The sequence below is a fragment of the Amblyraja radiata genome, chromosome 13, assembly GCF_010909765.2.
Source record: "Amblyraja radiata isolate CabotCenter1 chromosome 13, sAmbRad1.1.pri, whole genome shotgun sequence".
Classification (NCBI taxonomy): domain Eukaryota; kingdom Metazoa; phylum Chordata; class Chondrichthyes; order Rajiformes; family Rajidae; genus Amblyraja; species Amblyraja radiata.
The window spans coordinates 59,558,011-59,630,099 of NC_045968.1; the positions used below are offsets into that span (position 1 = coordinate 59,558,011).

The following is a 72,089-nucleotide window of genomic DNA, read 5'->3' on the forward strand; positions in this document are numbered from 1 at the left end:
TGTATCATCGTCTTTTAGCTGGAAGGGGGAAGTGAATGATTAAAATGCATGAAGTGCTGGAACCAGAACATGATTATTGGCCATTTGTTAAATGTGTATTGACTTAATCTAATGATCATTTCTCCTTCCCCCAACCTGAGCAACGGCAAACGGTGATTTGCTAAATAGAATCAATAAACACCTCGTTATCCTGCAGGAAAGTGTTGGAGGTGTTGCCTCAGGCTCTTCACACAAGGACGGGCAGTTGTGGGATATTCATTTTGGAGTTGTACCACTAAAAGTTGTATGACAGCAATTTGCACCTTTTACTAATAGCAGTTGCTTTTAGCATTTGCAAATTAATAATACATAGTAATTTGTAAAGCATATTTGCGTTTGAATAAGGTTTACATTTAATTTGCAAGTTTAAACCGGCTTCTTCCTTTTCCACTTTTCAAACATTAAACTTAACAAAATAAAAATATATTACTGTTCCGCAGCTCTAGGAATATCAAAAGCAAGATGTAACAGTTGGAAATTCTTCTTTTATCTCCGCTTTTGTAGAATTGGAAAATAAACTGAAAGCGAAAGAACAAACGACCAGACTGTTATGGAGTATGTTATGTTATGTTATGTTGTGTTATGTTGTGTTATGTTGTGTTATGTTGTGTTGTGTTGTGTTGTGTTGTGTTGTGTTGTGTTATGTTGTGTTATGAAGACGTGTTTATCGCGGTATATTAAATCTTTGTATATTAAAATGTTGGTGGACTAAAGTAGAGCAAATATTCCTCTAATGTTTCTTACAAAGTTTTCAGCTGTTCGTTATATTTTTCAAACGAACTATTAAAAATTAGCAGACTTCTCTCATCGTTTAAGAAGGAACTGCAGATGCTGGAAAATCGAAGGTACACAAAAATGCTGGAGAAACTCAGCGGGTGCAGCAGCATCTATGGAGCGAAGGAAATCGGCAACGTTTCGGCCCGAACCCCTTCTTCAGACTGATTTATTGATTGTAAAAGATTGCTCAAACTGGAATGTGATCATATAACCAACCCTGAATGTCATGCAGTCTGCGTCCTGGTAGGTCTATTGGGATAATTGTTTTTTCTAATAAAAGCTGAAAATCACAATGTTATTAGGTCGCGCACCTGAATAGAATCCCAGTGCAGCGAGATCGGATCGTCATGTATTGGACTAATCTACTTTTGTTATGTGTTCTTGGTTGTTTTTTACATTTTCATTCACTTTCATGTAACCTTTAAAGTGTTCCGTGTAAAGCTATAGATATAGAGCGTTGCCGCTGATCTGGTTGCCAGTTACCTCTGGAAACTGTTTGAAGACTTCCCTCGAACAAGTGCGTGGGGGCACGATGAAGGGAGAATGTGCGTTGTCCCACCCTGCGTGGGATGGACGCGATGTCGAATCCACTCCACACATAGACACACAATACCAGAGTAACTCAGCGGGACAGGCAGCAGCATATCTGCAGATAAGGAATGGGTGCCGTTTCGGGTCGGGGCCTTTCTTCAGACTGAGCGGAGGGTTCAGAAGAAGGGTCTCGATCCGAAATGTCACCCGTTTCTTCTCTCCAGAGATGCCGCTGCCTGTCCCGCTGAGTTACTGCTGTATTTTGTGTCTAACTTATGTGTATCTGCAGTTCCCCCCTGCACATTGAAACGACTCCATCCCCAATCCAAATCAAATTAACAATGACTATCCTATTACTTTACAGTCATAGCAAATATTTGCATCACATTATTGAGGTCCAATGATGACATATCACACTTGCAACCAGGAAATACGTTTGTTAAGATTTTCTGTCTGGTCTTTTGCGTCTGGCAGGTTTTCGCCGGTCAGTGTCTCGATGTTATTTCCTTTTGCCTGGGAGGTGACAGTGATAACGTATTGTGAAATAAGTCATTGCCCGTTTCCTAACCCGCACGCGTTTCTGACACTCTCTGTGTTGTGCCGTTTAATTACGCGTTTATGGCGTGTGAAGGAACTCAGCGGGCCAGCCAGGGACATGGACAGTCGACATTTCAATGCAAGAGGAAGGGTCCCGGCCCGTAATGTCGACTGCAGAAACAAAGAACTGCAGATGCTGGTTCATACCAAAGGCAGACACTAAATGCTGCAGTAACTCAGCGGGTCAGGCAGCATCTCTGGAGAAAAGGGATAAGAGACGTTTCAGCACCTGACTCTCAGTCTGAAGAAGGGTCTCGACACGAACCATCACCTGGCCCGCAGCGTTATTCCAGCTTTTTGTGTCTATCTTAGGTGACGTTTCGGGTTGGGACCCTTCTTCAGACTGAAAATAGGGGGGAGGGGGGAGAAGGTGTTGAGTTACTCCAGCGCTTTGTGTCTGTCTCCGAAATGTCGACTGATCGACAGAGTTCCTCCAGCAGTTTGGTTTCCCCCCCTCCAGATCCCAGCACCTGCATTCCTTTCCGTCTCCTTCACACGCGGAGTGAAGGACCACGTTTGAAGCTGATTTGCGGTACGTGTGCATCTGAACAATAGACCCCGGTACCGTCCATTGAAGGCAGGCCCGAAATGACAACAGCCTATAGACCAACGGAAATGCAACCTTTAAAACAACGATTTCTCTTCGTGACCCTACGAGTTGAACTTGTTTGAGTACAGTTGGTAAAACAACGTGAGGCTGAATCATAGCCAGAAATTGTCCTGATTTGTATAAACAGGCTCTTAGCAACTCTGGAGCGCTGGATCTGAACTTCAAAGAGCAGTGGTGAGAATTGTTTTCGAGGCATCTTAAACTGGGCTTGCTCCAAACAAAGAAGGTGCTTCTTTCTAATTCAGCAGAAGCAATGAAAAGGCGGGTAGAACAGTAATGGGCGAATTCCTGTCACTGTCCTGTGAATTTCTGGAGCAAATATTTGACCGCGCGCTTTCTCCACTTGTGTGGCTTTCACATGGGGAGAGTCAGGGCTCACAAACGCTCTCATTTACACCTCTGCCGACCTGCACTCAATTATTTCTTGCATTTCTGCGCCGTGCCGAGCGCATGTAATTAAACAGGAATCCCCCGCGTTGAGAGGCCGTGGAATATATCAAGTAATCACACCGAATTAAAATGCATGCAACCCTTCAGGTTCTGACATTATGGGTTGGCGTAACTAATCTACAAGGTACTGTCCAACGACTTCATGAGGACAAGGCTGACCATTGCAACGCCATCCATTTGCAGGACGTCCTTGTCATGTTTCATTATAGATGTTCAAAAGGAATCTCTTCACATTTAAAATCGATTTTATATGCCTATTCCAGATGGCAGCGACCAAAGGGCAGCATGCAGCTTTTTAGATGAAGCTAGCACAGTGGAGACAAGATTTGAACTGGCTACACAGGGCCTGAGCTATATCTGATGCCAATAGACGATAGACAATAGACAACAGGTGCAAGAGTAGGCCATTTGGCCCTTCGAGCCAGCACCGCCATTCAATGTGATCATGGCTGATCATCCCCAATCAGTACCCCGTTCCTGCCTTCTCCCTATATCCCCCGACTCCGCTATTTTTTAAGAGTCCTATCTAGCTCTCTCTTGAAAGCATCCAGAGAACCTGCCTCCACCACCCTCTGAGGCAGAGAATTCCACAGACTCACCACTCTCTGTGAGAAAAAGTATTTCCTCGTCTCCGTTCTAAATGGCTTACTCCTTATTCTTAAACTGTGGCTCCTGGTTCTGGACTCCCCCAACATCGGGAACATGTTTCCTGCCTCTAGTGTGTCCAAGCCCATAACAATCTTATATGTTTCAATGAGATCCCGTCTCATCCTTTTAAACTCCAGAGTGTACAAGCCCAGCCACTCCATTCTCTCAGCATATGACAGTCCCGCCATCCCGGGAATTAACCTTGTAAACCTACGCTGCACTCCCTCAATAGCAAGAATGTCCTTCCTCAAATTAGGGGACCAAAACTGCACATAATACACCAGGTGTGGTCTCACTAGGGCTCTGTACAACTGCAGAAGGACCTCTTTGCTCCTATATTCGATTCCTCGTATTTTAAAGGCTAACATGCCATTTGCTTTCTTCACTGCCTGCTGTACTCGAGGTCAATTGTGGGCCGATGTGCTAATAACGCCAAATGCATTATCTTCTCTGCGCCAGTGTCACAGACCGTTTCCCCCGGAAATGTGCCGATTAAAACATATAGACTCCGAAACTGATACAACATGGAAACAGGCCATTCGGCCCGACTCGTCCATGCAAAGTTTGGCCCGTATTCCATTAAACCTTTCTTATGCATGTACCTGTCCAAGTGTCTATTAAATTAAGGGCGACAGTGGTGCAGTGATCGAGTTGCTGCCTTACTGCGCCAGAGACCCGGTTTCGATTCTGACTACATGAGCTTTCTGACTGCAGTGGGGTTTCTCCGGGTTCTCCCATATCCCATATTTCAAAGACGTGCGGGTTTGTAGGTTCATTCTGCAAACTGTCATAGAATGACACAGTGTGAAAGCAGGCACACGCCAATCTACATGTCCCACCTGCCTGCGTTTGGCCTATGTCCCTCCAAAACTGTCATATTCATGTACCTGTCTCGCTGTTTCTTAAAAATTGGGATAGTCCCTGCCTCAACTACCTCCTATGGCAGCTTGTTCCATACACTCACCACCTCCTGTGTGATAAAGTTACCCCTCAGATTCCAATTACGTCTTTCCCCATTCATCTTAAGCCTATGTCCTCTGGTCCTTGATTCACCTACTCTGGACAAGAGCATCTGTGCATCTACTCAACCTATTTCTCTCATGCTTTTATACACTTCTATAAGATCACCCCTCATTCTCCTGTGCTGCAAGGAATAGAATCCCAGCCTATTCAACCACTCCCTATATCCCAGCCCCTCAAGTCCTAACAACATCCTCCTAAATCTCTGCACAGTTTCCAGCTTAATGCATCCTTCCTTTAGTAGGGATACCAGAACTGTGCACAGTACCCCATGTGTGGTCTGGTAAACAGAGAGCTCTCCCAATGCACAGAAAAGTTTATGAATTAGATTATAAGTTTATGAATGAAGAAGTTTATTGGCCAAGTATTCACATACAAGGAATTTGCCTTGGTGCTCCGCCCGCAAGTGACAACATGACATACAGTAACAGTTAGGAATGACACATAAAACATTAAACATTAATAATAAAACAATATTGGTTAAACATGTAAATACCAGAGCAAAAGGAGGCTACAGATTTTTGTTATTGAGTAGAGCTACTGCACTTGGATAAAAAACTGTTTTTATGTCTGGCTGTGGCAGCTTTGACAGTCCGGAGTTGCCTTCCAGAGGGAAGTGATTCAAAGAGTTTGTGGCCAGGGTGAGAGGGGTCAGAGATGATCTTGCCCGCTCGCTTCCTGGCCCTTGCAGTGTACAGTTCATATATAGAGGGAAGGTTGCAGCCAATAACCTTCTCAGCTGATTGGACGATTCGCTGCAGCCTCCAGGTGTCGTGCTTGGTGGCTGAGCCAAACCAGACCATGATGGAGAAGGTGAGGACAGACTCTACGATGGCGATGTAGAATTGGACCATCATTGCCTGTGGCAGATTGTGCTTCCTCAGCTGCCGCAGGAAGTACATCCTCTGTTGTGCCTTTTTGACTGTGGAGTCAATGTTGGGCCCCCATTTAAGGTCCTTGGAGATGGTGGTTCCAGGAACTTAAAAGACTCCACAGATGTGACTGTGGTGTTGTTGATGGTGAGTGGGGTGAGGGGAGGGGGAGCTCTCCTAAAGTCTACAATCAATTCCACTGTCTTAAGAGCATTGAACTCCAGGTTGTTGCAATGGCACCAGGACTTCAGCCGGGATCAGTCCAATCAGGGATGTGTCATCTGCAAACTTGAGAAGCTTGACAGAGGAGTCAATGGAGGTGCAGTCATTGGTGTAGAGAGAGTAAAGGAGAAGGGAGAGTACGCAGCCTTTCGGTGCTCCAATGCTGAGGGTCTGCGGGTACAAGATGTGCTTTCCCAGCCTCACATGCTGCTTCCTGTCTGTCAGGAAGCTGGTGATCCACCGACAGAGGGGTTCAGGCACAGTCAACTTGGAAAGTTTAGAATGTAGTAGCTCTGGCACAATGGTGTTGAATGCAGAGCTAAAATCAACAAACAGGATTCTCGCATAGGTCCTATCAAAATCCTCGCAAAAGAAGCACAATTAAGAAGAATGAGGGGAAACCTGATTGATACATACAGAATAGTGAAAGGCTTGGATAGTGGATGTGGAGAGGATGTTTCCACCAGTGGGAGAGTCTAGGACTAGAAGTCATAGCCTCAGAATTAAAGGACATTCTTTTGGGAAGGAGATGGGAGAAATTTCTTCAGTCAGAGGGGAATGAATCTGTGGAATTCTTTGCCACAGAAGGCTATGGAGGCCGTCTATGGATATTTTTAAGGCAGCGATATATATATTTTTGGTTAGTACAGGTGTCAGAGGTTTTGGAGAGAAGACAGGAGAATGGAGTTAAGAGGGAGAGATAGATCAGTCATGATTGAATGGCGGAGTAGATTTGAGGGGCCGAATGGCCTAATTCTGCTCCAATCATTGATGACATTATGACCTTAAAACAAACTGAAGGTTGAATCTGCGGATGGGAGAGATTTACTGCAAAAAGACAGCTTCTGAGCATTGAAAGCAGAGTGTGGTGCTAATTTCTTCAGGAGTTTTGTTTTGCGAAGATTGTAAAGGGCCTGTCCCACGAGCATGTGACTCCATGCGGCAAACGCGACCTAAGCGACTCCATGCGACAAGCGTAACATGGTCGCTTGAGCCGTACGGCCTCACGGGGCCGGTCCCACTTTGATCGCTGGAGCCGTATGGAGTTGTGCGGAGCTGGTCCCGACATCGCGCGGGGCTCCAAAAAACTGACCGCGTGCAAAACTTCCGCGCGGCAGCGGCCTGCCGGCCCGCAGCCGCCTCAACGCCGTACGTCACGCGCGAACTTCCCGCGGACTTTGCTCGCACTTCATGTCACTCACTCGTCCTCCGCGCGGCCCCGCTTCTGGTTAGGTAGCGCTTGCCGCATGGAGTCGCTTAGATCGTGCTTGCCGCATGGAGTCGCATGTTCGTGGGACAGGCCCTTAACTTTATCTTGCCTAGGTTCAGGAAGGTTTGATGGAATTTACTTTTTGTTGTTCCTTTTGGTGAACTCTCTCCCCATCCTGTGTCATTGGGTTCGATGCTGTCGCGGCCATGTGTGGGGCCCATGCTTGAATTGGCTGTGTAGGACTGTCCTGAGCTGTGGGATCATGGCACCATCGATGAGGCACATTCCTCCCATTCCATTGAGTTCTATCTCTCCAGTGCACTGATCTGCAGGGAAGCGTTTGGCACTGTTGGCACAGCTTTGTGAGTGTAAAATGGTTGATCAATCTCCTGTGGGTGGTCAAAGTCAATTTTATTCATCACATACACTCGAAGGTGCAGTGAAATGAATTTCCCAGCAGCGATACTCTTAAAAAGAACAAACAATACACAACAAAATTTAACACAAGCATCCACCATGGCATTCTTCACTGTGGTGGAAGGCAACAAAGTTCAGCCAGTCCTCCTCCTTTGTTCACCTGTGTCAGTCGAACGACGCCAGTGTAGCTGCTCGTTCATCTACATTCCCATCACTGTTTAGACTGTGAAGACTATGGCCAGGGTTGTTGGCTCTTCAGCCATTGTCGCAGCCTCATTGATGTTTGGAATGGCTGTGTTTTTCTAAACGATCAAGCAGGCAGGGTCCCTGGCCCTGGGTAAGGGCATTTCATGGGTGGGACTTTCCTATGGGTGGACTACAACGGATAATACTGACGAATGTCCTGCCCTTCAGACCCGATGAGCTCCTACTCCCCCGTCTCTGCCTGGATGCGCGAACAGATGGATGCGCGAACAGATATTACCCTTGTACCGATTGGTCTGTAGAAGAGTAGCTTCCGTCATGTCCCTTCATTTCCACGGCAGCTGTTCATGCAGCTGGCATGGGAGGGGGGCGCGAGTGCCAGTTCTGCGTCCAGTTTGAAGGGCCTGTTTATTGCTGGTGGGGGGGGGGGGGGGAGGAGTCTGTCGACTGCCAGATGATGGGCTGCCTGGAGCCCAGCGCTGGGTCTCCAGTCATCCCTTTGGGCAAAATGCAGAAATTCCTGTCCGACACCAGGGGTAACCCAGATAAAGCCCAAGTGGCTTCCAACTAATGAGCTGCTTTGTCAGGACTAGTGAGGTCTGTCTGCTCCATCCTGAAAACGAAGGGGAAGGATACAAGTCTAGATAGAAATGAGTGGCAAATACTCTGTGGCTTTATGAACACCCTAACAAAGAAATGTAGGGCAGTGAGCAACTCTGCTCCTTCTTCAATGGGTACTGGTACTGGGGTCCAGTGGACTCTTGGCATGCAGATCACCACAGCCAGCCTCAGTGTCAAAGGCAGCAGAAGGTCTCTCTACAGCAGTGGTTCCCAACGTGGGGCGTACGCCCCACAGGGGGGCAATTTGATTTTTAAGGGGGGCAATTGAGCGCGACTGAGGAGGTCTGGGTCCAAATTTTCGATTTTTATTTTTTTGGATTTTCCATCAGGTAAACATATGTAGTTTATGTTTCAGATGTTATTTTGAGTAAATATTTTTTTTTGGGTAAAAAAGGTCTTTATTGTGTAGTTATTACATAATCACCGCGCCATCGCTCTTCATGCACGTCGCACGAAGCGCGCGAGGTCATGGGAGAACCTTATTTATTGAATTGGATTTAGAAATGCGATTCAAAGAGCTTTTGCTAAGTTGGTTTTTGAACGGTCACCTTTATGCCAACAATGCTTGACCAACGAATCAATGAAAACCAGGTCGTCTTGAGGCGCATTTGAAGGCGAAACATAGTGCGTATGTAAATTCAGATTTGAATTACTTCAAATCTTTAAAGGATAAGTTTGAAAAAAGATCAACAATAAAGCCTCTGTTCACTGCACAAACTGTTACTGTCAGTCGTACTCTTGAGGCTAGTTATGAAATTTCTTTACTCACTGCTAAATCTGGAAAAAATCATACTATAGGGGAGGATTTAATTAAACCATCAATATCAGCGTTTCTTAAAACAGTTCTGGAAAAAGATGACAAAGATGTTAAAGCCATGCCACTCAGTAACAACACTGTTAGGAGAAGAATAGATGAAATGAGTGAAGATATTGAAACACAACTTGTTGAAAAGCTGAAATCAAGAAAATTCTCAGTACAAATGGATGAATCAACTGTGAGAGACAGTGAGGCCTTATTGCTAACCTATGTAAGATATATTGATAAAGGTGAATTTGCTGAAGAAATGTTATTCTGCAAATCGTTAGAGACCACCACTATCGCCACTGATATATATAATAAACTAAAACTACTTAGATGTCAATAATATACCAATGGAAAACATAACATCTTGTGCAGCTGATGGTGCTCCTGTTATGATGGGCAAGAAAAATGGCTGCTTAAAATTGATGAAAGATGAGAATCCGGAAATGCTTCTTGTGCACTGTGTTATTCATAGAGAGAACTTAGTGTCGAAAAATATTTCTCCTGTACTTAATGAGGTACTGAAATCAGTTATAAAATCTATCAATGCTATCAAAGCTAATGCCAAATGTGGGCGTCTTTTCAAGCAATTTTGTGAAGATAACAATGCAGACCATGTGAGACTTTTACTTCACACTGAGGTACGGTGGCTTTCGAAGGGGAATTGTTTGAAAAGATTCATGGAACTATTTGATGAGCTTAGTCTTAGTGACTTTTTAAGTGAAAAGCCTGAAATGAAGCACCTGCTAACCGTTGATGGAAAAGCATTTGTGAGTTATTTAGCAGATATTTTTGAAAAACTGAATGTGTTGAATAAACAACTTCAAGGAACAAATAAAACTCTTGTTGATGCAAAGGCGAAGATATTTGGCTTTATTTCATTTATCGAGTTATGCCAAAAACATATTTCTGACAAAAATGTTGACCAGTTTCATTGGCTAAAGAAATGTGAGCCGACTGATGCTGCTGTAACTTGTCATTGTGGATCGTCTGAAAATATTGGCCTCTGATTTGAAAGAAAGATTTTCTGATTTAAAACAGATTGTTTTTCCAACATGGGTGATGCAGCCAGTGCTAGTGGATCTATCTGATGTTTCAATGCAGTACCAAGAAGAACTCTCGGAAATACAAAATGATGAGTCAGTTAAAACTTTATTCAACATAAAAGGAGCGATGGCATGGCTTTGTGATGAGACAGAAACTAAATACCCAAATTCAACCAGCTTTGCAAGAAAACTGTTGTTACCGTTCCCATCTTCATGTTTAGCTTAATGTGGCTTTAGTGCTGTAAATTATTTGCTACTGAAGAAAATAAATCGACTGGATATCACTAAATGAGGAGATTTGAGACTGAAGCTGACTAAATTAGTGCCTAATATAAAATCTCTTTACAGCAGGCATGAAGCACAAGGGTCTCACTAACTTTATTCTAATTATCTTGAGGTGAGCTCAAATGGTATTTTGCATTTGATAGGTACCTTTACTTTATTGTACAGTAATTAAAATGATCGAAGTATTACAGAAAAAGCTTCCATTCAAATTAGTTTGTGTTGTATAACATTTCAGTTCTCTATTATATGTTTTGAAACTTTATTTGCTGTTTTCGTATGAGACAATCGACAAATATTTCAATATTCTAATATAGACATTTTCTCTCTCTTTATTACCTGTGAATACTCTTTTATTATCATATTTATCATTATTATTATTTTAATACCACTTAATGTTTTTTTCTTTTTTTTAACAATTTTTTAGTAATTTCTTGCTCAGAACTTTAACTGTCTTTTGTTTATTTCATTTTTATTTTTCATGGATGCCATGTTCTTTTGAAGCTTGTTTAATCCAAGGTATTGGCGTTTTAAGCTTCTTCAGCTGAAACGGAGTTCACTTTTTAAATGATAAGAATTATATATCACCACATGGGGGGGGGGGGCATCAGGATTTTAGAGGTGATTAGGTGGGGCATGGCCATAAAAAGGTTGGGAACCACTGCTCTACAGGTTCCAGCATCTCTCGCTCCTCTAGGATTGGAGATATGTGGTGCGCTACTTGCAGGAAAACCACAAGACTAATCTGCTTGACTGTGGAGTGTCATGAGGGGGTTTACATGAGTCACCTCAGTACCCATTCCAGTGGGGTGGCAATCTCGCTGGCCACAACTTTTCCCCAGACAGCCTGGAAGTGCAGACTGTAGTGTCTGGCCATGGCTTCACCTCGCTAGGTACCTGGATGGTGAGCCGTGGGACTTTGTTAACGTCTATGTCCCCAAGCCTGGCGTGATGCAGGCACTCTCATTCCAGGATGTGCCACTCTTGAGTTCATTGATCCTGATCAGTGCGTCATCCTCAGGATAAACTTCAACAAACCCATTGAGGAAGGAGATCAGCCCAATCTTCAGCATGACCACGCCTCGGTGAAGAAGTTGAAGGAGCTGGTCAATTCCATTGACTTACTGACCTTCTGGTGAAATCGCCATCTTAATTCCTGTGCCTCCAAGTGTCTGGGAGATCTGGGAGGGTTGGGGGGAGGCTCTCAGATCGACTGCCTGGATGTTTCAAAGGCCTACACCTCCTGTGACCCGGCAGCCTCCGTGTAGATGGTGTTGTGCCCCGATCACCATCTTGTGTGGGTGGAGCTCTTATGCTGTGCAATCGGGTAGGGTCCGCGGGCTGGCACTTTGACAACCGGCTGCTTGGGGGATGACCGGTTACAGGATTTGTTTGGAAGGTTCTGAACTTCCTGAAAGATGGAAGGGGGAGGCCTGTCCCTCCTTATGGTTGTGGTGGGATGTGAGCTAGGCTCTTCTGTCAGGTTGACCAATCATCCTGACTCCATCATCGGACTGCTGGAAAGAGAGGTGTCTGACTTGGAGGTAGACAAAAATGCTGGAGAAACTCAGCGGGTGAGGCAGCATCTATGGAGCAAAGGAAATAGGCGACGTTTCGGGTTGAGACCCTTCTTCAGACAAGATAGATAGATAGATAGATAGATAGATAGATAGATAGATAGATAGATAGATAGATAGATAGACAGACAGACAGACAGACAGACAGACAGACAGACAGACAGACAGACAGACAGATAGACAGATAGACAGATAGACAGATAGACAGATAGATAGATAGATAGATAGATAGATAGATAGATAGATAGATAGATAGATAGATAGATAGATAGATAGATAGATAGATAGATAGATATGTGTAGGAATGAACTGCAGATGCTGGTTTGCACCAAATGCTGGAGTAACTCAGCGGGACATGCAGTATCCCTGGATAGAAGGAATGGGTGAGGTTTTGGGTCGAGACCCTTCTTCAGAGAGATAGATAGATAGCTTATCCTTCGTAATCCTCTCCAGTAACTTTCATACCACAGATAGAAATATAGAAACATAGAAAATAGGTGCAGGAGTAGGCTATTTGGCCCTTCGAGCCTGCACCGCCATTCAATATGATCATGGCTGATCATCCAACTCAGTATGCCTTCTCTCCATACCCCCTGATCCCTTTAGCCACAAGGGCTACATCTAACTCCCTCTTAAATATAGCCAATGAACTGGCCTCAACTACCTTCCGTGGCAGAGATTCCAGAGATTCACCACTCTCTGTGTAAAATTTTTTTTTCTCATCTCAGTCCTAAAAGATTTCCCCTTTATCCTTAAACTGTGACCCCTTGTTCTGGACTTCCCCAACATCGGGAACAATCTTCCTGCATCTAGCCTGTCCAACCCCATAAGAATTTTGTAAGTTTCTATAAGATCCCCCCTCAATCTTCTAAATTCTAGCAAGTACAAGCCGAGTCTATCCAGTCTTTCTTCATATGAAAGTCCTGACATCCCAGGAATCAGTCTGGTGAACCTTCTCTGTACTCCCTCTATGGCAAGAATGTCTTTCCTCAGATTAGGAGACCAAAACTGTACGCAATACTCCAGGTGTGGTCTCACCAAGACCCTGTACAACTGCAGTAGAACCTCCCTGCACCTATACTCAAATCCTTTTGCTATGAATGCTAACATACCATTCGCTTTCTTCACTGCCTGCTGCGCCTGCATGCCTACTTTCAATGACTGGTGTACCATGACACCCAGGTCTCGTTGCATCTCCCCTTTTCCTAATTGGCCACCGTTTAGATAATAGTCTACTTTCCTGTTTTAGCCACCAAAGTGGATAACCTCACATTTATCCACATTATACTGCATCTGCCATGCATTTGCCCACTCACCCAGCCTATCCAAGTCACCTTGCAGCCTCCTAGCAGAACCTTCTCTGTACTCCCTCTATGGCAAGAATGTCCTTCCTCAGATTAGGAGACCAAAACTGTACGCAATAAAGATGTTAAGCTCACTGGTCTATAGTTCCCAGGCTTTTCCTTGAAGCCATTTTTAAATAGTGGCACAATGTTAACCACCCTCCAGTCATCCGGAACTCCACCCCAGGCTAAACAATGATTCTAGCCTTACAACGCCCTGGAATATGTCTGATCAGGCTCGAGAGAATGATATACTGGAGATGATTTCATCTGCGCTGTCCTCTGTATTTTTCTTAATCTCTGATTTGTCTTTGCATTGAAGTTGTAATGTTGGCCATTTTGACAAATTATATTTGACAAATGTTTAATATATTACTGGGGGGTTGTAGTCATGTATGCGATTGTCCTAAACTAAAGGAATACAAATCGTACAGTTTGTGAAGTAGATTTTACGCACCAAAGCGGGTCAGAGTATTTTCAATAGCAGTTGTTGCGACGTTTATAATGCCTGGAAAACGCTGCACATCAATGAATTTCTAATGTAATCGACACAGGTGGCCACTGACAGTGGGTCTGCAGTGAAATGAATGCCTTCAGTTTGGGTGAAAACATCCTTTGAGTTTTGTTTACAAAATTGTCCATTTCTCTCAGATCTTTGGTTAAAGGTGTACTTAATGGAAAGCGATTGGTTGAATGTTTGCAGAAAGGTGGCAGGAGACATGTGGCGAATATTCAATCCATAAACTGACATAGCACGATTACAGTTTCTCCATAGTTATTGGCAGATTAATGTGTGCTCGGACACCATTGGTGACTGTGTAAAGGTAAATTATTCCCCCTTCTTGCGGTTGACCATGTCATATATCTAGACAGTGCATTCGCCTGCTTCCACTCCGAAAAAATTAATCTATAAAATCATATTATTCTTCTCCGCTTGGGAAGTGGTGTGATAATTGATTTATCTAACTTCAAGTAACCCTAGCATTCTCCCTCTCTCTCCCACGTTGTACTAGCTTCAAAGTAGCCTTGTTGAGTCTTATTGTCTATAACTTATTTCCATCTATAGACATGCCGATACAAGTAAGTTGATATCTTACATTTATAACACCCTTCTAAATATTGACACCCCACCCTCTGAGATTTATAGGCGAGCATGGGAGGACGAGTTGAGTTTACCCATTTCAAAAGATATATGGGTTGGAGGCCTACAAAACATCCACTACTGTTCTTTAAATGCCAGGCATTGCCTGATACAATTTAAAGTATTGCATAGGTTATACTATTCAAAGACCAAATTGAACAAGATCTATCAACTGTCTCTTCTCTTTGTGCTAAATGTCACTTTCAAGAAGCAACCCTAACTCATACTTTTGTATACTGTATAAAAATACAAAACTTCTGGACCGAAATATTCAATATTATTTTTAAAACACTTGAAACTCAATAGGAGCCAGATCCAAAACTAATAATATTAGGAATGTCAGAGGGCTGCCCTAATCTAACGATATTTCAAAGACGCTTTCTTGACTATGGTTTAATAACTGCGAAAAAACTTATACTTAAATTCTGGAAAAAGATAACAATCCCCACAGTGAAGATGTGGATCACAGAAATGACCCTACATTTAGAAAAAATAAGGCTTGTCTTGACTGACAAACCAGATCAATTTTCAAAAATATGGTCTCCTTTTATTGAATTTCTTCAACAACATAATGGTTGTACACAAACTCAAAACCAACGCTAGGGTCGGGTGAGCGGGCGTATGGAAGGGCAGTGGAATATATCTCTGCTTCTTTTACACCTTCGTTAGTTCTGGGGTTTTTCTATTTTCTTTTTCTTGTTTTTCTTGAAATTTTTTCTTTTCTTTTTCTTTTCTTCTTTCTTTCCCTTTTATCCTTTTTCTTTTTTCCGATCTAGTTATTAGTTCATAAAATGTTAAAAACTGAAGCAATACGAAAATTGTATAACTGATATGTCATTTTCTTTTTGTACAATTGCTTCTAACAAAAATAAAATTTAAAAAAACTTATTTCCATCTAGACCACAGCTAACAATGGCCTGTTTCTTTTATCTTCGTTACTTTTTTGCATCTATTTCATTAATTTGTTCTATATCTCTCTACATCACCGTCTATATATCTTGTTTCCCTTTTCCCTGACTCTCAGTTTGAAGAAGGGTCTCGTCCCGAAACTTCACCTATTCCTATTTTTCTCTTTAGCATTCTGCTCATCCACGATATCATCACAGAATTTTAACCTCAATTTTAACTGCTGTTTCTACTTCCCACTATGTCCCACTGCCTATATCGTGAGACTTTGACAATGCGCCAAATGCCTAGGCTCATCTGGATGTTAAATGTGACAGGAAGGGTGTGTACAGTGTGGGTCAATTTCATATGGTAACCTGGTGAACCAGGAAGTGGATGCTCAGGGAAACATGTGGCGATGGAAGACATTATTTTCTGGGTATATAATTGGCAGAAATGTTCTCACATTCCAGTATAGGATATCCAACAGTTTGACAAATTGGACTTGTTGGAAGGTTCATTGGATGTGGTAGAGCTGGTATGGGATTTACTGCACGATATATTGTAGTTACAGGTTGTTATCTTGCAATCACTCTGCACAGATCCAGTCATGATACCACAAGGAGGTTTGGTGTTCCTCATCTTGTCCACGCTCATGAAGCCTGGATATTGTCTCGACGTTTGGGTCAGAATGAAAAGGGCAAGCACATGCATTTATAACGCTGATGTTCCATGGCAGTTCCTTCTAAAGCAGGCACTTGAAGAGAAATGTCATTCTTTGGAGACTAGGTTCCTGAATTAAACGACTTTACTATTCCTGTTGGAATTTTTGGAGGAAGTAAATAGCAGGGTAGACAAAGGAAAGTCCGTGGGTGTGGATATTCCTGGGTTTTCAAAAGGCCTTTTATAAGATGCCACACGTGAGACTGCTAAAGAAGATGCGAGCTTATGGTATTACAGGGAAGACACTAGCATGGCTAGCAGGTTGGCTGGATGAAACTGGCAATAAAGGGGGCTTTTCTGCTGCTAGTGACTAGTGGTGTTCCGCAGATGTCAGGACTAGGGCCGCTGTTCTTCACATGTATGTCATTGAATTGGATGAGGGAACTGAAGGCTTTGAAGTCACATTTGCAGACTATACAAAGATAGGTGGAGGCGCAGATAGTGCAGAGAAAGTAGACGCTGCAAAGGGGCTTGGACAGATTGTCAGGGTTATGGGAGAAGGCAGGAGAATGGGGTTTAGAGGGAAAGATAGATCAGCCATGATTGAATGGTGGGGTAGACTTCAAGGGCTGAATGGCCTAAATCTGCTCCTAGAACTTGTGGATTTATGAATGTATATGGGATTGGATGCCAAATTTGATATGTGATGCACGTCGTGTATATAAAGTGAAATCAGCAATCAGAACCTCGGCAAAATGTATTCATTGAGCGAGAGGGATGTTTCCATTCAGAATGTAGCTGTCCAGTAACCTCGTGGGTTTACTCCGGGTGCTCCGGTTCCCTCCCACACTCCAAAGGCCTACAGGTTTGTAGGCTTGGCATAATTGTAAATTGTACATTTATACAATTGTAGAATAGTGTTAGCGTCGGCGCGGACTCTAAACGAAACAAAACTTAACTCCACGTTGTCAGAGAGAGCAAAGGTGTGCTGAGAAAAAGATGGGGATTCTTCGTGGGCGATTCCAGTGGTATTTAATCTGAAATAAATATCGTTTCTTTTTAAGTATGATATTCTGAAACAAAGCTAAAGAATAATAGTTGTTTTTGTTGGTTCTAATTTATCCCATATTATTTATCACCTTTCTCTCTGAGGGGAATCATCGCATTTCATATCCGAGACCGTTTCCGCTAACGAGCAATTAATTTCAATTCATAGAATGTGACTATTTATAACTGTGTAATCTAGCGGCCAGTGTCTGAAGCCGGCGATAGTTCCCATCGATGTCTGGATCATTGGATTAATGCAAATTTCTCATAACTTCAGACTTTTAAGTCCAATTATCCCCCTCGCCCAGTGTTGGCGTACGGAGCTCCAGTACACAAGGTTTCTGATTGGCATTATTTGGTTATATGGTTGCCAGTCCAAAAATGTCCTATACATTTAAATACCTTCCAAAACGCAAATCCTTACATGGGAGCAGACGAAATGAAATAGATTCATATTCAAAGAATGGTGTGAGTTGTTTCCAAAATAAAATAAGTTACGAGTTCCTTTAAGTATTAGAAACAGGGAACTGGTTTTCGGTAATTGTTGGAATTCACCCCTCATCGGTATCAGGCCGACGGGACCTGATTATAAATCATACTGAAGGATAAGGAGCAAGAAAATATTCCTGGTTCATTTTTGTTCCTAACCTGCAGTTTAAATGCACCCAGTGAATCTTCTCTGGATCTCAAGTGTAGGTACAATATAAAATATAAACTAGTTGGAGACACAATACTGGAGTAACTCAGCGGGTGAGAAAATGAATGGGCGACGTTTCATCCTTTTCGCATGGGGACATTTCTTCCTGTTTACTATCAGGTATATGGAATAAAGCTAGAAGGATCAGGACAGACACTCGGGCCAGTAACACAATCAAACCAAGTGTGCTGTGCAGCTTCCTTGCCTTGATTTCACAGACACTTTCGTGTTCGCTCGGTCTTCCAATGGCTTAGAGAACCGCAAACACTGCCTGCGGGCGTGTAAACTGCTCAATTGATTCAATCTCATAGTGATAGTACTCGGTTTTAAAATACACACTCGGCTCTCGGCTCAGAGCTACCCCACGTCTGCTTTTCATCGATTTAACACTTCTCCAGTGGGTTTGAAGAGGATCCCATGCTGTGCCTGCTAATCATCTTTCTATGAGTCGATTTGAATATTCCAGTGATTAAGGCTTTGTTGACTTTGATGCATGCTCAGGGCTGTGTTAACCGTATATATAAACGGAGTGCGCATACAAGGTGGCATTGGAAGGGCTGGATTTCGTGTAGTCACAACAAACTGACGCAGCTTTCCAAAACGTCTCAAGGCTTCTCAACTGTCTATAGGAGCAGTTCCCCCAGAGATTGAATTGTCACTCGCTGGGTACAGTAGACACGATGAGAACTCTTTATCTGGTTTCTGTGTTGCATTTAGTTGTTTTGAAGCACATATCTGAAGCAGTTGGCTTCCGACCCAAGCTTCCTCTTTTACCCATTCAAGCAGATGACGATCTCGCCCATCCCAAAGGCGCTGCAGGTAATTATGTCCCGAACTCGCTGGTATTCTTTCATCCATTTCGGAGTTAATTGAGAATACAAAATACCTCATAAATGTTTAGTTTTCTTCCTTGCTCGTCTGTGAATACCTCTCATTTGATGTTAATGTCAGCCTAGGATGTTTTTGCAACAGAATTGTACCTGTTCAGCTGTTTAATTCGCACTAATAGTGGTTGCACATGTATATATATATAACGAGGATGGCGTTCATTGCTGGATATTAGTGGGAGGCATCGGGTGAAGGATCGGGGCTTTACCTGTTCTATTGTCAATATGTAGGCTGCTCTTTCGGTGGGAAAGTGTATGCGCTGCAGGATACCTGGCACCCAGATCTGGGACAGCCCTTTGGAGTGATGCACTGTGTCGTATGCCACTGCGAACCGGTAAGTGTATCTCTACTCACATCTCCATTGAAATATCGAGCTGCATTTTGCATTTTCCTTTGTTTTTCCTAAACAAAAACTGCCTTAAATCCACGCGTGTAGTTCCTTGCTAAACATGTTTCTTCCAAGCAGTTCGCAGTCTCCCGCGAACACGTACATAGTTTCCACACTCACCGTTACTGTATTCATTCTATGAAACCATTCATACATTGAAGTTCCACATAACCATGGAATCAGCACGGAGCTGAAGAAGGCCATTCGGGCCATCGAGTCCGTGCCCCTCATGTGGAACAACATATTTCACCCAACCCTCTCCGCCCCGAGATCCTGTCAACTATTTTATTTTAACACCTACTATCTTTAAAAGCGCGGATCGATTATGTTTCACTGTCATTTCAGTTTCATACACTGGCCAATGTGTTACCTTCGTCGTTTTCCCACTCTGCCTCTGCTCTGTATTTTTGCACCTCACTTTTAGCCTATATTCTTCCCTGGGAATGGAGGATAACATTTCCCTATTTACCTCCTCTAAACCCGCTGTGATACGTGGAGCTCAGTGAAACTTTCTTTTAACCACGGAGCACAACTCCAGCTACCCATCTTTATCTCAAGGCTGAAATGCCTTCTGAAATGAAATCTGAGGAAGACATTCTTGCCATAGAGGGAGTACAGAGAAGGTTCACCAGACTGATTCCTGGGATGTCAGGTCTTTCACGTGTAGAAAGACTGGATAGACTCAGCTTGTACTCGCTAGAATTGAGAAGATTGAGGGGGGATCTTATAGAAGCTTCCAAAATTCTTAAGGGGTTGGACAGGCTAGATGCAGGAAGATTGTTCCCGATGTTGGGGAAGTCCAGAACAAGGGGTCACAGTTTAAGGATAAGGGGGAAATCTTTTAGGACCGAGATGAGAAAAACATTTTTCACAGAGAGTGGTGAATCTGTGGAATTCTCTGCCACAGAAGGTAGTTGAGGCCAGTTCATTGGCTATATTTAAGAGGAATTTAGATGTGGCCCTTGTGGCTAAAGGGATCAGGGGGTATGGAGAGAAGGCAGGGATGGGATACTGAGGTGGATGATCAGCCAAGATCATATTGAATGGCGGTGCAGGCTCGAAGGGCCGAATAGCCTACTCCTGCACTTATCTTCTATGTTTCTATGCCTGGTCCGTTGAAGCATTCTAGTTAATCTGTCCGGTAACCTCCCCAAGACCGCCGCATCCGTTCCATACTTATTGGAGATTTTAGTATATGTCTATTACCACGCGTATATCTTCCAGTCACCGCGCTGGGTCTGTGTATATGCGTCGCATGGAGCGGGTCTAAAGATCGGCTTCGCGGTCTGGGCTTCGCTTGCAGAGAGTGTGGATGTTTTCTGCGAATCACCAGCTTTATGTAGGTCGTTTCTGACCAAAGATTGCAACACGAAGGATGGCATTTTGAAGGTTGTAGATTAAATTCAGCGGTCAAGGTTAAACTTTCCTCTGCATCGCCGACATCACGAATTAGCTAATCCCCAGTTTCCGCTACACCTAATGTAAACAAAATTTACTCAACAAAACCCTTTGTGCCAGTCAACCAATTATACACAATTACGACATCGCCATTAGCAAAACACCAAAAGAGCTGCTGCTAATATACATTTCCCTTTTACGGGAGACCCGCTTCCATTAGCCTCGCTAATTAGGTGCTATCTGCTGGCATTTTTCTCCACAGATGAATGTGTATTTCATGAAGCTAAGTAATTCCAATTAGCAACCAATAGGCATAAAATGATGGAGTGACTCAGCGGGCCAGGCAGCATCTCTGGAGAGAAGGAATCTGCCTGTCCCGCTGAGTTACTCCAGCATTTTGTGTCTATCTTCGGTTGAAACCAGCATCTGCAGTTCCTTCCTCCAGCAACCAATCAAGAAACTGTAAATGCTAGAATCCTGAGCAAAAAACAAAGTGCTAGAGGAACTGAGCGGGTCAGTAGCATCTGTGGAGAGAATGGACACACGACGTTTCTTCTTCACACCCAATTAGCTGATAATATCATCTTGGACGAACGTTGTCATCCTGAATTATTAAACAGGGCGACAAATTACTCCTTGGTATAAATCAAATCGCGTGTTAATCAAATAAAGTTAATTTCACGTGTTCTTGCCTAGTGTGTTGCAGGTGGGGGTGGGAAACGGGACAATTAACATCATACGGTGGGGACGAAATGTTTAAGGAAGAACTGCAGATGCTGGTAAAATCGAAGGTAGACAAAAAAATGCTGGAGAAACTCAGCGGGTGAGGCAGCATCTATTGAGAGAAGGAATTGGCGACGTTTCGGGTCAAGACGTTGCCAATTCCTTCTCTCCATAGATGCTGCCTCACCCGCTGGGTTTCTCCAGCATTTTGTGTCATATGGTGGGATCCGGGCAGATGAAATGGTGTAGAGTATATGTTATATATTTCTTTATTAGTGATTTATTTAATTAAGATGATTGGCAGCACTCTGTTCATTCCTAGTAAGTTTTCAAACGTAAAATATAAAGTTTGTTTCAACGTTTTGTCTTTTCTAAAGCAACCCAATCGAAGGGGTAAAGTGATTGGAAAAGTGAGTTGCAGAAATATCAAACACGATTGCCATGAGCCTCCGTGTCATGCCCCAATCTTGCTGCCTGGACACTGCTGTAAAACCTGCCCCAAAGGTGAGGCTCATTCCCTCTCCTCAGTTCTCTCCCAACCTGAACATTACAAAGAGTGCCGTGGCGCGGTTTTGAAACATACAAGAATAGTGTAGAGCTTGGATAGAGTGGATGTGGAGAGGATGTTTCCACTAGTGGGAGAGTCTACGACTAGAGGTCACAGCCACAGAATTAAAGGACGTTCCATTAGGAAGGAGATGAGGAGGAATATCTTTAGTCAGAGAGTGGTGAATCTGTGGAATTTGTTGCTGTGGTGGTCAGGTCTACTTCTTCTTTCCTATGGCGTGCACAGCCTAAAGGACAACTTGTTCTATTTGATCTTCTGTTTGTGCACGTCGACTTGATTGCATCAGTCGAAACAGGGCGGACCACGTGAAGGTTGTAATCTTCCATCCCGTGGTCAGGTCAATGGATATTTTTAAGGCAGAGATAGATAGATTCTTGAGGAGATGAGGAAGAATTTATTTAATCATAGGTTATGGGGAGAAGGCAGGAGAATGGGGTTAGGAGAGATAGATCAGCCATGATTGAATGACGGAGTAGACTTGATGGCTCGAATGGCCTAATTCTACTCCTATCACCTATGAGCTTATGACATCGTGTTGTCCATCCTGCAGAAAGTACCATCAGCTCGGAGAAGAAACCCAACGCCAACTTCGAGGGATTTGAGTACTTTCCTCTTGAGAAGGAGGATGACCTGCAAAAGAGTCACAACGACCGCTCGTACATCACATCTGAGGACATGTACATGGAGGACAGCAGAACAGGTACACATTGGCTGCCCACCCTGCATGCGGACAGCGACTGCTGAAGTTGGCCGTGGTGGCTACTCACCAGCCTCTCTGCTTTTTCTTAGATTTTGTGGCCTTGCTCACAGCAACATCTGGCCACCGGTCGGTGTCCAGGGCGGTAGCTAAAGCTCGGCTCACTCTGGTCAGATCCAACCTCATCTTCGCCATTCACTGTGAAAGGTATTTGAAACAGCGAACAGGTCGCGGCAGAGGGAGGGAGGGAGGGAGAGAGGGAGGGATATTGTGCACACTTGCTATATCTCTCTATATCACCGTCTATATCTCTCATTTCCCTGACCCCTGAGAGTCTCGATCAGAAAGGTCATTTATTCCTTCTCTCCAGAGATGCTGACTGTCCCGCTGAGTTACTCCATCATTTTGTGACTATCCGCAAGGGGCTCACGGATGTTTTGATACCCATGCGAGTGCTCTGGAGCAAACCTAGCGAGGGTTATTTTAAGCGGCCTTGGAGTGAATGCCCCAGCACCCTTTCCCATAACATGCCGAGGCAACAAACCGGCTGTACTGGGCGACTCCCACCTCCTTCTAGCCGTGCAAGTCATGAACTCCAGATGGGAGGAGAGAGGCTGGAGGGTAGTGTTTGTCTCCGCGGGGAAGTGCCGTGGATAGCGGAGACTAAAGTCACCCGCAACACCCAAACCCCACTCCTCTTAACAATTCTGCCTCACAACTTCTGACCACCATCACCCTGCCCTTCAGCAAACTCGTGCTGTAACCCAAGATAGACACAAGAAAGCTGGAGTAACTCAGCGGGACAGGCAGCATCTCTGGAGGGAAGGAATGGGTGACATTTCATGTCGAGTCCCTTCTTCAGACGAAGGGCCTCGACACAAAACATCATCCATTCCTTCTCTCCAGAGATGCTGCCGGTCCCACTGAGTTACTCCAGCTTTTTGTGCCTATCTCCGGTTTAAACCAGCATCTGCAATTTCTTCCTACGCTACTCATTTCCTTAACCTTGTAACCTGTTCGAGTGGAGGAATGTTCATAAGTGATAGGAGCAGAATTAGGCCATTCAGCCCATCAAGTCTACTGTACCATTCAATCATGGCTGATCTATCTCTCCCTCCTAACCCCATTCTCCTGCCTTCTCCTCATAACCCCTGACACCCGTACTAATCAAGAATCTCTATCTCTGCCTTAAAAATATCCATTGACTTGGCCTCCACAGCCCTCAATGGCAAAATAGAACATAGAACAGTACAATACAGGGACAGGCCCTTCAGCCCACAATCTCCTTGCCTAACATGGATGCCAAGTTAAATAAATCTCCTCTGTCTGCAGTACCCCCATCCCACCATTCTCTGCATTTCCACATGCCTGCCCACAAGACCCAATGGGTCCCTCCTGTTACATTTGTCTAGACCTCTCCTGCTTTTCTGCTCCAAAGAAAACAATTGCAGCCTAACTAACCAGTCTTCTAAACTAGAACCACCTTGCCCTGTCAACTGGCTCAGAAATCTCTGCACCTTCTCCAATGTTGTAACACCCATTGTAAACAGCACTTCATGTTGGCTTCACGTGTTCTCCATAGCTCAGATATGCCTTCCTCCACAGTGTCTCCCACTAAAATGGCCCACATTTTCCCTATTCCTCTACACTTGTCACTGGGCACACACTTGCTTTTCCAAAAGCGCTTCCTTTCTTCTCTGTACGTTCCACTGCCATAATTCCACCCACCTGGTCAAACTATGAAAGCCTTTCCACAATCAAGACTTCCCTTGTCAATAACAACCACATACATAATTTGGCAACTTTTGCTAAGTTCTCAATCATTGCTCATGCATTTACCATCCCGCTGCACTGAGCTCTGTAGAATCCCACTGCAAACCGCCTTGAGAGCTCCCAAAGGCCAACTCTTTGCTTCCTTCCAGCCTGGAGTCAACTTGCCAAATATCTTGGATCCCAATGCTAAATCCTCACATTGGAAGTTACGCTTAAAGAGTGCAGTATAGTTGCCAATTCAGAGATCTGCCGTGTGGGGCATGATTGGGAGTTGAAGTTTCAGTATCTATAATGGACAGGCAAATTTGGATATTTGAGACTATGTTGAACAGTAATTGCATTATCACCACAGATAATTTTAGAATTTTTAATTTCACATTAACGGGTGAGGCAGAACAAGGCAATAGAAAGGCAATTGGTTGAAAGGTAGTGTAAGGAAATTAAGGGGAAATGAACTGTCCTTGATTTGGGGCGGAGGAGTTATGTGATGTTCCTCAGGGATCTGATTTGGGCTTAAGAGTTTCACTATATTCATAATTTGAATGAAAGAACAGAGTTCTTATTAAAGTTTTCATGTCCCACTAAGGTAGTGGAATCCCCAAGTTATATGTTTGAAAGAAGAAATTTATAATGCACAAAGGAGCACCGACAAAGAGCAAAACAAAGCAAAGTGGGGGAGGGGGGCGGAAGGAGAGTTTGAGTTTTCCACCTCAGATCTGTGAAAGGAAAATCAAAATATTTTCTTATTGTGCAGAGACACAAAGTTGAACATAGCATGTGAACGTTCCCTGTAGACAAATCATCAAATGCCAGTATAAACACATAACAAAATACAATCTAATGCTGGCCAGAGACCATGAAAATGCAGGCAGAGAGAATGACGCTTCAGTTAAATGGAGCCTCGATCAGTTCTCACTTGCAATGCATCAGAAAAGGCAAATTGGGCTGAAAGGAGGTGCAGGATGTATTCATCCAAAGAATAGTAGGGCCTAAGGGTTAAACTCTGAGAATATGTAGCAGAAACCTGGCATGTGTTACCTTGAAATCAGAAGGTGTTTATAATAATAAGGAATGTATTAGTAAGTGAAACCATTTCCTGATATGGAAGTACATAGAACTGGAGTATTTGGTAAAATCAGAAAACATATTTCCACTTTAATAATGGTGGAGTTCTGGAACAATTTAGATATGGATGGTGACTCAATTCTTTTAACTGTTCTAACAAAGGATATAGGACAGAATGACCTGATGAAATTGTGATAGAGGTTGGTGTGATTTAAACCATGGGTCTGCAGAGAATGGGGGGGGGGGGGGGGGGGGGGGGGATATGGATCATGTGTGAACAGATGAGATGAGTTTATCTTTGCATCATATATTGTTAGCTAATGACATTGTAAGCTAAAGGGCTGCTTCCTTGTTCTATGTTCTTAGAAGAAAACAGGAGGAAGTAAGAGAACCAAGACAATCAGATTTTGTTGTTAACTAAATGATATCTCTTGTGCCTGAATATTAGCTGTTTCCTTCTGGTCTGTAGACTCAGCCGCCCTATTAGGGTGAGCTTTCGGGATCAAGATGGGACAGTCTTATTTGAACATCCAGTCCACAAGATGTCTTCACCTCAAAACAACCTGGTAAATTGCTGATCACCCCGCATCCCTTACCCATTGTATCTTCTGATGTTTGTTCTGTGACCTGTGCATTTGGCCTTGTTTGCAGATCTGTGGCATATGGAGGAATGTGCATAAACCTTACATGAAGCTGCTGAAGTCTGATCAACTCCACATTGCTCTGATAATGCAGCCACGGTCAGATGCTGGCATCCACGGCAGAATCGTCAAACACAGGGCACTCTTTGCTGGTAAATCTCACACCACACGCAGGGCTTGAGGCAGCTGCGCTTCTTTCCCCTCATTCACTCTAAGATACTGGAGAATAGCCAGAAATCTGCATTAATAAACAGTTTAGAACATAACGTAAATGACACAAGGCAATATATTCATCAGTGGCTTTCTCTAGCGAACTAGCTTCTGGAAACTAATCAATTGAAATAGTGTCATAAGGTCATAAGTGATAGGAGCAAAATGAGGCCATTCAGCCCATCAAGTCTACTTCGCCAGTCAATCATGGCTGATCTATCTCTCCCTCCTAACCCCATTATCTTGCTTCTCCCCATAATCCCTGACACCCGTACTAATCAAAGTGTAACAAAACTAGTGTAACAAAAATCCAGTTGGTTCCATGCTGCAATTCCTAATGTGTTACCAAGCATTATTTTGTATGTTACAAACATGTTTATTTTTCCTCTAGAAACATTCAGTTCTGTTCTGACCTCAACTGACCCAGATGGCACAGGACTGGGCGGCATTGCCATGCTGACCCTCAGTGATGTCGAAGACAATCTACACTTTATCATTATGTTCAAAGGGTTGCTGAACAAGAGTGAAAAGGGTAAAAACATTTACCGCACTGTTTTTGCATTGGATTCAGACATCAGTTTATATTTTATAATCCTCTATCATAACATCATCCTGCATTCGAGCATCCTAACATGGGGCAATATATACATAACCATTGTCATTATGGGAGATTTTGAAGTCAGTAATGCTTTACCAATCACGATTTTCACAACCCAATTTTGTTCTTGACAGTTATATTATAGTATCAGCTTTACACATTGTGGTTTTGCATTTGATTATGCATATTGCAAATATCCTGTTTATCTGCACAGTGCAGGCAGAAAAGATTAATGTATCTTAGCATCAGGTTCTGCACTGATGCTGCAGGCTGAAGGCCCTGTTCCTGTTCTGTACTATTCTGTGTTCTATGAACCTGTGGTATGTTACTCATTCATAATTCTGGTCTTCTTTTGCAGATCGCAGTCTAATCCCAGTACGGGTGCAGTTGTCGTACAGGGACCGACCATTGAGAGAAGTTACAGCCAATATATCCACCCATGTAAGACTTTGTTTCCCCATATTTTGCACGGCAATAATTCTAAACACTAAACACACAAGGCACGGATCATGGACAGAGTAATGCAGGAATAATAAATACTCCGTCCAAGCTTTAAAATACTTGAGAATCTTTCCATTGTGCTTGAATTCACATGGAAACGTTTTTCTGAACCGCATTTGGAAAACAACCAAACGCGGTTGTTCCTTCTCTCCGTGACCTGCGTGGGTTTTCACTGGGATTCCCAGTTTCCTCCCACATTCCAAAGACGTACAGTTTTGTAGGTTAATTGGCTTGGTATAAATGTAAATTCTCCATAGTGTATGTAGGAAAGTGTTAGTGTGCGGGGATCGCCTGTCGGCGTGGACTCGGTGGGCCGAAGGGCCTGTTTCCACGCTGTATCTCGAAACTAAATACTGAAGAAACTAAACTATAGGTGCAGTGGGACCTATTACAGATTTCCTTCCATAAAGGACATTAGTGAACCAAATGGGTTTTTAGAAAATAGGTGCAGGAGGAGGCCATTTGGCCCTTCGAGCCTCCACCTTTATCCACCGCTAACAACAATCCATTTCTTTCACTCACATTAATTCTTACACTGGCTTTTAATTTCAGGTTGATATAATTTCTTTAATTTACCAAAATGCCGCGGTGAGATTGAACAGCCATTTCAAGGTCCCGGGCAGTGGAATCTAACTCATTCATCTGTTACTTTGTTCATACTTAGAAAGTTGATTCCATTGAATAGTAATAATGCAAACGCAATGATGTTTTTACTTTATGTGAAGCTGGGAGAAATAACTCTACCTTTTGCCCAGGACTCCAGTTTTGCTGAAGTGATGACTGATCTCAGTAACGAGGAGATGTTTCTGCTTTCACATGGCCAACTGGAAATTTCTCTGGACACTGACAGCAGAAATGCAGGCCGTATTTCAGGAATCATCACAGCTAAGAAAACGTGCAATAGTAAGTGGAAAATCTAAGTAACTGCAAACTTGAGAGAATGGATGTGAAATAGTGCAGGAGTTTGAACTTGCAATTCAGGCTGAAGAACCATGGACAACTGAGGTTTAAATGTGATATACACGGTTTTGCTAAAGATTTCATCACTCTACAGCAGGGAAAACAAATCTTCCATTTCTAACCCCCCCCCCCCCCCCCCAGCTAGATCAAGGATAGTTCCCCTGGCCCTCACCTTTCACCTCGTCAGCTTTCACATGCAACATAATTTTCTCCGACATTTTCACCACCTGCAACTTGATCCCACTACCAGTTTCAACTTCCCATCTCCATCCCTTTCCACTTGTTCTAGAGACCACTCTCTCCACAACTGCTTGGTTTGTGCGTACCTTTACACCCAGACCACCCCCTCCACATGCACTTGCCCCAGCGATCGCAGGAGATGGAATACCTGCTCCTACACCTCCTCTCTCTCCCATTCAGAGACACAGGTGAGACACAGGTTCACTTGCACCTCTTCAAACTGTGCCTATTGCATTTGCTCCTCCTAATGTGGCCTCGACAAGACCAGGCGGAGAATGGGCTACTGTTTGTGCTCCATACACCAAGCCTGCTGGATCTCCCGGTTACTGCCCATCTTAACTCTCTTTCCCATTCCCATGCTGACCTTTATGTCCCTGGCCTCCTGCATTGCCAGAGTGAGGTCCAATGCAAGCTGCAAGAACAGCACCTCGTATTTCACTTGGGTAGCTTACTGCCAGTGGCATAAACCTTGAATTGTCCAGTTCCAAGTAATACCTCCCCTTTCCCACTTTTCTTTCCCCTGCCCATCCTGGTCACATACATTATCCCACCATCTCCTACCAGGTCTATCACTCTGCTTCTCCGCCCCTTCTTTAGTCAAGTCAAGTTTATTCGTCACATACACATATGAGATGTGCAGTGAAATGAAAAGTGGTAATGCTCGTGGACTTGTGCAAAAAGACAAACAAACAAACAACCAAACAAACTACAAACAGAATGGAACAGAATCACATATTCTTTTACATATTAAATATTGTGGGCGGAAGGGAAAAAAAATGAAATTAAAAAAAAAAAACACAGTAGAGTGGTACAGTAAAGTTAGTCCCTGGTGAGATAGGAGTTTACAGTCCGAATGGCCTCTGGGAAGAAACTCCTTCTCAACCTCTCCGTTCTCACAGCATGGCAACGGAGGCGTTTGCCTGACCGTAGCAGCTGGAACAGTCCGTTGCAGGGGTGGAAGGGGTCTCCCATGATTTTATTGGCTCTGGAGTTGCACCTCCTGATGTATAGTTCCTGCAGGGGGACGAGTGAAGTTCCCACTCTCTGCAGAGCCTTCTTGTCCTGGGCAGAGCAATTCCCAAACCAGATGGTAATATTTCCGGACAAGATGCTTTCCACAGCCTCTGTACACTTGTATCCCACCCCCTCTATCATTGAGTTGCCCATTTCCCGTTTAGCACCCCCTTTCTCTTTCTTTCTTTCTTTCTCTCCCCCTCTCCCTCTCCCCCCCCCCCCCCCCCCCCCCCCCCCCCTCTCCCTCTCTCTCTCTCTCCCCTCCCTCTCCCCCTGTCCCTCCTAGGATTAATTTGGGAAAGTTTGAAGAGAGTTTGACTATATTTCTGGATGGACTGGTAAATACAAATGGAACCCTTTAGGAATGAGGTCAGTTTTCACTCACAGATATGTGCATCCAATTGGTGCATAATAGAACAGTGAACAGGACAGCACAAGAATAGTCCTTCTGACCCACAACATCTGTGCCGAACATAATGCCAAGACCATCACTTATCTACCTTCATGTAACCTGTATTCCCTGCAATCCATGTGCCTATCCAAAAGTCTTTTAAATGCCACTAACCTATCTGCTTCAAACACCACCACAGGAAGCACATTTCAGCCACTCACCACCCTTGTTGTAAAAAACATTTGCCCCACATATCTCCTTAAAACTTTTTTTGTCTCACCTAAAAGCTATGCCGCCTATTACTTGATTTTTTTCCATCCTGGGAAAAAGAATTTGACTGTCCACCCTATGCCTCTCATAATCTTATATACTTTTATCAGATCTCCCCACAACCTCTGGCGTTCCAAGGAAAACAATCCAAGTCTGTCCATGTCTGCAGCTAATACTCACCAATCAAGGCATCTTTCTGGCAAACCTCCTCAGTACCCATTCCCAAGCCTCCACATCATTCCTATATTGGGGTGACCAGAATCGCACACCATACTCCAAGCGCACCTCACCTAACCAAAGTCCTAAAAGGATGCATCATGACCTGACACTTATGCTCAATGCCCCAACCTACGAAAGCAAGCATACCATATGCCGCATTTGCCACTCTATCCTCGTTTGTGGATTTGTGGCTCCAAAATCCCCATGTACATCAATGCTATTGAGAGTCATGTCATTAATTGTATATTTTCGTCTTGCAATTGACCTTCCAACACCTTACATTTGCTTGAGTTAAATCCCATCTGCCATTTTTCCACCTGTTTCTACAGTTGACCTATATTCCACTATATAATTTCACAGGCTTCCTCATAGTCCATGCCAACAGCAATTTTGGTGTGATTTGCAAATCTACTAACCAACCCGTCTACATTCTCATCCAAGTCATTCATATATATATATATATCTCAAGCAGCAGCAGAACTCCACTGGTCACAGACCTCCAGCATGCATATTGTCCTTCCACCAAAACCTCTGTCTACCATCAGTAATCAAGTTCAAATCCATACGACCAAGTCACTGTTAAATCCAGCCTACCTGGGGGTCCTTATCAAATACCTTACTACAATTCACGTAGACAACATTCACCGCCCTACCCCCATCGATCTCCTTCGTCACCTCCTCAAAACTTGATCAAATCTGTAAGATACAACCTGCAGTGTACAAAGCCATTCTCTCTGATAGTTTCCCTACTACTGACGTGCAGCTCACTGGACTAGAATTCCCTGGATTTTTTTCTACTGCCATTCTTAAATAAAGAAACAACATTAGTTACTCTCCAGCCTTCCGAGACCTCGCCTGTGGCTAGAGAAGATGCACAGATCTTGGTCAAGGCTCCAGCAATCTCCTCTCTTGCCTCATTCAATAATCTGGGGTAAATTCCATCAGGTCATGGGGATTTATCTATGTTAACGCTTTCCAAGAACTCAAACACCTCTTTTTCCTAATCTAAAATGCCCTTGGATACTTGTATTCTCCACACAGATCTCACTGTCCTCCATGTACTATTCCTTGGTGAATACAGATGCAAAGTACTTGTTTAATGTCTCATCTATATGCCCAGATTACCAGCACAAATTCCCTCCTTGAACGTCCTGTCTTCTCTCTGATTATCCATTTGTTTTTTATATTGGTATAAAAAACATTGGGAGTTTCTTTAATCTGACTCATCAAAGCCATTTCACAGCCCCTTTTTGCCCACGAGTTCATTCCTCCTTTTTTCATCCTCTTAAACCATTCATGCACTTCCTTGATATTTTGACCAAATTTCCAACCTATTTTGGTCATCCAAGGTTCCCTTACTTTTCTATTCTAACCACCCCCCCCCCTCCCCCCCCGCCCCACTTACTGCAACATGTCAGTTCTAAAAAAATCAATCAATTGGCCTTTAAACACCTCCCACATGTCAGATCTGGACTTGCCAAAAAACAATTGCTCCAAGTATACTTTCTCCAGATCCTGTTAATCAAAACGCCTTTCTCTCCACTACCCACCCATTTTTCAAAAATACCTTCTCTTCTCTCAAAATGGCTGCTCACCAAATCTCGACTTTGAAAGAGAAAAACCATCTCCCATATTTCAGCACCTTTCCTGCCTTTATTGGCCGCGGTCTCTCCCTCAGTCAATCAAGCGCCTACTTCTCTAATGTTCTGCCTTCACTTGAAACAAAGCCTCTTTTCTATCATAACTTTTCAATAATTGAGAGGTATTAACATACTTCCATGACTCACAATATGCTACTGCCTTTTTTTTAAACAACACTCAATTGAGGCATTGATATGTGTATCCAAATTTAAGAGTTATTTTGTTTTCTTTCTATTAGCTATTCAGAGTGTCCTTTCAGGCGGAAATTCTCTCACTCCAACCAAAACTGGTGCTGTTGGTTCAGCAAAGTTTACTTTACATGACAACGGGACCCTTGAATTCCAGGTAATAAAGTTATATATTTTGCCAGGTTATCATGTAAACCAATGCGCAAAAATACTTAAGATAGACACAAAAAGCTGGAGTAACTCAGCGGGTCAGGCAGCATCGCTGGAGAAAAGAAATAGGTGACGTTTCGGGTCGAGACCCATCTTCAGACAGTCAGGGGCGAGGGAATCGAGAGATATAGACATTGATGTAGAGATATAGAACAGATGAATGAAAGATGTGCAAAAAAGTAGTTGTTAATGGAAACAGGCCATTGTTAGCTAGGAATTAGGTGAAAACGAGTTACAGACAACGAGACTCAACAAGCCAACTTTGAGGCTAGTACGACTTGGGTGAGGGAAGGATGGAGAGAGGAATTACTTGAAGTTAGACAAACCAATTATCATACCGTAGGGTTGTAAGCTTCCCAAGCAAAGTATCAGGTGCTGTTCCTCCAATTTGTGTTTGGCCTCACCCTGACAATGGAGGAGATCCAGGAGAGGGAATGTGAAGGGGAACTAAAGTGTTTAGCAAGCGGGAGATCAGGTAGGTCCAGGCGGACTGAGCGAAGGTGTCTCCGTTTGGTCTCGCCGACGTATAAGCCCACACCTTGAACAACAGATACAGTAGATGAGATTGGAGGAGGTGACCCGCAGAGTTACTCCAGCTTTTTGAGTCTATCTTTGGTTTAAACAAGCATCTGCAGTTCCTTCCTGTGCAAAAATACCTGTTCCACTAATACAGATCATTCAATCTTACGCACAGATTTATACTTAATTTCAGAATATGCTTGCATTTTAGTTATGCCATGCCCATAAATGCTGGGGATAGCAAACATTTGATGATAACCAATTGCGAAGAGCATTGAGAAGTAATGTTGGTATTTTGTGACAGGTACAAATAGCTGGCACTGCCAGTGAAGTTGTGGGACTCACAATTGAAACTAAGCCTCGACGCAGACACATGCGCAATATTTTACATGATATAACGTCTGACTACAGGAATAATTTTGTAAGTATTCACATCTCTTGATGAAAGAGTGAAACTGCGCAGTCATCAGTAAATAGCTGTTTGTGTTTTAACCTTTAAATGGCTTGTGTTGTAATTTCAGGCAATTGGAGTTAGCAACAATCTCAATGGCAGGGAGATTCACATGCTCTTACAGAACGAGCTCTTTATCAATGTTGCAACAAAGGAGTATGAAGAGGGAGAACTGAGAGGACAAATCAGTTCTCTACTCTATAGTGGCCTTCAAGCAAGATACTACGGTAAGGAAAATAGAACAACTATTCACCTAAGAATGGGTAGATTGGTGCACATTAAACAGTTACCATACACATCTTCCTCGAGAAACCTGAAATTATGCCTGGATTCAGAGCTTTCATCAGCTCAATTTTATCATATGTGATAGAAGCAAAAATTGTACAATAATTCAAAGCAAAATGTTTAGAGATACAGCCAGGAAACAGGCCCTTTGGCCCACCGAGTCTACTTCGACCAGCGATCCACGCACACTAACACTACCCTACACACACAGGGGACAATTTGCAATTTTGCCAAGCCAATTAACCTACAAACCTGTACATTTTTGGAATGTGGGAGGAAACCGGAACACACTGAGAAAACCGACGCGGTTACGGGGAGAACGTACAAACAATCAGACAAGCAACCGTAGTCAGGATCAATTCCAGGTATCTGGAGCTGTAAGGCTGCAACACTACCGCTGCGCCACAGTGCCGCCCGAAATGTTGATTTTGGAAATATTAAATAAAGGCAGATAATTTCCAAAAGGCTTGGCAGTTCAGGCAATGTCTGTGGAAGAAGAAGTAGGGTTAATATAGCTGATGGCATGACCCCAGTGTGCGGGGATCACTGGTTGGTATGGACTTGGTGGGCCGAAGGGCCTGTTTATGTGCTGGATCACTAAACTAAGCTAAACAATAATCCAAAGGTTCTGGGCAGGCGTGGTAAATAGCCCAGAAAATATCCCACTGCAGAAAAAGTGCAACATAAAAATTCAATTGGGAGACTGAAAATCGCAACTGCTTATTAATGTTTTATTCTATTTCAAATAATCGGCCATTGAAGGAAACTGGGGGCTTTGTTGACTCGGTCTTTCAAGCAACAATAACATTCTCAATCTATTTGAGCAGCACTTTTAATGCAGACAAATATAACAACACACTTCATCACCAGCTCTATGTTCCCAAGCAGTGAGAACAAGCAAAATGTAAATCATTTGGTTTACGAATTAAGATCTTTGAAATTAGGGGAGATGATTTTGGAATTGCATCTGACATTGTTGAGAATAGATTTGTAGTTTCTAGTCCCCAAATCGCAGAATATAATGTTATTATTGCACTATTATATATTTTTTGTGTGTACGCATGTGTGTGCGTGTGTGTGTTATATGCGTGTGTGTGTGTGTGATCTATATATATGTGTGCATATATACACAACTGAACTTTATCTCCAGTTTGTTATATGTGCTGCTGCAGGTGAGAATTTAATTGTTCTATCTGGGACATATGACAATAAAATACTCTTGACTTTTGACTATTAAAAATAATCTAGGAAGGCTAACAGCAAGACAGATTTCAGAATTAAATGTATTATGTTCTGAGGAAAGATTATCTCTCCTGACACCTTACTTTCTTTGGAGTTTTAGAGCAAGCAAGTCAGTCAGATCTCTGTATTATTTCAATAATCAAGAGAAACTAAATGCAGAAACGTTCTCTGCTGAGTAGAACACATTGAAACTTACTTCAAAACTCTAAGTGCGATAGAAGATCAGGAATTTAGATAAAACATTTTTTAATTGAAAGGTATTAGAAATGTGAGAATATCTACCAACCGAGACTCTATTCCCTGGAGCACAGGAGGATGAGGGGTGATCTCGTAGAGGTGAGGGGACTAGATTGGGTAGGTGCACAGAATCTCTTGCCCAGAACAGGGGAATTGAGGACCAGAGGACATAGGGTTAAGGTGAAGGGGAAATGATTTAATAGGAATCTGAGGGGTAGCTTTTTCACACAAAGGGTGGTGGGTGTATGGAACAAGCTGCCAGAGGAGGTAGTTGAGGCTGGGACTATCCCAGCGTTTAATAAACAGTTAGGCAGGTATATGGATCGGACAGGTTTAGAGGAATATGGACCAAACGTGGGCAGGTGGGACGAGTGTAGCCGGGACATGTTGGCCGGTGTGGGCGAGTTGAGCTGAAGATGCCTATTTCCACACTGTATGACTCTATGACTCTATGAGAGTAGCCCAAGAGAAAAACAATCACGTTTAAAGAATGGTTGGATGATGTTTTACTTGGTCATGGAGTTACTGATTTAGTGTAAGGAACCAGATGGCAGCCCTGGACAGCTCATTGATCCTTTCCTGCTCAAAACATTGATGTGTTACACAATATGTCAATCAACGGCTGAAATAGAAAGATAGGTTAGCGTGTTGGGAAAACTCTTCATCAGAAATGATAACATTCTTTATGCATCCCTGTTCTGACTGAGGTTCAGGCCAGAAGCATTATTTGTTTTTCCTTCCAGCCACAATAAGAATGCAGAGTACAGAATACACAGCTCAGGAACAAGCCTTCAGCTCACACTGTCTGTGCCAGGCACGATGCTAAGATGAACTAATTTCATCTGCTCGCATGTGATCCATATCCCTCCAATCCCTGTAATTCCATGTGCCTAACTAAAAATATTTTAAACCTCACCACCGTATCCGCCTGCACCACCATTCGTGGTGGCAGTGTGTTCCTGGCACCCTCCACCCTCTTTAAAAAATAACTTGCCCCATGCATCACCTTTATACTTTGCCCCTCTCACCTTAAACCTATGCCCTGGAATCTTTGGCATTTCCACCAGTTAATGATAAACCTGTGGTACATTTGCAGTGTTTTCTGTTTTGCTTTTATTTTTTCTCTTATTTTATGTAATTTTGTGGTTATTGCATATGTTGTTTTTAACTATTGCAGCAAATAACCATATAACAATTACAGCACGGAAACAGGCATCTCGACTCCTCTAGTCCGTGCCGAACACATAATCTCCCCTAGTCCCATATACCTGCGCTCAGACCATAACCCTCCATTCCTTTCCCATCCATATAACTATCCAATTTATTTTTAAATGATAAAATTGAACCTGCCTCCACCACCTTCACTGGAAGCTCATCTTACAAACAGATGTAAGCAGCAAAATCCAGGGAATGGGGTTCAATGTACAATACTAATACAGGTGACTTGTCCTCTACAGAGCTGCCAATTCCATTAGCTGGACAGTTTGTGGTACCCCCGGTAAAGACTGGGTCAGCAGGCCATGTCTGGCTGTCTTTGGATGAGCATTGCCATCTTCACTATGAGATAGTGGTAGCTGGGCTGAATAAAGCTGAAGATATTACCATCAATGCACATCTCCATGGCTTTGCTGAGATTGGGGAAATGGACGATAACAGTGGTGAACATAAACGGCTCCTTAAAGGTTTCTATGGATCAGAGGTAATACTTTCTTCAAATAGTAGATCATTTAAAAACATCAATATCACATCAACTACATGGATGGGCAGAATTTGACCCAAGGCAACATTTTCATGGCATCAACTTCAGAATATTATTTATGTAGGAAGGACCTACAGATAAACATAAAATGCTGGAGTAACTCAGCAGAACAGGCAACATCTCTGGAGAGAAAGAATAGGTGATGTTTCGAGTCGAGACCCTTCTTCTGACTGATGTCAGGGGAGAGGGAGATACATAGACTAGGAAGTGTAAGGTGTGAAAATAGAACACAGGGGATGGAAATCAAGGAACATGTAGAATAGATCATTGTTAGCTGGGAGAAGGTAACAACAAAGCAAACAGAGATAAAATGTAGTCGGAGACAGTAAGACTGGTCAAAGAACTGGGAAGTGGGAGGGATGGAGAGAGAGGGAAAGCAAGGGTTACTTGAAGTTAGCGAAGTCAATGTTCATACCGCTGGGGTGTAAGCTACCCAAGCAAAATATAAGGTGCTATTCCTCCAATTATCGCGGGGCCTCATTCTGACAATGGAGGAGGCCCAGGACAGAAAGGCCTGTGTGGGAATGGGAGGGGAGTTAAAGAGTTTAGCAACCAAGAGATCAGGTCAGCAACTCCAGATGCTGGTTTACACCAAAGATAGACACAAAATGCTGGAGGAACTCAGCGGAATAGGCAGTATCTTTGGATAGTTCCTTCTCCTATCTCATTCCTTCTATCCAGAGATGCTGCCTGGTACTCCAGCATTTTGTGTCTATCTTCAGGATATTATTTATTAATAACATACACATTATATATGTAGCCAGCACATCAAACTATTCCCTGGATTCTTGCACTGCTCTGAATTGCCTGCTTTCAGTTTGGCCAGCCAATGGAGCATTCACAGGCTAGAGAGGAGAATCAGCTACCAGTTCTGGTTTCAAAGTTGCTGGAAGCAGATGTTGAGGGAGAATAGATTGGAATTCACAGTCCTCCTCACCAAACTACAACTCTACTTCTCTCCAAGTGGACTGTTTACAAAGTTAAATACATAATTTCATAAAAACAAATCGATTGCATAGATACATGAAGATAACCACACTTTTCATCTAGACTCTTGCATGAAGAATACTAACTAAGTCTGATCTGCATATGTCTGTGGAACCAGACCTTTAAAGAAAGACAACGCCTTCAGTAAAGTCTGGAAGAAATTTTTTTGTTGTTCTTTTTAAAGGAGCTGTCTGCCTCAAAAATAGATCTTGCCCACCCAATTGCCATCCATATTTAGGATGACAGTCCATTTTATATCCAAGAATTCCAGCCTCCAACAGATTATATTTGAGTAAAGTTTGAGCAATAACTAAAAATATTGCCTTGGATTCGGACTGATATTGTATTAAAATACTTATGGAATGCAAAGTTAATTATTGATATTTAAAAAATTAAAGCAAATGATAAATCATTTATAGAATGGATGGAATTTAGATTTTTACATATGGTTTAAAGAATTTACTTTGTCTTGTAGGCCCAAGGAATATTAAAGGATATCGCCACGGAACTTCTCCAGCATCTTAATAGAGGAACTGCATTTATTCAAGTTAGCACAAAACTGAATCCCAAAGGAGAGATACGAGGACCGGTATGTAAACAAATAAATGAATAGTGATTTCTCTAACTTCAAATAACCCTTGCAAACCTCCCTCGCCATCCCACTCCACCTAAGTTGTTGTACTGGCTTCAGAGTCGTCTTGTTGAGTCTCATTGTCTGTAACCCGTTTTCACCTAGTACACAGCTAACAATGGCCTGTTTCCTTTATCATCATTACGTTTCTGCTTATCTTTTATTTGTTCTCTATCTCTCCACATCACCGTCTATATCTCTTGTTTCCCTTTCCCCTGACTCTGTCTGAATAAGGGTCTCGACCCGAAACTTCACCTATTTTCCTTTCCAGAGATGCTGTCTGACCCACTAAGTTACTCCAGCTTTTTGTGTCTATCTTCATCTTTAAGAAAAAGTAAGATTGGTTTAAAAAAAACTATCCATCATTTAAAAACAGAAGCAGACTGCAATTCCAGCATTTACATTTGAAAATTGTTGGTTTGTCTAGAACTAATCCACTTGAATTTTTGGTTAATTGTAAAATGCCACTGGTTTGTTCATGATGTGTAATAAGATATGATGGAATGGTGTTAGAAATAATCTATTTAATAACATGCTTATTGCAATAGTCTAATTTAGTTTAGTTTAGAGATATAGCGTGGAAACAGGCCCTCCGGCCCACCAGATCCGCAATCCCCACACACTAACACTATCCTACTCACACTAGGGACAATTCTTACATTTACCAAGACAATTAACCTACCAACCTGTACGTCTTTGGAGTGTGGGAGGAAACCGAAGATCTCGGAGAAAACCCACGCAGTCACGGGGAGAAGGTACAAACTCTGTACAGACAACACCCGTAGTGGGGATCGAACCCGGGTCTCCGGTGCTGCAAGCGCTGTAAGGCAGCGACTCTACCGCTGCACCACCGTGCCACCCAGTTGCAGTGAAATATTCAGATGGATAAAGCCCAGGCTATTAGTTGTAGCTGAAAATGTCCATGCAGGCCATGATTTTGTGAACATTATGAACCAATGATGGTCAAATGTATTAAAACTGTAATCTTCTTCAGGTGCTGATTCAAAACCAATGCGAGTCAAAAGGATTTGTCATACCTAAGGAACCCGAGTACGAAGACGATCTCTTTCATGAAATTAAACCTGATCCCGAACAGTTGAAGAAAGATCCAAATTCTTGTTTCTTTGAAGGGCAACAACGAGCCCATGGTTCCCAGTGGACCCCAGATTATGACCAGAAATGCTCCACCTGCAGTTGCCAGGTGATATAATGAAAGCCAGCTTCATTGTGTGAAGAAGGTTTATCTGTGTTTATTTTGTCAGCTCCAGTTTAGCATGGCCCTTTATACTCATATGAGGCACATTTATCTACTCTTTCAGAAAAGGACCGTAATATGTGATCCTATCCTATGTCTTCCTCTGAACTGCACAGAAATTGTTCACGTCGAAGATAAATGCTGTCCAGTTTGTCGAGGTATGTTTTTAATGAATGCAAAACAATGTGCCATACGAGTCGCAGCTGATCCCAGAAACCATCATTGTGCAGTGGCGTAAATGAAGCAGCTGGATACATGTAATTTATATATTTAGTTAAATATCACTCAGCTCATCAAGGAGTTGAATCAACCTGATGGAAATGTTCTATTAGTTGCATCAGGAATCTTTTGAAAACATTTGTTTAATTACGCCGCATCTGTTCCCAGGATGAGACATTTCATACCAGGGCATCGGAAATGTCCTCGTTCTTCAGGGAACGGGGATTCCCCTCCGCCACCATAGATGAGGATCACACCAGGGTCTCATCCATACCCCGTAACACTGCTCTCTCTCCCCATCCCCGCACACGCAACAAGGGCAGAGTCCCTCTGGTCCTCACCTTTCACCCCACCAGCCGGCAAATACAACACATAATCCTCCGCCATTTCCGCCACCTCCAACGTGACCCCACCACTCGCCATATCTTCCCATCTCCCCCCATGTCTGCCTTCCGCAAAGACCGCTCCCTCCGCAACTCCCTCGTCAATTCTTCCCTTCCCTCCCGCACCACCCCCTCCCCGGGCACTTTCCGTTGCAACCGCAAGAAATGCAACACCTGTCCCTTCACCTCCCCCCTCGACTCCATTCAAGGTCCCAAGCAGTCGTTCCAGGTGCGACAAAGGTTCACCTGTATCTCCTCCAACCTCATCTACTGCATCCGCTGCTCTAGATGTCAGCTGATTTACATCGGTGAGACCAAGTGTAGGTTGGGCGATCGCTTCGCCGAACACCTCCGCTCAGTCCGCAATAACCTACCTGACCTCCCGGTGGCTCAGCACTTCAACTCCCCCTCCCATTCCCAATCCGACCTCTCTGTCCTCGGTCTCCTCCATTGCCAGAGTGAGCAACAGCGGAAATTGGAGGAACAGCACCTCATATTCCGTCTGGGGTCCTTGCGTCCTTATGGCATTAACATTGAATTCTCCCAATTTGGCTAGCCCGTGCTGTCTCCTCCCCTTCCTTAACCCTCTAGCTGTCTCCTCCCACCCTCCCATCCGCCCGCCCTCGGGCTCCTCCTCCTCCTCCCCTTTTCCTTCTTTCTTTCCCCACCCCCCATCAGTCTGAAGAAGGGTTTTGGCCCGAAACGTCGCCTATTTCCTTCGCTCCATAGATGCTGCTGCACCCGCTGAGTTTCCCCAGCAATTGTGTGTACCTTTGTTTAATTCATGCCTTGCTCTGTTATAATTTGAACAGATATAATTGAAGCAAAAAATGAAAACAAAAAGGGAAGCGACCAGGTTGAAGGTAAATTTGTGATTTTAATAACAAAATAATGATTTTGATTATCCAATCGTAAGTCAATTGTTGTTGTGTAAATATTTAACCCAGGAGTTCTACTATTTTCCATACGATGTAATCAGTCTGAGTATAGTTGGTGAAAAATATGGTGAATATTTTGGGTACAAATGTGGTCCAGCATAATTTAAAGGGTTTGCAACCTTTAACACTGGAATCGTAGAATCATAGAGTTATACAGCACGGAAACAGGTCCTACAGCCCAACGCATCTATGCTGACCATGTTGCCGAAACAAGCCTAGCCCACGTCCCTCTAAACCGTTCCTATCCTGTCCAAGTGCCTTTGAAAAGTTGTACTTGCCCCCGACTCTACCTCAGGCAGTTTGTTCTCCATGTTACTTCACTGTCTGTTCCCCTCAGTTCCCTTATAAATGTTTTCCCCACTCACCTTAAACCTATGCCCTCCTATTTAGAAATACTGTTGCAGAAGCAGGTCCCATCCACAATAGAGACCCCAGTGCATAACAAAGCTGCACCAATTAATCGGGATATCGTAAACACAATGTCCTTAATAGGTGAATTTTGAATGATTTTGTATGTACTGTAATTGGAAAACTTTCCATGAAACTGACTTCAGTAGCACAGTGTAACAATAATTGTGAAAAGCTGTATATTTTACAAAAGTAAATTTCAATAATACAAAATCGATGTACTTTCATGCAAAGGGATTAAGTGCTGTGGAGTGAATATAGGGAGTGATGAAAGAGGTTAAAAAGCAGGATCTTGAGGGAGGTGATCTCTGTATTATTCCCTTGACACCATGAGCTAGAGAGGGCAGGAATATGGTAGAGGAACATGCAGCTGAGGAGCTGATGTTGGGGGCAGAGCTTCACATTTTTGGATCATTTGGATCTCTTCTGGAGCAGAGATGAGTTGTATAAGAGGACAGCGTTGCACTGACCAACATCCTGGGACGGAGATTTGCCAGTGCGACTCAGAAGAATTTAAATTTGATTGGCAGGGAAAGGGTCCCAGATGAGAAAGAAAGCAGATGAGAGGTTGAGGCAAATACCATAGTGAAACGGACATAGATTAGCAGATGGAACAGGTTGATATGCATGGTAAAGAAAGAGGAAAGAGTGGTGGTTTAAATTGTATTAATTTCAATGCTAGAGGCTTAACGGATAAGGTGGATGAACCTAGAACAATGTCTCAGGGGAGTGGGAATTTATTATATCATAAGATTGTAAGAGATAGTAGCAGAATTAGGCCATTCGGCCCATTATGTCTGCTCTGCCATTCAACCTATTTTTCCCTCTCAATCCCATTACCCTGCCTTTTCCCCATAACCTTTGAACCCTTACTAATCAAGAACCTGCTTTAAAATTACCCAATGACTTGACCTCCACTGCCACCCATGCCAATAAATTCCATAGATTCACCACCCTATGGCTAAAGAAATTCCTCCTCATCTCCTTTCTAAAAGTGTGTCCTTTTTTTTCGAGGATGTGTCCTCTGGCTCCAGACTCTCCCACCACTGAAAATATTCTCTTCACGTCCACTTTATCTTGGCCTTTCATTATTCGGGAGGTGTCAATGAGATAGCCCCTCATCCTCCTAAACCAACGACTACATCAAATACTCCTCCTAGGTTAACCTAATCATCCATGGATCATTCTCGTAACCTCCTCTGGGCCCGCTACAACACCAGCACATCCTTTCTCAGATACGGGGCCAAAACTGCTCACAGTATTCCAATCGTGGTCTGAATAGTGCCTTATAAAGCCTCAGCCTTACATTCTTGCTTTTATATTCTTGCTTTCTCAAAATGAATGGTGGCATTGAGTTTGCCTTCCTTGCCAATGACTCAACCTGCAAATAACCCTTTGGGAATCGTGCACTAGCACTCCCAAGTCCCTTTGCACCTCTGATTTCTGAAACCTCTTCTCATTTAGTAAATAGCCTTTGCCTTTATTCCATTGCCAGACTTTGCTATGCTGTATTCTATTCCCTACTTCTTTGCCCATTCTCTCAACCTGTCTAAGTCCTTCTGCAGACTCCCTGCTTGCTCAGTACTATCTGTCTCTCCACTTATCTTCATGTCATCCGCAAACATGGCCACAAACCCATCGATTCAACACTAACCACTGCAGATCACCACTAATCACTTCCATCAAACCAGAAAAGGCCACTGTTTGCCTTCTGCCACTCTACCAATCTTCTATCCGTGATGGTATCTTGCCTCTAATCTCTTGAGGTCCTATGTTTAGCAGCCTCATGTGTGGCACCTTATCAAAAGCCTACTGAAAATCCAAGTAAATACCAGTGGCGCAGCGGTAGAGTTGCTGCCTTACAGCGAACGCAGCGCCGGAGACCCGGGTTCGATCCTGACTACGGGTGCCGTCTGTACGGAGTTTGTACGTTCTCCTCGTGACCTGCGTGGGTTTTCTCTGAGATCTTCCCAAGTACCAAAGACGTACAAGTTTGTTGGCTTGGTAAATGTAAACAATTGTCCCTAGTGGGTGTTGGACGGTGTTAATGTGCGATGAACGCTGGTCGGCGCGGACCCGGTGGGCCGAAGGGCCTGTTTCCACGCTGTATCTCTAAACTAAACTAAACTAAATACATCAACTGACTCTCCTTTCTCTATCCTGTGTGTTACTTTCTCAAAGAATTTCAACAGATTTGTCGAGCAAGTTCTCTTCTTAACAAAACCATGCTGACTTTGGCCTATTTTATCATCAAGTCCAAGTACCCCCAAACCTCATCCTTACGGAGGTCAGACTAACCGGCTTATAGTTTCCTTTCTATTACCTCGCTCCCTCTTATGGCCAGAACAGAAACATGGGTGAGAGAAACTGGCAGCTGAATATTCCAGCGTATATGCTGCAGGGATGATAGGGCTGATGGAAGGAGAGGAACAGGGGGGTGGGCTTTTTGATCAGAGACGACATAACTGAATAAGGGTCTTGACCTGAAAAGTCACCCATTCCTTGGCTCCAGAGATGCTGTCTGGCCCGCTGAGTTACTCCTGCATTTTGTGTCTATCTTTGGTTTAACCAGCACCTGCAGTTCCTCCCTATAACATCCAGGACATAACTATAGTGCTGAAAGAGAATATTCTTGGGGGTTGATCCAGTGAAGTTACGTAAGGAGAACTTAGAAATAGGAAGGGAATGATTATATAGACAGCATTTTATTAATGGCCTCCCTATAGTCAGTGTGGATTAGATGAGCAGATGTGTAGGAAGATTGCAGGTAGCTGCAAAAATAATGGGATAGTATTAGTGGGAGATTTCATCTTCCTTTATATCGACTGGATCATTCAAAGGCTTGGACAGGGTGGAATTTGTATAATATGTCCAAGAAAGCTTCCTTAATACATGCTAGTGAGTGTTCAACACCTCTTCTTGGGGAATGAAGTAAAGGAAGTGACTAAAGTGTCAGTAGTGGAGATGCACTTTGGGACCTGTGACCATAATTCTAATCTCTTTAAAGTAGTTGTGGAGGAGGATATGCATGGCCCATAAGTAAAGATCCTAAATAGAAGAGTCTGTTTGTAGGTAAGGGAATGGTTATCAAGTGGAGGCTTTCAAAAACTTGTAAGGACGAGCACAAGGGCAACATGTTCCTGTTAGGGTGAAAGGCAAGGCTGGCAATTTGATGGTTGATGAGAAATGTAGAAGCTTTGGGCAGGAAAAAAGGAGGCAGATACCAGAGTTAGTCAATAGGATCAAGCAAAGCCCTCCATAAATGTAGCTGTATACTTAAGAAAGCAATCAGGAGGGCATGGAATGGAGCTGGCAGGCAAGGTAATGGAAAGTCCCAAGGGATTCTACAGGTACATTAAGGGAAAAAGGGTGGTGAAGGAAAGAATAGGTCTCCATAAAGATCAACATCTCTTGTGTAGAACCACAAGAGATGTGAGAGATATTAAATAAATACCTCCCATCCATTTTTTGCAGAGCAGATGATCATGGAAGCAAGGGAATTACGGCATATGAATCTTAGACCATATCTGAATTACCAAAGAGAAAGTATAGGTTGTTTTAAAGGGCATTAGTGTGGATAAATCCCCAGGGCCTAACCAAGTACATCCTTGTGACAAGCCAGAGAGAAAATTGCAGAGGCCTCTGCAGATATATTTATATCATCTTTGGCCACGAGTGAAAATATCACTAAGCCTGGTGGGTATGTTGTTGCTGGGGATTTGTATGGACAGCTTCTCTCAGCAATTGGATCAGCACACACAGATTAGGGATAATCAGCATGGGTTGGAAATCAAGTCTCACAAATTTGATGGAATGTATTGAAGAGTTCACCAAGAGGATTGGTAAGGGCAGGGCAGTGGACGTTGTGTGTATGGACTTTAGCAAATTCCCACATCATTGGCTTATCTGGAAGGTAAGATTGCATGGATTCCAAGGAGTGCTAGCCAATTGCATTCAAAATTGATGGAGGAAGTAGTCAAAGGTCATAACTGATAGGGTACCCCCGAGGCTGGTGATCAGTGATCACTCAGCCCCCCCCACTTTCAAAAACATTACGTGGCCCCTGTTAATGACAACCCTTAATATCATCGATGTGTTGATAGGTCTTGTAGTCTTTACTCAGAGAGTGGTAGCTGTGTGGAATGAGCTTCCAGTGAAGGTGGTGGAGGCAGGTTCGTTTTTATCATTTAAAAATAAATTGGATAGTTATATGGATGGGAAAGGAATGGAGGGTTATGGTCTGAGCGCAGGTATATGGGACTAGGGGAGATTATGTGTTCGGCACGGACTAGAAGGGTCGAGATGGCCTGTTTCCGTGCTGTAATTGTTATATGGTTATATGGTTATATGGTAGTCCAAGTTTGTAGTTTACTGAAGGTGACATAACCAGTATATAGGGTGATAAAGAAGGTACATGGTATGCTTGCCTGCATTACTAGGGGCGTTGAGTATAAGGGTCAGGAAGTCATGATGCAGCTCCATAGGACTTTTGTTAGGCTACATTTGAAGTATTGCCTGCAGTTCTGGTCTTCCCATTTCAGGAATGATGTGGAGGCTTTGAAGAGTGTGCAGAGGAGATTTACCAGAATGCTGCCTGGATTAGAGGACTTCGGCTACAAGGAGGGATTAGATAAATGGACTGTTTTCTCAGGAACATCAGAGGTTGAGGGGAAATTTAATAGAAATGTATACATTTTTTGAAACTTAGATACGTAGACAGTCTAGAAACGTGGATAGTCAGAACCTTTAATTGAGATGTGCCTGGCAGTGAAGGCAGATGTGATGGTGGTGTTTAAGAGGCTATTATATAGGGACATAGAAGTTCAAGGAATAGAGGGATATGGACCTTGTACAGGCAGATGAGTTCAGTTTAACTTGGCATCATGTTCAGCACAAACATTGTGGGCCGTTTCTGTGCTGCACAGTTCTGTGGTCTATGTTTTAATGCCTCTTGTATCTTGGTAGATACAGTGTGTGCTGGGACATTGAACAGCACAAATTAAGCCAATGTAACTCTAATAAAAAATAACTCTTGTTATTTTCCAGGCTGTTATTTTGATGGGGACCGGAAGTGGCATCCTGCTGGGACCACCTGGCATCCCTTTGTACCGCCATTCGGTTATGTGAAATGTGCTGTGTGCACCTGTAAGGTAGAAAACTCATTCTCACCATCTTTTGTGCAGAACATTTCTAATGTTTTAAAGGAGAAATTTTAAAAATAATTATTTTCACTTTAGCACTATCTAGTTAAGTGAATGTGATGAACCTTGAGTATCTCCTGTCTCTTTGCTGTAAATTTATGGGAATTATATCAGAAAATATTTATGTGCATGAATAGAGGCCTTGGCATTAGAACAAAGGATATTAGAAATGAGGTGAATCATGATATGAGTAAGAATGAGCTTTGAATGTTGTGATTGATTCAAAAGAAATTAAGGTCAGTTAAACGGAGGAAAGATTAAAACACGGGATACATCTTGGGATCCAGGAAGAGTTGATGGAATTGTAGAGAAATTCAGCCTTGATCATCAGCACTAAACATGTAGAATTTGTTCATGGCAAACCTTTTCTGAAATTCAGTTTTGTTGACTTAAGTGGATCTAAATTTCAAATTCCAGAGGAGGATTACAATGTACATGTGTCCATTTAAGGGATGCATCTTCGTCACATTCTGGAGCTCTATTAGGTGTAATGGCAGTCGTGCATCTTCGTCACATTTTGGAGCTCTATTAGGTGTAATGGCAGTCGTGGACGGTCATTATACAATTATACAATTTATTTATTGTCATTTGAACCTCAAATGAAGTTCAAACGAAATTTGGTTTCTGCAGTCATACAACAAGAAAAGAACCAAGACACACACCAACACAATTTACACAAACATCCATCACAGTGAATCTCCTCCTCACTGTGATGGAAGGCAAAGTCTTTTCTGTGTTCCATTCTTCTCCCGATGTTATTATCAACTTTCAAAAAGATGGACAGAACAATTCTAGACAAATCAATATCATACAATTCAATCTGAAGTACGATCTTTAAGAGGATAAATGTATCTTCAACAAGAGCATTAAGTATGTGAGGTATCACGTACTGATTGTATTTGATTACCTGCAGGTGGAATCACTGGAGTCGAATGTGCACTAGAGAGTACAACCAGCTGCCAATACACCCTCATACATAGATAGAGAAGGAGTAAAAAATATATATATATTTCTTGATTAGAACTGGTGTCAAGGGTTATGGGGCGAAGACAGGAAAATGGGATAAAGAGGCAGAGATCAGCCATGATTGAATGGCGGAGTAGATTCAATGGGCCAAATGTCCTAATTCTACGCTTATAACGTGAATGAACTCAATGGGGCAATTGACATCTGTGGAGGGAAATGAACTGACAGCGTTTTGGGTCCTTCTTCCGACTGATAGAGAAGGAGATGGTTTTACTGAGAAAAGTAAAATTATGACTTGCATGAAAGTTTCCAATATGGGGACGGTATTCAAAAATGACATGGGTGACATAAAAGTTAATATTAAATATTTCTTGTTTCAAAGGGGGCAACTGGGGAAGTACATTGTGAGAAGGTTCAATGCCCAGCTCTGCCTTGTAGCCAGCCTGTTAGAAGGAATGCCTCAAATTGTTGCAAGGAATGTCCAGGTTAGTGTTTTGTGTTATTCAAGCTTTTACTGTGATGCATATAAGGAAAAGACAAAAAAACACTTGTACTTGTGGAGCACATTTCATGACTTCTGCGGGCTTCCAAATCACGTCACTGTTGTATTGTAGGAAGTAATTAAAGGACATACATTAAAGAGTAAATTAACTAGTTGGAATTGTCTTGCAAGAACTAAATGGGCAGTTGCTTGAATGTTAGTGTGGGGTAACATCAGGAAAATATCAAAACCAGAGTGCCCAAAGCACAATTCCAATCAGAAATACAGTGCATAGTTGTGGACAGATACCCTGAACATGCTTCTGAAATTTGTTTTTTTACCACAGTTCCAGAGATTCCCCCTTTTGACCACACAGACTTGATGCAGGCTGATGGGCCCAGGCCCTGCAAATTTGGTCGTCATGTATACATGAACAATAATAAGTGGCATCCTGAAGTCCCTCCGTTTGGGGAAATGAAATGCATTACTTGCTGGTGTGATGTAGGTATTCTGTTTAACATTAAGAATCACATCAAAATGCTGATATTGCATGAAATGTTGGGTTATTACTTAGAGTTGCCAAGATGCTACTAGCAAAGTTATTCATTTGTTCATCTGGTTTCTAAGATATTCAGTAAGATACAGTGGTGGCACGGTGGCGCAGTGGTAGAGTTTCTGCGCTTACAGCGCCAGAGACCCGCGTTCGATCCCATCGACGGGTGCTGTCTGTACGGAGTCTGTACGTTCTCCCCGTGAGCTGCATGGGTTTTCTCCAAGAACTTTGTTTTCTCCCACACTTCTACGATGTACTGGGGTTGTAGGTTAATTGGCTTCGGTAAAATTGTCCCTATTGTAGAATAGTGTTAATGTGCGGGGCTTTAACCAGATGATTAAACCCCAAGTAGAGGGAGAGTGGTAGTAAAAAAATGACCCCATCTCATCACTCTTTCCAACTTAATTAAAACAGTGTTAGTGGAAGCTCTGGAGCAGGAGAATTCCTCCTCCTCATCTCGCCTTTATCTCAGTTTATCAGTTTTGTTTATTGTCACGTGTACTGAGGTACAGTGGAAAGCTCTTGTCGCTAACGAGCTGGTGAAAGACATGGTTACATTCGACCCATTACAGTGTATGATAAGGGAATAACGTTTAATAGTCCGAGGGTTACCAATGAGGTAGATAGTAGTACAACACTGCTCTCTGTTTGTGGTAGGATAATTCAGTTGTCCGATAGCAGCTGATAACAAATAACAGCCGGCTTCATCTTCAGTAACAAATTAAGTAGAAAACAAATAGAATAAGCAAAACTGTTAATAATTATTACTGCTTAAATATGTGACTTAATCAAATAGCCAAATTATTCTACTTGTAGCCACATAAAGGAATTATATGAATAATCAATAAAATAGACAGTACATTGGCACAGCCAATAGAGCCACTGCTCCAAAGCACCAAAGACCTAGGTTCTAACTAACTGCTCAATGGTTCCAAAAGTACAAACCTCAGGTGCTCTCTGTGTTGAGTTTCTGTTGGGGGCTCATCTTTTTGGGTTGGGACTATTCTTCAGACTGATGGAGTTGGGGAGAGGGGGGAGGGGGGAGGGGGGAGGGGGGGAGGTGCAAGAGAGAGAGGTAGAAGTGGGCAAAATCCTGGCATGTGATAGATGGACATAGGTGAAGGAGGGGGTGAATTGACAAAGGCTAGAAACGAAAAAGAGACAAAAGTGTGTCAGATAAGGAAGGAAGGAAGGAAGGGGGGAGGAGGAGTGAATGGAGAGGAAGGAGAGGAGTAAAATATTACTCAGAAATATCATGGTAACTGGATGCTGACAGCTCAGTATCCACTTGATGCTGAGATAAAAAGTCAGAGGGTTGTATGTACTAATCCCTGAAGTGAACTCATGACTTTCTGAGTCAGAGGTAAGGGTGCTTGAATGAAGGATAAAAGCAAGCAACAAAATGTGAAATTCTGCATGTAACTGTGAATCAGGAATGCTGTAACAAAATCCGCTAATTATGTCATTTCAGGAAGGTTCCACAAAGTGTCAACGAGAGAAGTGTCCAGTTCTAACCTGCGAAAACATAGTAAAACCACACCATAAATGCTGTCCGGAGTGTGAAGGTAAAACATTAAAATTATTTGTATCTGTTCCAGTAATGGAAAGCTGTATCAGAACAATTTGAACAAAAGCTGGAGTAACTCAGGTCAGACAGCATCTCTGGTGAAAAGTAATGGGACCGTTTCAGACTGAAGAAGGGCCTTGACCTGAAACGTCATCTATTCCTTCTCTCCCGAGATGTTGCCTGTCCCGCCGAGTTACTCCAACATTTTGTGTCTATCTTCAATATAAACCAGCATCTGCAGTTCCTTCCTACACAAAATCGTAACTAACCTGTTTGTAGCTAAATCCACGCAGTCCAATACAACGAAGGCAAACACACGGTGAGCTTAAGGCTCTTATTTAAATATTTTAATAATTGTTCAACAATGTTTTGGCATGTGCTTTGGATACCTGGAGATTAGCACCATGTCAACAATGCAGCACAGAGTACCTGTGTACACGAGGTTTCATTAATGAACGATACAAATGAATTTAGGGTGCAGCGGTAGAGTTGCTGCCATACAGTGCCAGAGGCCCATGTTTGATCCTGTCTATGGGTGCTGTCTGTACAGAGTTTGTATGTTCTCCCTGTGACCACGTGGGTTTTCTTAGGGTACTCGGGTCTTCTCCAACACTCCAAAGACATACAGGTTTGTGGGTTAATTGGGGTCTATAAATTGTAAATTGTCCCTAGTGTGTAGATTAGCTCGTGTGTGGGGGGATCGCTGGTCGGCGCAGACTTGATGGGCCGAGCGGCTTGTTTCCATGCACTAACGTCTAAAAAAATTCCAGACAAAAAATAGTTCAAAAAACCATGCAGCTTCATGTTATTAATTGCTGTACGTATTTACAATCGGTTCCCTCTTAAAATAGAAAGAGGGAAGTGATGCTAGTTAATTGCAGTGTGGGGGGTAGCTTTGGCAAACATCTGCTTGATTATATGTGCAATACATGGATTCTGTTTTACAAACAGTTCATATGCACATATTACATAGATGGCAGCGCTCTGTATAGTTGTTGTCATCTATTCCACAGCCAACAATGGCCTATTGTGTGCCTCACATTTCCTTGATTATCATTGCTTTATGTATATCTTCCATTCATTTCTCCTAAGTACTGTCTATATCTCTCGTTCCCCTTTCTTCTGACTCTCACTCTGAAGAAGGGTCTCGACCTGAAACGTCACCCGTTCCTTCTCTCCAGAGATGTTGCCTCATCCCACTGTTACTCCAGTCTTTTGTGCCTGTCTATTAAATGGATGCATCACTTCAGTGAGCAACTTAAAATATGTCATCGTCAGAATAATGCAGGAGAGAAATTTCTTGAGGAAATGAGGGTGTCAGGCAAAAAAGGAATCCTCTTAAAAGTGCAAACAATACAATTCTGATTCTGCGGTGCTTGATGGTTCTGTTCAAGCACCTTACCACTATCTCTACTAATGTTGATTCAATCCGTTAACCTGTTTACATCTTTAGCAGTGCCATCGTATTCTGATGAAGATGGAGAGAAATTAAAAAGCCAACCGAAGGGGAAGAGTGTGTGGGATTCCCGACCGCTATCTGACTGAATTTATTCCAATGCATTCCACGTATGCAATGGACAGAGCAAGCATGTGAGGTATGCCAGGATGCACACTTCATTTCATCAAATGGAGATTCTGAGAATTTCATTTGAAAGACCTATGAACAATCAATACTGTAAATATTCTCAGCTGATCCAGTATTCGGTGTTGTTGTGGAAAGAAAAACAAAGTTGTGTACAGCATCGGCAACTATGACATGTTCAACGAGCTGTGTCCCGAAGTGAATGCCTGAGGTGGTGTGTGAAATAAAATCATCAGAATCTGCAACGTTCCTGCCAACTTCACGAAACCACGCTGGAAGATTGTTCACAAATCGGACAGATGATCTAACAATGACTTGTTCGTTGCCAAAGAGAGTCCGCTAAACATCGGCAATTCTTGCTGCAATTCGGAGACCTTTGATGACACGGGAGCAGATTTATTTCGTATTGTTAGACAACTTTGTTTTAAAATGACAAGATGTTGTGTTTCTCGTCCACACGTTAACTGTTCCTTGAAGTGCAAATCCACAATCGCATGATTACAGCCCAGAAAATCGCATGAGTATGTGAGGTCCATCTAGTGAGGGACCTCCTGAGAAGGAACCGCAGGGCGCAGCTGAGTGAACGAAGATGATATCTTTCGTTTTCTTTTAACAATTTGTTGTTAAGTTTTTTTTTCGCAAATTGCAAATGAGAGAAGTTGCCTGGTTCATGTGCCCTAATCTCCATTACAATTGTCCTTTTTTATTCTTCTTGTGAATGGGATGCTGTTTCCCTCATTATCATTTGTGAATGCGAAATCCCCAGGGATGAAAGTGTCAGATAGTTGAAGTGTTAAGTATGAGGCAATTCAAATGCATGCCCTCAGCAAGTGACGACTGCATTCTTCCTAAATTCCTCATAGAGTCTTCATTTGTAAACCTCTGGAAGGATGCCTTTGTTGAGAGATTTAAACTTACAATGAAATTAATGGAGGTTGGTTAAAGTAAGAAAGGACTGTGGCTGAGGACCTCCAGCTAACATTTGCTGTAAATTGCAAACATATGAATAGAGGAACAACTTCACTATACTGTGTAACTTTGTTAATGTGAATATGAACTTGGCCTCTGCGACAGGTGATGCTGAAAAATGTATATATTGTAAGTTCCTGAATTATTCTTTTCATCGATGTTTTGCCATTTAATAGAAAAACACAATTATATACCTGTTAGTAAAATAGTAAACAAATCACATCAAAATGCTGGAATATGTTCAAAATGTTACGTGGCGTTTTCTGAGTTATAGAGTCATACAACTCTGGATCAACGCATCCATGCCGACCGACCAAGTTGCCCTTTCTAAGCTAGTTCCATTTGCCTGCATTTGGCTCGTATCCCTCTGAATCTTTCCTATTTATGTACCTGTTCAAGTGTCTTTTAAATGCTCTACAGTATGTGCCTCAACTACCTCCTCTGGCAGCTTGTTCCATATACCCACCACCCTTCGAGTTAAAATAGTTGCCCCTCAAGTTCCTATTAAATTTTGCCCTTCTTGCCTTAAACATATGTCGTCTTGTTTATGATCCCACAACCCTGGGTAAAAGATTCTGCACATTCACCCTATCTATTCCACATGATTGTATAGACCTCTATAAGTTCATCTCTCAGCCTGCCATGCTCCAAGGAATAGTCCTAGCCTGCCTAACCTCACACCATAGTTAATTTCAATTCTTGGCAACATCCTTGTAATTCTTCTCTCCACTCTTTCCATCTTAATAATATCCTTCCTAGAGCAGGGTGACAAAAACTGAACACGGTACTCCAATTGTGGCCTCACCCACATCTCCTACAACTGTCCCAACTTCTATACTCAATATTGACACAAAAGGCTGGAGTAACTCAACAGGTCAGACAGCATCTCTGGAGAAAAGGAATGGGTGACGTTTCGGGTCAAGACCTTTCTTCAGACGCTTGTCGTAAAGATGATGGAGTGGGGGGGGTCGGAAAGCGGAAGTCATTAAAGAGATGACGGGCGTGACAGGTACTTTGGACATAGGTCGGGAATGAATGGACCAACGGGGATAGGATGGAGTCGAGGTACGTGGAAATCATTTCAGTGGGACAGGAGCAGGCAGAAACAATGGGTCTGCCAGGAGAGTTGTGTTTATGGCTTTTGTGGAGAAGGTAAAACTTGGCTGTGCGGGGCTGGGGAACGATAAGGTTGGAGGCTTTAGAGGGCAGACAGCCGGAAGTGATAAAATCAGAAATGGTCTGAGAGATGATGGCCTGGTGCTCATCTGTGGGATCATGGTCCAAGGACAGGTGGGAGGAGGTGTTTGAGAGCTGTCGCCTGGCCTCAGCACGGTAGAGATCTGAATACCCTGACTGATGAAGGCCAATTTACCAAAAGCCTTGTTAACCACCCCACCTACTTGTGATGCCACTTTAAGGGAAGTGATATATCCTAGATCCCACTGCTCTACAATACTCCCCAGAGCCCACTGTGAATGAATAGGTCAAATCAACATGTAACATTCGATACAGAGCTGATCAGTGAGGGGGTGCAGAGCTACAAAACAAGCAAACGAGCAGTACTTGAAGAATGTTCAAGTGAACATTAAATAACACACCATTGTTGCAGCTGTTCCCTCACAACAACACCCCCCACCCCTCCCTACAAGCCCCTCTCTAGCCCTCCAAACATCCTGTGGATAAATGCACAGTAGAAGAACATAGCAAAGGAGAAGGTCAAAGACATGGGTTAGTGTGAAAGTAACAAAACATAGAAAATAGGTGCAGGAGTAGGCCATTTAGCTGATCATGGCTGATCATCCAAATCAGTGCCCCGTTCCTGCTTTCTCTCCATATCCCTTGATTCCGTTTATCCTAAGAGCTGTATCTAATAGTAGGAAGGAGGGTTAACGGGTCAGTGTGTTGCATACGAGCCAAATGTAAATCGGATTTTTCTTTTACTATGGAGAGGATAACTCGTTTTGGAAGAACAACATCTCATATTCTACTTGAGTAACTTTGGTATCAATATTGAATTTTTCAGATAACTCGGATTCCCAGTATCCTCCCTCCCACACACACTGTGGCTATGTCACCACTGTTTTCGTCTCATTTTCTTTATTCCACCTATCTGCCATTGTCCCCTCGCCATCTGATTCCACCTGCTGCCTACCAACCAGCCTCCATCCCAGCCCTCTTTGTACTGGTGCTTCTGGCAACCTTTCATCTTCCCCCTTGATGCTGGGTTTCAACCTGAAACATCGACTTGTACCTACACCTCCACGGATGCTGCTTGCTCTGTATTCTTCAGGCATTCTTATTTTTCTGAACATAACAAAAGTTGTGAAGGGAAACAGTCTCAGTTTTAGAACTCAATCAACAGAGAGATTCCAAGGGGGAGAAGACTATTTGAAAAGTAATTATATTCTTGGCATTTACTGAAGAGTGTAAATATAATTGTTAGAATTCTCCACAATGGTTGTCAAAATGCCCAGATTCATGTTTTGAAACAATAGCTCCAGCTGTTCAAATGCAATAATTTTTCTTTAATATGCAGTTAATTGTTAAATTAGGGGTCATGAAACAATAATGAAAACCGAGGGGATATTAAACCTGAACGAACAGCTTGCTTTCATTAGTACGTTGACCCGATTTTCCAGCACCCTCTGTTCCAGAGCCTTTCTGGATTATCTGTTTTTCTGGATGACCAGAAAGGACAATACACCCCTGGCCCCCTAATGACTCCACTCCCATGTCTCTAAAACTCCATGGTGTATCTTCATTCTCCTTAATCTATTCATATTGTACATCTTGCCATATTATTTTGCTTTGGCACAAACCCCCCCCCCCCCGCCACCCCCCGTGTCTTGCCACAGCTTAAAAAATTTTAAAGCTGATAAATGTTGATTATTTTAGTCTTTCATTCCTTCTTTTCAATCGAGCGTGGCCTGGACTTTCATGTTTGGTCATTCACTTTGCATAACAGTAAAACAAATCTCTTCCAGTATTCTACTTAAGGCAGTTCAATATGTGCACATGTTATGGTAATTTTCTAGACTACAGATGTTTGACAATAGTGTCAAAATTAACATTGACATGAGCTTTTTAATAATTTGAAGGTATTATTGTTGTTTTATGAATTTGAGCACTCCCATGATTAATTGCATATATAACCATATAACATACTAGACCAAGTGCGGTTGTGGGGGGGGGGGGGGGGATGCGGCATGCAGCGTCACACACACTAACTATCCCCCCCCCCTGCACTCACGCTAATTACTCCCTTGATATTGTATTAATATTATTAATTTGCTCCTTTTACCCCATAATCACCCTGACGCATAGCCCCCAACTTGCAGTCACATCTAGAGAGGGGAGGGGGGAGGGGAGAGAGAGGGAGGGGGAGAAAGAGAGAGGGGGGGAGAGAGGGGGTGAGAGAGAGGGGGAGAGGGGAAAGAGGGGGAGAGAGAGGGAGTGCTGAGAGGGGGAGAGGTGGGGAGCAGGGAGGGTGGAGGGAATGGGGTAGGGGTGTGTGGAGGGGAGGGGGTTTAGGGGAGGAATGGTGGGGGAGGGGAGGGGGGGGGAGGAGGGGTGGGGAGAGGGGAGGGGGGGAGGAGAGGAAAAGGGGGGAGGAGAGGAGAGGGGGGGGGAGAGGAGAGGGGGAGGGAGAGGAGGGGGGGGGGGGGTGGTGAGACGAAAGGGGGGGGGGGGGGGAGAGGAAAGGTGGGGGGAGAACCTAAAAAACATTTTAGAACCAAAAAAGACACATTCTGCAAGCATTGTAGAACCAAAAGAGACACTTTTTGCAAATATTTTAGAACCAATAAACACTTTTTGCAAACATTTTAGAACCAATAGACACATTCTGCAAGCGTTTTAGAACCTGATTGAGGCACACCACTTCCTGGTTTTTTTAGTCCCTCCCCCCTTCCGCCAGCAGGGGCAGCAGAGAGAATGGGGAATTTTGTAAAATCATTAATATCGCTGTCATTTTTCATCGACGGGAAAAATCCTCGGCACACATGCGGCGGAGGGGGGCTCTGAGCGAGGTGGCCAAAAATTACGGCTGTAGTAAGCGGCGTTCTCTCAGAATTCACAGCACAGTTGGCCAAAACCGGTCAAGAACAGAGTTTTAATAATATAGTTAACCATATAACAATTACAGCACGCAAACAGGCCATCTCGGCCTTTCTAGTCCATGCTGAACACTTACTGATGGGCAGCACGGTGGCGCAGCGGTAGAGTTGCTGCTTACACCCCCAGAGACCCGGGTTCAATCTTGACTATGGGTGCTGTCTGTAAAGAGTTTGTACATCCACCCATGACCTGCATGGGATTTCTCCAAGATTCTTGTTTTTCTCCCACACTCCAAAGACTTACAAGTTTGTGGGCTAATTGGCTTGGTGTAAAATGTAAAATGATCCCTAGTGTGTGTAGGATAGTGTTAAGGGCCTGTTCCACTTTCACAACCTAATTCACGACCTTTTTTTACTCATGGATATTTTTCATCATGTTGAAAAAACGCCCCGACCTACTTGATGCCACGAGTACCTACGACTAGCATCATGGCCTACTACGACCTACCTATGACCTCCTAGTACCTCCTACGACCTCGTGACGACCATGCTGCGAGTATGTCAAGGGCAAACTCGGCAGAGGTCGTGAATTAGGTTGTGAAAGTGGGACAGGCCTTTTAATGTGCGCGGGTCGCTGGTTAGTGCGGACTCAGTGGGCCAAAGGACCTGTATCCGCACTGTACAACTAAAACTAAACTAAACTCAACCAAATTCCACATAATTGGCAATAAAGTATTGTTAAATCAATGATTGCTGATCTGTTAGCTGAAGACATTTTAGGTCACAGAAACAGTGAAATGCATTCATTTCAATTGCTCCATTGTGCAGATGCCGAGAAGTGTGTTCAGCTCTGGCTGAACAACTTCTAATCTTGTGTGTGGACTCGATAAGAAGAAGATTTCAAATGCTGCTGCTTTGAGACTAACAATTTGCTAATTCTGGTTTCTTTAAGCTGTGTATTTTTCTAAATGTTTCATAACCACATACTGTAAAACAGAAACTAATGCCAGTACTAAGTTACTAAAGTTACTTCTGTGTTAGTAGCACCATTTCCATCATCACTGAAGTACTTGTCTTTATATTTGTATTTCAATGTGCCTTCAGCAGGGCATAAAATAGTAAGATTAAACGAGAACTTACCAGTTTGAAGTTTGATCTGTATTTTATGAGGAGTTACGATGAGGGATTACGTGAAGAACCCGCTCAGTGCGCAGGCGCGGCATACTTCCAAGCAGCGGTGTGGAATCACAGATAGACAGTTATTTGAAGTAAACATAGTAAAGATAAGGAGACATCAATTTATTAGTTTGATCCATATAATGAGGGTGGGAGCGGAGGGCACGTAATCCCTCATCGTAACTCCTCATAAAATACAGATCAAACTTCAAACTGGTAAGTTCTCGTTTAATCTTACTATTTTACTTCGGAGTCACGTGAGTGACTACGTGAAGACTTCAAAGCTCTGTGATTTCAAACCGTGTAACAGTTCATACTTCACTCGCTGCCGAAGTCATTCGAGGGAGGAAGTATGTTATCGTAATCAACCATGAATCTGTTTGTAAAAACAATAATGGTGTTATTAACAACAACAAGACCAATTGCTCCCCCGGGCTTAAATTATATATTTTTTGCAGATTCTTTTTCTGCAAACGATACAGGTTCTGTCAGTGGTTTGTTATAAAAGTTTGGAACGTATACTCCCTAGACCACCCTGCAGTAGCCAGGATGTGGTCCATAGGCTCGTCCATCATCTTAGTTACTGACGTGGAAGCTGTCCTGGTGGAATAAGATTTTATACACGTTAGTATTTACTCCAGCAACTCCCAGTACCTGCTTGAGCCACTAGAGATAGTTTAGCTCGTCACCCGACCATGAGGTTTCCTGTGGCTGACCCATAAGGCTTTTTCCTCTCCCTCGGTATTCCTTATTGTGTCGATCTCTAAGTGGGTCATGACACATAAAACGTGGTTCAGGTGGGTATGCCTGGAATTTCATGACTGGACCTGATGTTCCTGGTCTGTTCTGTTTGGCCAACCCTTGAATGGGCATGTGACACTATCTGGTGTTATAACCATGTTGTCCCATCGCAGTAGATGGGAGAGCTGGCTCTTTGTGTTGATGTAAGGCCACCAGCATGTCCATCTTCAGGGTAGGCTGTTCCAGGGTGAGTGACCTGGCTGGTGATCATCCCCTAAGGTATGTCAGGATTTCACTGACATCCCAATTTGGGTGTACCTATTTCTGGGGAATAGATTGATATACCTCTCCTGTATCTGATCACCAGTGAGCGGTACCCAAGTTGAGTAGGCTAACAGAACATGTCCTTCATTGTGGTGAAGACCTGTCAGGAGCTCCAGTACAGTTTTTTGTTATAGTTGAATGTGTAATTCCTGTTTTGGAAAACAGTGTACCATTTCTTGATGTTCAAAAGGGAACTGCAGATGCTGGAATATCGAAGGTACACAAAATTGCTGGGGAAACTCAGCGGGTGCAGCAGCATCTATGGAGCGAAGGAAATAGGCGACGTTTCGGGCCGAAACCCTTCTTCAGACTGATGGGGGGTGGGGAAAAGAAAGAAGGAAAAGGGGAGGAGGAGGAGGAGCCCGAGGGCGGGCGGATGGGAGGGTGGGAGGAGACAGCTAGAGGGTTAAGGAAGGGGAGGAGACAGCAAGGGCTAGCCAAATTGGGAGAATTCAATGTTAATGCCATAAGGACGCAAGGTCCCCAGACGGAATATGAGGTGCTGTTCCTCCAATTTCCGCTGTTGCTCACTCTGGCAATGGAGGAGACCCAGGACAGAGAGGTCGGATTGGGAATGGGAGGGGGAGTTGAAGTGCTGAGCCACCGGGAGGTCAGGTAGGTTATTGCGGACTGAGCGGAGGTGTTCGGCGAAACGATCGCCCAACCTACGCTTTGTACTCACCGATGTAAATCAGCTGACATCTAGAGCAGCGGATGCAGTAGATGAGGTTGGAGGAGATACAGGTGAACCTTTGTCGCACCTGGAACGACTGCTTGGGACCTTGAATGGAGTCGAGGGGGGAGGTGAAGGGACAGGTGTTGCATTTCTTGCGGTTGCAACGGAAAGTGCCCGGGGAGGGGGTGGTGCGGGAGGAAGGGAAGAATTGACGAGGGAGTTGCGGAGGGAGCGGTCTTTGCGGAAGGCAGACATGGGGGGAGATGGGAAGATGTGGCGAGTGGTGGGGTCACGTTGGAGGTGGCGGAAATGGCGGAGGATTATGTGTTGTATTTGCCGGCTGGTGGGGTGAAAGGTGAGGACCAGAGGGACTCTGCCCTTGTTGCGTGTGCGGGGATGGGGAGAGAGAGCAGTGTTACGGGGTATGGATGAGACCCTGGTGCGAGCCTCATCTATGGTGGCGGAGGGGAATCCCCGGTCCCTGAAGAACGAGGACATTTCCGATGCCCTGGTATGAAATGTCTCATCCTGGGAACAGATGCGGCGTAGCCGGAGGAATTGGGAGTAGGAGATGGAGTCTTTACAGGGGGAAGGGTGGGAAGACGTGTAGTCCAGATAGCCATGTGAGTCAGTGGGTTTGTAATGTATGTCGGTCAGGAGTCTGTCCCCTGCGATGGAGGTCAGACTCCTGACCGACATACATTACAAACCCACTGACTCACATGGCTATCTGGACTACACGTCTTCCCACCCTGCCCCCTGTAAAGACTCCATCCCCTACTCCCAATTCCTCCGCCTACGCCGCATCTGTTCCCAGGATGAGACATTTCATACCAGGGCATCGGAAATGTCCTCGTTCTTCAGGGAACGGGGATTCCCCTCCGCCACCATAGATGAGGCTCACACCAGGGTCTCATCCATACCCCGTAACACTGCTCTCTCTCCCCATCCCCGCACACGCAACAAGGGCAGAGTCCCTCTGGTCCTCACCTTTCACCCCACCAGCCGGCAAATACAACACATAATCCTCCGCCATTTCCGCCACCAACGTGACCCCACCACTCGCCACATCTTCCCATCTCCCCCCATGTCTGCCTTCCACAAAGACCGCTCCCTCCGCAACTCCCTCGTCAATTCTTCCCTTCCCTCCCGCACCACCCCCTCCCCGGGCACTTTCCGTTGCAACCGCAAGAAATGCAACACCTGTCCCTTCGCCTCCCCCCTCGACTCCATTCAAGGTCCCAAGCAGTCGATCCAGGTGCGACAAAGGTTCACCTGTATCTCCTCCAACCTCATCTACTGCATCCGCTGCTCTAGATGTCAGCTGATTTACATCGGTGAGACCAAGCGTAGGTTGGGCGATCGTTTCGCCGAACACCTCCGCTCAGTCCGCAATAACCTACCTGACCTCCCGGTGGCTCAGCACTTCAACTCCCCCTCCCATTCCCAATCCGACCTCTCTGTCCTGGGTCTCCTCCATTGCCAGAGTGAGCACCAGCGGAAATTGGAGGAACAGCACCTCATATTCCGTCTGGGGACCTTGCGTCCTTATGGCATTAACATTGAATTCTCCCAATTTGGCTAGCCCTTGCTGTCTCCTCCCCTTCCTTAACCCTCTAGTTGTCTCCTCCCACCCTCCCATCCGCCCGCCCTCGGGCTCCTCCTCCTCCTCCCCTTTTCCTTCTTTCTTTTCCCCACCCCCCATCAGTCTGAAGAAGGGTTTCGGCCCGAAACGTCGCCTATTTCCTTCGCTCCATAGATGCTGCTGCACCCGCTGAGTTTCCCCAGCAATTTTGTGTACCTACCATTTCTTGATGCTCCTCAGGTATGTTCCCTAGGATATGCGACGGAATGCTGTCATCAGGTTGATAGTGCTGCTGATCCAAGCACAGCAATGGTCTTCCCAATTCTGCAATTCTTTTAATGACCATGTCGAGGATCACTGGGAACCATGCTTGTGGACTTGGTCCACTGTAATTTGCGTAGTACCCGACTGATGAAGCCGTAGTACCTATTGAAGTGGTAGAAGGAAAGGAAAACATAGAGATTAGGTTCCCCCCCACCCCTCAATACGCGGGAATGTCTCCATTGCCGCTGCCTTGAGATTGGTTTCATGTGACGTAAGTTAGTACGTGGTGATTTAATTGGATATAAGGAATCGATATCTGGTGTCCATATTGCTTAGTGATTTCAGCAAATATTTTTGGTTTAAATGTATGTTTACAGTATTTAGCTCACCTGATACGTGAGTTACTGATGGTCAAACATGTTTGACGACATACGGTTTCCAATTGTTAATAAATTGTCACCTAATATCGATGTTCTCCGCCCAAGTGGTTTAGTATATGCCACCACTGTGATGTTGTTATCTTATAAACGAACATGCAAATTTGGTGGATTACTGAGCAAATGCTTCACTAGAATTAAGTAAGTTAATATATAACCTGTTTAAGTCAATTCATATTGGCATTAAGTATTACAAGCTCAGTAACACATCAGGACACATAAGATGTTACTCAAAACAGGTGGAAGTGTACAACCATAATCCTTCCTGCCGATAAATTCCATGATAACACTACAGATTAATCCATTTGCCCCCATATTACAGGTATGGAGATAGTTTTGAACACTAGTATCTCAGCTCATAGGAAAGGTACAAAGTTCAGTAGCTGGTAATGCTGCTATATCCCAATTACTTTGCCACGTAGTTGATTGGTGGTTAATGCACCATGACTGATAGTCTTAATGAATACCAAATAACAAAGTTGTGGATGGTCAACGTAAATATCTGGATATATATTTTGTGCACCGTTCCCAGAGGCACTGCAATACTGGGTCGATGCGTGGAGTGGACGGAGCAAGCCCCTATTCCATCTCCCTGTTCCAAAATTCAATTTAATATATGGTCCCTAGTTAAGGGACGTATCAGATTATTAAACTGATAAGAACAGATACTACACTTGATCTTAGCCAAAAGGCCGAGAAGCGATGCAGCTAAAGCTGTATCCAAGGATAGTTTGTCTTAAATGCCGCAACGCTCATCATGGTTACTCCATCCAGGTAATTGCGGTATATCCGAAACTTATATGAGAAGGTACTGATTATAGTGTGCATCTTCAAGGTCGATGTCTACCATAAAGTATCCTTGGATCCATGGTAGTAGTTACAAATCCCATGAATGGGTATACCTGGTGAAATACTCAAGTGGTTTATCAACGATGGTGCGACATTCACCATCGTGGGAGGGTAGACCACTTGGGGTGCTTGCTGAATTGGTGGCAAGATATTAATTCTATTCCCCTTGTATTTATTTTTTGGTATATAACTACCAAGAGTGATAGCTTCCTAACCAGGCGTGATTCATCCACCCCTTGTTAGTACAACCCTTAACCTTTATGTGATGGTAGGAACCATACTTATCTGTCTTTTTCTTCGGTTTCTGGTTCCTTGTTCTTGTAGGGACGATGTTTGTTGGGGGGTGGCGCATTTTCCCCTGGGGCCTGCTCTGGGCCGTGGCCTAAAATGCTACGGGTTTGGCATGCAGGCCCCGAGCTTTCATCAGTACCATGAGGTAGACGCCCCTGGTGGACACGTAGAGGTACTGCTGTCTGGTTTATTGCGGTGCTCATTCCAGACTCTGCCCTCTTGTGCCGAATAGTTTGAACACTTCGTCCAGTTTTTTAGGACTGGTTTGGTAGGTGCCAGGTAGCAGGATCTGTGCTTGTGAGGTCGGCGTTCTCATAGTCCTGTTAATTTCATAGATTGAGGGCAGGTTTGTGAGTTCATTTCAGAAGTTATGAGGTATACCGTTGAACAGTAGGGTCAGGTGTTTTGCCATACTACCCTGCCCTTCTGGAATGAGCAGGTGGACATGATAGCCGACGTCAGGGTACCAAATGCATTTTTAAAATATTTAGGTTAAATGCGCTGCTCAATGTATCCCCCAATAATGGCGGGCACTTTGAGTAAATGCAATTTAGGGGAGGCGTGATAAAACCTACGCCTCATGGCTACCTGTCTTGGAGAGGTTTTTTGGAAAAGACAGGTAGTAAGCTGGCCATCAGTTGAGACTGAAAAGCCATCTCGCTAGTGGTGGAGCCACATAGCGGCCACACCCAACAGCTCTTCCTGATCCTGTACCTCAAGCATACTCCCGATATTGTTCAGCCAGTGACCCCTCTTCATGACCAGCCCAGCCACTGGTCACCCCAAAGCTAACCACACTAAGGAGGAAGCGATGGGCAGTGCCTAGGCACTGTGGAGGGTATGCCTGAACCCTCCAGCGAGACTGCCCCTCACGTAGCGCGTCTTGCAGGAGCTCCTGCTCCAGGAGCCGCTCCAGCGGCTCAGGCGGCTGTCTCTCTCCCATGCGGGTGGAGAGACGTCCCCTCCGACAAGTCGGAAGCCACCGGCCGGATGCCTCTTCGGATGGCTGAACATCCAGCCCGCAGCTCAGGCACTAGCGGGACTGGCCTCGGCGCGGTGATGGGGATAGCGGTGCGCCCGGTAAATGTTCCTACCGCCTTCTTCTGGAGCTTTTGTGCCTTGTAGTAGCGAGAGCGCCCCTCAAGCAGCGCGTCTCGCAGGCACCTGCTCCGTGAGCCGCTCCAGCGGCTCAGGCGGCTCTCTCTCCCCCCGTGCGGGTGGAGAGACGTCCCGTCCGACATCGGGAACATCTGCCGGATGCCTCTCGAGTGGCTATGCGTCCAGCCCGCTGCTCAGGTACTAGCGGGCTGGCCTCGGCACGGTGTCGGGGAATTACGGAACACCGGGTCGCTCCTACCGCCTGTTGCTGCCCCCCTCCCCAACGGGAATACGTTCCTCCTTGAACGGGGGACAGTTTTGTTCCAGAGCCTTTTTCTCTGCCTGTAAAAAACACAAGCAGAAAAAGGCTTACCTGTAAAAGAAAACCCGACCTCAGGGTACTCACCTGACGGTCCGGTTCATTCTGTAACGGGAGCGCCTAATTCCCGTGGCAGCCGTTGTTGCACTGCTGGCGTAATGCCGCGCCTGCGCACTGAGCGGGTTCTTCACGTAGTCACTCACGTGACTCCGAAGTAAAATCATCCCTGGTTGCTCATGCCAACTTCACTGGTAAAAGTTTCCCATGTCCAACATTATAAACAATACTATATCAAGCATTTAGCACAAGTGATCAATGATGAATTTCTAACTATTCTAACTTTCTAACTATTTTTGCTATTGAGGGAGTGCAGCGTAGGTTTACAACGTTAATTCCCGGGATGGCGGGGCTGTCATATGCTGAGAGAATGGAGCAGCTGGGCTTGTACACCCTGGAGTTTAGAAGGATGAGAGGGGATCTCATTGAAACATATAAGATTGTTAAGGGCTTGGACACGCTAGAGGCAGGAAACATGTTCCCGATGTTGGTGGAGTCCAGAACCAGGGGCCACTGTTTAAGAATAAGGAGTAAGCCATTTAGAACGGAGACGAGGAAACACTTTTTCTCACAGAGAGTGGTGAGTCTGTGGAATTCTCTCCCTCAGAGGGCGGTGGAGGCAGGTTCTCTGGATACTTTCAAGAGAGAGCTAGATAGGGCTCTTAAAAATAGCAGTCAGGGGATATGGGGAGAAGGCAGGAACGGGGTACTGACTGTGGATGATCAGCCATGATCACATTGAATGGCGGTGCTGGCTCAAAGAGCCGAATGGCCTACTCCTGCTATTGTCTAACTGTAGTACTATTTTCCTTCATCATAGTACTTGTTTAAAGCATTAATGGTGCTCAACTAATGGATAACATCTTTCTAGTTACTCATAAAAAGCTGATATCTATTCACACGATATAAATTATTTAAAGCATACCAAATCAGTTTACGTGAATTAAAGACTTTTGATATTAAAGCAGAAGTACAGGATACATTCAGCTGGTCATGGAGCATCTATGGAAAGAGTGTACTTAAAGCATCATCTAGTTGGTTAACCAAAATGTTTGGAGAGATATTAATTGAAGCCGGAATATTAGCCAGGTCGCTTGGGAAAGCATTTCCAAAAAATGCCATTGCTTCTTTTTCTTCTCCAAAAAAAGCCACATCTAAAAGATGGACATTTATTTAGCTATACAATGAAATATCTGAATATAAGAATCACTGAAGAAGGGTCTCAACCCGAAATGTCACCCATTCTGGTTCTGGTTCTGGTTGATTACTGCGCAAACACTTCAACAGTGGTTATCTCGCGCAGGTCGGAGTGCGTAGAGTAGTCATTACATTTTGAAGTGGGCCTTTTTGACCAAGTTGAGAAGATCTAGTTGCTCAATCCCCTTTTTTAAATGACTTAACATCGGGAGCAACACGTGTGTTGGGTGGTAAACTATTCCATTCCCTTATCGTCCTTGGGTAAAGGGAATATTGGTGGCAACGTTTATCAAAATGTAGCGAATTGATGATGTAGGGACCGTTATTTTGTCTTGTTTCATGGCAGTTGGTGCTCTGGGATGATGGGAGATTTGAGATTCCTTCTCTCCAGAGATGCTGCCTGTCCCGCTGAGTTACTCCAGCTTTTTGTGTCTATCTTCAATCAAATATTCAACTATATTATGAGCTTTAGGACTCTGTTGTGTTATGGACACTATAGGCATTCAGTTCCAGGGCAATAGCAGAATAACTGATATAAAAGAGGGATCCCAAGTCCTAAAATTCTGAGGTATTTGTTTGCACCATATGATTCAGGAATATTACCTTGATTTACAATGCAAGACGATAGACAAATAAAGAATGGAGGAATTACATTTTGTAGTTGGAATATAAGGGGTGCCAACGAACCAATTAAGAGGGGTAAAATTTTTGCCCAACTAAAATCGTTGAAAAGCGACATCATGTTTTTGCAGGAGACACACATGAAACAACAAACACAAATAAGATTAAAGGCGAATTGGATAGGCCAAACATACTACTCCTCATTTACTTCTAAATCTAGGGGTACAGCTATTCTTATTAGGAAAGGTATTCCTTTTAAATTAAAGAATACCATATCAGATAAAGAGGGAAGATATATTATAGTTTTGGGTGAAATTTATGCAACCCCACTAACTTTGATAAATATTTATGCTCCGAATTTTGATAACCCCCAATTTTTTGATAAAATTATTGACATAATATCAGTTTAATTACCAAAATGTGATAATAGGGGGGGACTTTAACTGTGTTTTAGATTCATATCTAGATAAATCAGCAAAACAAAAGAAGAGTAATTTAAAATCTAAAACTAGCGAACTTCTAAATACATATATAAAAAAGACTAATATAATAGATGTATGGAGATCTGCTAATCCAGTTGGAAGGGAATACTCGTTTTACTCTTCGGTGCATAAAACTTATTCAAGAATTGATTATTTTTTAGTGGATATGAAATTAATGCCATATACAAACAACCCAACATACCACATTAGTAGTATCTCAGATCACTCCCCGTTGACATTTTCAGTAAAATTTGAGGGAATGCCGGGTAAAAAATTTTTTGGAGGTTTAATACACATATTTTAAATGACGTGCAAGGCTATCAATATTTAAAACAACAAATGAAACTTTTTTTCGATACAAATGATATACCAGGTACTTTGCCTTCTTTATTATGGGAAACATTTAAGGCATTTATGAGAGGAATTATAATTTCATATCAAAGTTTTCAAAATAAAAAGAATAAGACAGAACAATTGTTGTTAGAACAAGAAATCAGACAGTTAGAGTTGGATAATGCCAAAGATTCCATGACAGATAAACACAATAAGATAATATTACTGAAATTTAAACTTAATCGAATTTTATCGGCAAGAGTAATAAGACTATTCCAAATTACAAAACAGGAACATTTTGAGTTTGGTGACAAACCACATAAGCTTTTAGCTCGCCAATTGAAAAAACAAGAAAAGGAAAATACTATAACCAACATTAAATCAGAGAAAGGTGAATTACTAATACTACCTAAAGATATTAATAATAGATTTGCCCAATTTTACCAAAACTTATATACATCTAAAATTAAAATAGAAGATAGTAAAATAAAAAAATTTCTAGATAATTGTAATCTTCCAATACTGGACCTTTTGGAACAAGAGGAATTAGGAGCTCAAATTACAATCAAAGAAATAGGTGAAACAATAAAATCGCTGACAATGGACCAGATGGTTTTAATAATGAATTTTATAAAAAATTTCAGGAGATAACAACCCCTTATTTATTTAATTTATACTCCCATGCTTTTAAAGAAAACAAACTACCTGAAACACTAACAGAATCAACTATTACGCTTATTCCAAAAAAAGATAAAGATTTAGAAGATCCGGGCTCGTACAGAGCTATATCACTTTTAAATACAGATCAGAAAATTTTAGCAAAGATTTTAGCAAGAAGATTAAGCAAATATATTAGTAAATTGATAAACCCTGATCAAACGGGGTTTATACCTAAAAGATACTCATTTAATAATCTGAGACGCCTGTTTAATATAATGTACTCGCATAAAGTAGAGGAAGAAGATATATCAATTATTTCTTTGGATGCAGAGAAAGCATTTGATCAGGTAGAGTGGCAATACTTATATAAAGTACTACAAAAATTTAATATGGGAGAGAATTTTATAACATGGGTAAAATTATTATATGATAAACCGATGGCAAGAATTTTAACTAATAACATGTTATCTCAAAAATTTCAACTATCAAGGGGTAATAGGCAGGGATGTGCACTATCACCCCTGCTATTTGCCCTTATGATAGAACCCCTGGCTGAAAGTATAAGAATTCATCCGAATATTCAGGGCTATAATACCAGGGACTCAAAGAATAAAATCTCATTATATGCAGACGATATACTTTTATATATTACAAAGTCACAAACGAGCATACCAAATTTATTAAACTTAATAGAGGAATTTGGGTCTTTTTCTGGATATAGAATAAACTGGAATAAAAGTGAAATCATGACATTAAAACCTCAAGAACCTACACACTTACTGAAGTTCCCCTTTAAAATCGCAACAGAAAAATTTAAATATTTGGGTATTCAGATTACTAGAAAATATAAAGCATTATTCAATGCTAATTTCATGCCTTTATTAAATAAACTTAATATGTTGATTAAATTTTGGAAAACACTTCCCTTATCATTATTAGGTAGAATAAATGCAATAAAAATGATCTTCCTACCACAATTACTATACCTATTTCAATCTATACCGGTATATATACCAAAATATTTTTTTTTAAAATTAGACTCTAATATTACTAATTATATTTGGGATTATAGATCACATAGAATCACAAAAAAACACTTATGTAAACCAAAAGAGGTCGGGGGACTTTCACTTCCGAATTTTATGTATTATTACTGGGCAGTGCATATTAAGAATATGATTTATTGGTTGGATAGTTCTACCCAACAGACAGAATGGATAAAAATGGAGAAGGAGGATTGCCATCCTTGTAATATAGGAACGATCCTCTTCTCCCCCAAAAAACTGAATAACACAATATATAAGAAGAACCCAATTATATATGGTACAATAAGAATTTGGAAACAAATAAAATTATCTTTAAAATTAAGAAATCTATGCCAATAGCGAATAACCCTTTATTTAAACCATCTCTTATTGATAAGACATATAACCAATGGGAAAGTCTCGGAATTAGAAGGATCGGGGATATGTACGAAATGGGAAACTTACTATCATTCCAACAACTACAATTTAAATTTAAATTGAAAAACAACCAATATTTTAAATATCTTCAGATTTGCGATTTCGTGAAAAAATATATACAAGGATATCAAAAAGTAACTCCTGACTTATTGGAAGAAGCAATGAATATTGAAGCTGACTCACAAAAATTAATATCATATTTATATAATAGTATTCTAAATATAGACCTACCATCGACAGAGGTACTTAGAGAAGAGTGGGAACGGGAACTAATGATAAAAATTACGAAGGTTAAATGGGAAAAATACCTGATATATATTCACAAATGTTCAATTAATGTAAGACATAATCTAATTCAATTTAAAATTGTACATAGATTATATTATTCAAAAACAAGATTGAACAAATTTTATCCAAATATATCCGCCACTTGTGATAAATGTCTAGCCCAAAAGGCAACTATAACACACTCCTTAGTTTCCTGCATAAAACGTTATAGATTTTGGAATGATATTTTTGAAATATTTACAAAATTATTCAAGACAAGAATGGAACCTAATACTGAAATGATTATATTTGGCGTAATGGAAGATGGGAATAAATTGAACACATCTCAAAATCTATTCCTTAACTATGGTTTAATAATAGCAAAAAAATTAATTCTTAAATTTTGGAAGGGTACATAAATACCAACGCTTAAAATGTGGATTGCAAGTATGTTGGACACCGCTCATCTTGAGGAAATGCGATTCCTCCTAATGGATAAATCAGACCAATTCATAACGAGTTGGTCTCCATTCGTCGTTTTTTTGGAATCATATGGTGCAACACAATTGTAAAAAATAACTGTTTCAGGACTGGACGAGGGTTGGTCAAGATTATAAATAATGATCTCCTTTTCTTTTTAATTTTATTTTATTTTCTCTATTCTCTCTCTCAACTTTCTTCATTTACTCGTTTTCTTTTTTCACACACTATATATTTCACATCTTTCTATCCTTTACTATCTAACTTCTTTTTCTTATTCTAATCTTTTTTCAGTGTAACAAAAAAAAAAAAGAAGTTGTACATAAAATGTATTATGAAAATATATATTAGGCACTTTGGTGCCATATGACTGTACTTACTTCTAATAAAATAAAATATTATAAAAAAAAGAAAAAAAAGAGGGATCCGCCAAGATGCCGGACAGAACGCCAACGTAGATTGGCTCCCCCCCCCCCCCCCCCCCCCCCCTGCCTCCCCAATCTTTGCATGTTTTCATGTTTCATGTATCTTGTGTTTTTATGACAGTTGGCAGATCAATTTCCCTCCTGGGATAAATAAAGTTGTATCGTATCGTATGGTATGGAAAATAGAAAGGTTATCTTTGAACCAATTTACAAGAGGGATAGAATGAGATATGCATCTATAAGTGAATCATTTGGAACGGTGGTGTTCTCTTGAAATATTCAGTAACATTCGTGGTCAATGTAGGTGATCTTGTGAGAACAAAGTAAAAACCAGAGAAAAATGAGCCATTCACATTTGTACAACTCAGTATGGGATATACTGAACTAAATTGAACAGGTCAATATTACTTACCTAAAACAGTTCATTGAATATAAAACAAGAACAGACCCTTTGTCCCACAATGTCTATGCCGAACATGATGCCGAGACCAACTCTAATCTGCCCGCAGATAACCAATATCCCTCAATTCCCTGCATATCCATATGCCTATCCAAAGGTGTCTTCAATGCCACTATCAAATCTGCCTCAACCAGCAGATAGGGCCCTGGTGAGTGCTGTAAAGCGGAGGGACCTAGAAACACAAATGTGGTGGCACAGTGGTGCATCTGGTAGAGCTGATGCCTCACATTGCCAGAGACCCAGATTCAATCCTGAACTCGGGCGCTCCTGTGTGCACATTGTCCGTACAACGTGAGCTTCCTTAGGGAGCTCCAGTTTCCTCCCACATAACCAAAACATGCAGTCTTGTCCGATAATTGACCTCTGTAAATTTCCCCGAGTGCGTAGGGAGGGGTTGAGAAGGTGGGATAACATGGAACTAGTGTGAACAGGTAATCGATAGTTGGTGTGGGCTCGGTGGGCTGAAGGACCTGTTTCCACCATGTATCTCTAAACTAAAATTAAAACAACCTAGTTCCCTGAAAGTAGTGCTGCTTGTAGATAGCGTTGTTCAACCGTCAGCAAATTGAGCAGGGAAGTTGGGATGTTATGTTACATCTGAAGAAGACATTGGTGAGACCGTTCTTGGAGTATTGTATTCAGTTTTGGTCATCCTACTATAAGAACAATGACATTTTGCTGGAAAGGGTGCAGAGAAGATTTATGAGGATTTTGCCGCACTCATGGGCAACATGGGAGAGGCTGGACAGGCTAGGATTTTTTTCCTTGAAGCACAGGAGCCTAAGGGTGATGTTATGAAAGTGAATAAAATCATCAGGGGAGTAGTTAGGGTGAATGCACAAAGTCCTTTACCCTGGGAATGGGAACCACAAACTAGTGGATATAGGTTTAAGGTGAGAAGGGAAAGAATTA

General features: G+C 43.0%; 1 protein-coding gene and 1 non-coding gene across 2 annotated transcripts; one reads left to right on the plus strand and one right to left on the minus strand.

The window, feature by feature from the left end:
• Nucleotides 1-22,297: 22,297 nt before the first annotated feature.
• On the plus strand, nucleotides 22,298-53,145 carry chrd (chordin). The gene is made up of 20 exons (XM_033032181.1): nucleotides 22,298-22,366; nucleotides 22,456-22,570; nucleotides 25,671-25,767; nucleotides 25,853-25,994; nucleotides 26,444-26,575; nucleotides 27,009-27,091; nucleotides 27,907-28,054; nucleotides 32,125-32,231; nucleotides 33,108-33,224; nucleotides 33,325-33,481; nucleotides 36,476-36,717; nucleotides 38,240-38,353; nucleotides 39,390-39,596; nucleotides 39,715-39,808; nucleotides 41,065-41,115; nucleotides 46,645-46,748; nucleotides 48,148-48,250; nucleotides 48,593-48,747; nucleotides 50,271-50,364; nucleotides 51,820-53,145. The coding sequence occupies exons 1-20, from the start codon at nucleotides 22,342-22,344 to the stop codon at nucleotides 51,909-51,911; spliced, it is 2,379 nt and encodes a 792-aa protein (XP_032888072.1). The 5' UTR covers nucleotides 22,298-22,341; the 3' UTR covers nucleotides 51,912-53,145.
• A 9,542-nt stretch (nucleotides 53,146-62,687) lies between these two features.
• On the minus strand, nucleotides 62,688-62,879 carry LOC116980198. Its single transcript, XR_004413890.1, has one exon. It is a non-coding gene; the product is annotated as a U2 spliceosomal RNA (small nuclear RNA).
• Between the last annotated feature and the right edge of the window lie 9,210 nt (nucleotides 62,880-72,089).

What these genes read in the sequence shown, in the direction of transcription:
- chrd (XM_033032181.1), top strand. Translation starts at nt 22,342, where the DNA reads ATGTACATGGAGGACAGCAGAACAG. An exon ending in CTTCACCTCAAAACAACCTG is followed by an intron (nt 25,768 to 25,852) that starts GTAAATTGCTGA and finishes CCTTGTTTGCAG; the next exon opens with ATCTGTGGCATATGGAGGAA. An exon ending in ACGGGACCCTTGAATTCCAG is followed by an intron (nt 32,232 to 33,107) that starts GTAATAAAGTTA and finishes ATTTTGTGACAG; the next exon opens with GTACAAATAGCTGGCACTGC.